The 62418-nt window shown below is 59.3% G+C and overlaps 3 protein-coding genes and 1 non-coding gene across 8 annotated transcripts; 2 read left to right on the plus strand and 2 right to left on the minus strand.

The window, feature by feature from the left end:
* Window positions 1–9357: 9357 nt before the first annotated feature.
* Window positions 9358–17745, plus strand: ACP5 (acid phosphatase 5, tartrate resistant). Of its 5 annotated transcripts, XM_030545865.1 has the most exons (6): window positions 9358–9884; window positions 10025–10282; window positions 12621–12890; window positions 13476–13603; window positions 15564–15909; window positions 17229–17745. In XM_030545865.1, the coding sequence occupies exons 3-6, from the start codon at window positions 12621–12623 to the stop codon at window positions 17469–17471; spliced, it is 987 nt and encodes a 328-aa protein (XP_030401725.1). In that variant the 5' UTR covers window positions 9358–9884; window positions 10025–10282; the 3' UTR covers window positions 17472–17745. The 5 variants fall into 5 exon arrangements, with proteins under 5 accessions (XP_030401725.1, XP_030401722.1, XP_030401724.1 ...); XM_030545862.1 differs by lacking the exon at window positions 10025–10282; XM_030545864.1 differs by lacking the exon at window positions 9358–9884 and having other exon boundaries at window positions 9891–10282.
* Window positions 17746–21769: 4024 nt separating this feature from the next.
* On the plus strand, window positions 21770–28754 carry ELOF1 (elongation factor 1 homolog). The gene is made up of 4 exons (XM_030545868.1): window positions 21770–21917; window positions 22772–22887; window positions 25582–25652; window positions 26824–28754. The coding sequence occupies exons 2-4, from the start codon at window positions 22772–22774 to the stop codon at window positions 26886–26888; spliced, it is 252 nt and encodes an 83-aa protein (XP_030401728.1). The 5' UTR covers window positions 21770–21917; the 3' UTR covers window positions 26889–28754.
* Window positions 25736–25899, minus strand: LOC115642532. Its single transcript, XR_003998201.1, has one exon. It is a non-coding gene; the product is annotated as a U1 spliceosomal RNA (small nuclear RNA).
* A 4965-nt stretch (window positions 28755–33719) lies between the features above and the next one.
* On the minus strand, window positions 33720–52397 carry CNN1 (calponin 1). Its single transcript, XM_030545867.1, has 7 exons — window positions 52253–52397; window positions 38316–38437; window positions 37710–37776; window positions 36939–37076; window positions 36230–36340; window positions 35455–35601; window positions 33720–35233 (listed from the first exon to the last, which is right to left on the minus strand). The coding sequence occupies exons 1-7, from the start codon at window positions 52313–52315 to the stop codon at window positions 34988–34990; spliced, it is 894 nt and encodes a 297-aa protein (XP_030401727.1). The 5' UTR covers window positions 52316–52397; the 3' UTR covers window positions 33720–34987.
* Between the last annotated feature and the right edge of the window lie 10021 nt (window positions 52398–62418).

Here is a 62418-nt window from a genome sequence, read left to right on the forward strand (position 1 = left end):
AACCAGGTTGTTGGGGACACAGAGTCGGGGGGCAGGGCACACAACAGGGAGCTATTATCATCATTAATTATTATTAGTGTCAAGCCGCGGTGGGGGGGGTTGACCACCCCCTTCCGGAGCTAAGATTTGGGGATGTGCTCTGGGGTGCCCCTGGGGAACTGGCGTGTGGGGAAGGGACCCTACCCAGGCAGCTGGGGCTGATCCCGGGGCTGGGCTGGGCAGACCTGACTCATGCTGAAGTTGGTTTGAGTTGCTTTGACTTCGGGGGAGGGGGGTGGTGAGAGTTGGGGGACGAGGCCCCTGCCCCCACCTCGCTCTCTCTGTGCATTCCCCCTTCCAGGGTCTGAGTCTGTGACCAAGAGCTATGCCCCCCCCCGCCCCCTGGAAGCCTCCCCCAGCATTGCTCCTCTCCCATCCACTCAGCCATGGTGAGGGCCATTCTCCATGGCAATGCTCCCCATGGTGATGGCTGCTTCCCATAGCAACACTCCCCATGGTGATGGCCGCTCTCCATGGCGACAGAGGCTCCCCATAGCAATGGCCACCGTCCATGGCAACAGATACTGCCCATAGCATTAGATGTTCCCCACAGCAACACCTCCCAAGGTGATGGATGCTCCCCAGGGATGGACACCGCCCCTGGCAATGGACGGTCCCCATAGCAACTCTCCCATGGTGATGGATCTTCCCCAGAGCAAGCTGGACGGGGCCTTCATTCTTCTTTAAGAGACTGTGCTAGTCACTGGGGACCGGGGATGGAAGGAGCTGGGCTGGGGCCCCTGCTCCCCCCTTGGCCATGTGCTCCCCAGAGTCACTCCCCGCTCAGCTCTGTGTCTTTCTCGCTTATCTGCAGGCTTCAGGGGGAGGGGGCAGAAGGAGATGGGGGGAGACACGGCAGGGGAGGGGGCATAAAATAAGCTGCAGTGAGACTTCTTAGCCCGCAATTCCCTATGCTTGAGCCTGTGTGTGTGTGCATGTTTGTGTGCACGAGTGTGTGCGTGCACGAGTATGCGAGTGTCTGTGTGGGCATCTGTTTGTGTGCATGAGTGTGTGCATGCATGAGTATGTGAGTGTCTGTGTGTGCATGTGTTTGTGTGCACAAGTGTGTGTGCGCACGAGTATGCGAGTGTCTGTGTGTGCATGTGTTTGTGTGCACGAGTGTGTGTGCACACGAGTATGCGAGTGTCTGTGTGTGCATATGTTTGTGTGCACGAGTGTGTATGCGCATGAGTATGCGAGTGTCTGTGTGTGTGTGCAAGTGTTTTTGTGTGTGCATGAGTGTGCGAGTGTGTCTGTGTTTGTGTGTGCATCCTTGTGATAGTTTTGGTGTGTCTGTGTGTACATGTGTTTGTGTGTCTGTGTGTGCATCTTTGTGTGTTTGTGTGTGCATGAGTGTGTTTGTGTGTGCACAAGTGTGTGTCTGCATGTGTGTGTGTGTGTTTGTGAGTGAGTGTCCAGGGGACTCTGCTCGGTTTCCATGGTTGCAGCTCCTGGCACTGGGGTAGCACCATCATGCCAGCTTGTAGCACCACCAATTTGGGCACTGGGAGTGGGTGGGCCAAGCCCCTGGAGATGGGTCTGGGGCCCAGTGCCTCAGTCACAAGCCCTGCCTGTGTCTGGCACAAACCTGCATATGCTTAAACTGCCATGCACACTGCCCCCCCACCACGCACACTGCCCCCTGCACTGCCACACACACTGCCCCCCCGCACACTCCCCCCATGCATGCTGCCCCATCACGCACATTTTCCCCGCATTGCCACGCACACTGCCCCCGCCACGCACACTGCCCCCTGCACTGCCACACACACTGCCCCCCACCACACACACTGCCCCCTGCACTGCCACACACACTCCCCCCATGCATGCTGCCCCATCACGCACATTTCCCCCGCACTGCCACGCACACTGCCACCCTGCCATGCACACTGCCCCCTGCACTGCCACACACACTGCCCCCCCACACACTCCCCCCATGCATGCTGCCCCCATCATGCACATTTCCCCCACACTGCCACGCACACTGCCCACCACACACACACCCCCACGCATGCTGCCCCATCACGCACATTTCCCCCACACTGCCACACACACTGCCCCCCCGCCACGCACACTGCCCCCTGCACTGCCACACACACTCCCCCCCCACGCATGCTGCCCCCATCACGCACATTTCCCCCGCACTGCCACACACACTGCCCCCCCGCCACGCACACTGCCCCCTGCACTGCCACACACACTGCCCCCCCGCCACGCACACTGCCCCCTGCACTGCCACACACACTGCCCCCACCACATACACTCCCCTGCCACGCATGTTGCCCCCATCACGCACATATCCCCCGCACTGCCACGCACACTGCCCCCCAGCCACACACACACTGCCCCTGCACTGCCAGGCACACTGCACCCCTGCCACACACACTGCCCCTGCACTGCCACACATGGTCCCCCCGCCACACACGTTGCCCCCCCACCACACACGCTCTCCCGCATGCTTCCTCCTGCAGTGCCACACATGCTCCTCCTGGCACTGCCACACACATTCCACCCCCCCACTGCCATGCATGGTCCTGACAACATTGCAACACAAGCTCCCCCACACTGCTGCACATTCTGTCGTTTGCACACTGCTGCACACACCCCACATTCACACTCACTGACATTTGTGCACACTCATGCACGGAGACATGGAGACACTTGCTCTACACATGGTAGAGCACATTTGAACACGCCCACTCACACTTGTGGAACCCTAGCACCATTCACACTTCAGCGCACACTCATGAATACACATCACCAGCCAGTGCACACTCACCACACAGCTGTGCACACTCACATGCCTCACACAGCTGCACGCTCATCACATGGCTTTGCACATTTGCACACACATCACACGGCTGTTCACACTCACACACACACTGGCTCACACCCGGCCCCGTTCACACTGCCTCGCCCCCGCGCTGGCAAGGCCTGGCGGCAGGATGCACCTGGTCAGCCTAGCAGGATGCAGCCGGCCCCATCTGCTTCCGGCCCCTTCCTGCCTGCAGCCTGCCGGGGGGGGTGAGGGAGGGCACATGGGGGTGCAGCAATCAGCCTCTGTCACAAACAGGATGCGCATGGCAGAGACCCCCTGCAGGTGGCAGCCCCCCACACGCCACCCTCATGTATGGGGGCTCCTGGCTAAGGCTGTGAAAACACCCAGGCCAGGAAGTCTGGTGCCCAACGTGTTAATGGGGAGCCCACCCCCACATTAACTAGCAATGTCCCTCATCATTCAGCCAAGCACAGGGAACCCTTCAGAGCAGCGGGCCAGGGAGGGGGCAGTTAGATGTGGTCTGTGGCCAGATTGGATGTTGTGGGTTGTGTAGACTGGGTGTGTGCCTATTGGGTGTCTGTTTTGTAGGGGGTGTTTGCGCGTGTGTGTAGGGGGGTGTACACCCCTAGCAAACTGACACCCCAGGTCCCAAGGAGTTACCTGTGACCACCCCTGGGGCGAGGCCCAGAGGTGTGAAGAGTCTGATGCCCCCTGCTGGGCTTGTCCTGCGTGGGGTGGGGCATGGTGGGGTGGGGCACTCTGCTGTGCCCCCCCTTCCATCATGCACAAGCCCCAAAATTCTTCAGTCCGGGCCTGGGTGAGGCTGGTCTAGGCGACGCTGAGCTGGTGGAGGCTAGGCCAAGGGAGCTTTCCCAGGCCATGCTGAGCCGTGCCTAGCGGGCGAGGGCAGGGCTGGGCCGGGGGAGCTTTCCCAGGCCATGCTGAGCCGTGCCAAGCGGGTGAGGGCAGGGCCGGTCCAGGGGAGCTCTCCCAGGCCACGCTGAGCCGTGCCAAGCGGCCGAGGGCTGGGCCAGGCCGGGGAAGCTCTCCCAGGCTGGTGTGAGCTGTGCTGGGACAGGCCAGTAGAGGCCCCAGCTCTGGGAGGGGAGTGGGGTCTAGTAGTCAGAGTGAGGTGGGGGTCTGGGAGCCAGGGGTCCTGGGTTCTATCCCTGCCTCTGGGTGAGGCTGTGCTGTGCCAGTGAGGATCATGCCCTGCTGGCAGAGCTGTCCCCGGCGTGACGCCCTTTGCAAACGGTCCTGGGATTTCCCCTGCTGGAGGGAGTGAGTCAGGGTGTTGGGCCCCAGCAGTCCCCCGGGGGCCTCCTTGCACCATACCAGCTCTCCCCGCTCCTCCTGTTCTTGTCCTGGCTCTGGGGCCCTGGGCCGAGCTGCCCCCTCCCTAAGGGATCCCAGCTCCCATGGGGAGGGGTTGTTGGCAGGACTCCCTCTCGGGTAAAAAGCCTGCAGATCCCCTTCCCCGGAGGGAGAGATGCCCCAAACCTGACACCCACATCCCCCAGTAGAAAGCCTAGTTCTGGGAGGGGAGTGGGGTCTAGGGGTCAGAGCAGGGGGGCTAGGAGCCAGGACTCCTGAGTTCTATCCCCAGCTGTGGGAGGGCAGGGGGGGTCTGGGAAGGGAGTCTGGGAGGGGAGGGATGTCTAGTGGGTAGGGGGGGTCTGGGAGCCAGGACTCCTGAGTTCTATCCCCAGCTGTGGGAGGGGAGTGGGGCTAGTGGTTAGAGCAGGGGGCTGGAAGCCAGGACTCCCGGGTTCTGTCCCCAGCTCGGGGAGGGCAGGGGGGTCTAGGGGTCAGAGCAGGGGGGCTAGGAGCCAGGACTCATGAGTTCTATCCCGAGCTCGGGGAGGGGAGTGGTGCCTAGTGCGTAGGGCCAGGGCCTGGGAGACGGAATCCCGAGGCCAGTCCCACGCGACGATCCGCAGCAGCGCTGGCCTCATTTGCCCACTGGGGGGCGGTGCTGCTCCTCCTCCAGCAGCAGCTGGGCGCTGTCTGGACGGAACAGCTGCAGTTTCCCACGTGGCCACCGGGGGGAGCCCAGAGCAGAAGTGGGGGGGGGGGCTGTGAGGCTGGGGGGGGGGGGGGGTTGCGGGGGCTCCCAGGGGCTGGCTTTGCAGGGGCGGCAATAGACAGCAGCCACCATCCAGCACCGCGGGGAACCCAGGCTAGCGAAGTGGCCCCACCCCTCGGTGGGGTGGACCCAGCGACAGGCGTATCTGGGGGTTCAGGTTCACCAGGCCCGTGAACCCATCTCATCTGCCCGCCGTCCAGCCCAGGCTCGTCCCGCTCCCCTGGCGTGTGACTCACGACTCTTCCCGCACGGTCACATCCTGCTGCCTCATGTCCGGCCGCCGGTTCTTGTCCCGCTTTCCTCTGTCGCCCCGATTTTCCCAGCTCTGCTTTAAAGCGCCAGGCGGGTCTGCACTGGGGCCGGAGCGGGAACCCACTCACTCTGAAATAACACTGTCAGCACCAAAGCGGGGCCTTCACCGAGCCCACGGCCGTTTCTTGCTTGGGCTCTGGCGATCCGACCGCCATGGCCACGGCCTCCCAGCTCACCGGGGAACCCCCCAGTGCGGACACAGCCCCCAGTGACGGGGTGCGAGTGCGTCTACACTAGAGACGCTGCAGTGCGACCTGGGCTAGTCATTACTGCGGTGCCGACGGGGGCTCTCCTGCGGCTTTGGCTAACCCCGCGCCCTGAGAGGGTGGCCAATGGAGGAATTCGTCTGTCGCCCTAGTGCTGTCTACGCCAGGGGGCTGAGGTCGGTTTCACTCAGTTTTGGGGGGGCGAGAGGGGCTGATGTACGTTTCTGGGGAGCCCAGCCAGCTGGGTCAGTGGCCGTCTCCTTGGCATGGCCACATGGCTCAGGTGGGTGGGTTTTTCACACCCGCCTCACTGGCTTGCTGGCCGGGGCACCCTCTCCCCTAGCCGGGTGGAGCTGATTGATACCAGGCGTTGCAGGGGTGCGGGGGGGCTCAGCACACCCTGCAGGGGCCTGGCCTATGTGTGAATGGCCGGGGGGTGGGGGGGGGTTAGCTGTAGCCCCAGCTTCCCCCTCAGGGTTTCGGTATGAACAGCCTCACACCAGCCACCAGTCTCGGCAAGCCCAAGTGCTGAGACGGCTCCTGCTCCCTTCCTAGCCTTCACCTCGCCCCCTTCCTGGGGCGCCCTCCCAGATGCAAAGGGAGCTCGGCCTTCCCTAGGGGCTGTGCCTCGGCCTTCCCTTGTTCAGGTCTGGATCCATCAGAGGTTCATTAATTCAGGGCAGAGGGCGGGTGTCGCTGAGGGAGGCTTTTGGATTAGTCAGCGCAACATACACCGACTTGCTCTGGCTCCAGGCGGGGAGTGGGGTGGAGAGGCGAGGTGCTGATTCCCCCCAAAAGGCAGGCAGGGGAGCTGCATGGGACCGTGGGTAAGGACCCCCCTTTCGGTGACGGGACACTGGCGGAGCCCTGAACTGGGGCAATTTCTCTCCACTCAGCTGCTTCCCAGCGCTGGGTTCAGCTCCTGGGGGGCAGCCTTGATCCTTGCCTGGTTCTCTTTCAATCTGAGGCCCTGTGTGACCTGGGGGAGGGGGATCTGCCCCAATGGGACTCCCCCAGGGTGAGATGTGCTGGTAGGGCCCCCCCACTCCCCATTTACAGCTGGACAGGGCAGTTACGCTGGGCCGGGGGAGGGGGTGGGTCTAACGATCTCCCCTGCGGAGAGGGCCTGGGGGTGCCGTAACTTTGGCTGGTTTCAGCCAGGCCCTGCCAACAGGGGCCTGTGGGAAGTGGGGAGATCTCTAGGGATCAAGATGTTTGTCTCTTTGAAACTGCACATCCAAATCCTCTCTGGGGAGAGGGAGAGGATCTAACCACTAGGTCCCACTCCACCCCCTCCCAGAGCTGGGGATAGAACCCAGGAGTCCTGGCTCCCAGCCCCCCTCCCAGAGCCGGGGATAGAAAGAACCTGGATCTCATTGCCCTCCCCACTAGACCATGCTGCCCCTCTTACATGGCAGTGGTGGGAGGGAGGCCAGACTAGTGAGGGGTCAGGCTGGGTTCGGTGGCATCCCCCCGCCTGGCTTTGCTCTGGAATTAACCTCTGGGAGGCCTCACTGTGTACGGCCCCACAGCATCAACAGGCCTTTGACCTGCCCTGGCATGTGATCCAGCCCTTCCGTTCCCCAGCCGCATGCAGCTGACTCAGGAGTGGGGACCTCTCTGGCCTGCGCAGGGTGGGGCCTGAGGCCAGCCTGGAAGGCCTAGGTGCGGGGAGAGCCCTGCCTTGGGGGGCTGGAAATCTGAGGGGAGCAGGAGGGAGACGAGGTCTTGTGTTTACAGCAGGGGGGGATGGGAGCCAGGACTCCTGGGTTTTCTCCACAGCTCTGGGAAGGCAGTGGGCTGTAGTGGTTAGAGCAGAGGGGCTGGGAGCTAGGACTCCACAGCTCTGGGAAGGCAGTGGGGTGTAGTGGTTAGAGCAGAGGGGCTGGGAGCCAGGACTCCACAGCTCTGGGAAGGCAGTGGGGTGTAGTGGTTAGAGCAGAGGGGCTGGGAGCCAGGACTCCTGGGTTCTCTCCACAGCTCTGGGAAGGCAGTGGGTTGTAGTGGTTAGAGCAGAGGGGCTGGGAGCCAGGACTCCCAGGTCTATCCCCAACTCCGAGAGGAGAATGCGGTGTAGTGGTTAGAGCAGCGGGCTGGGAAGCACCTTCCCTCTCCAGAATTGTATTTAGCCAGATGGAATTCTCCCTGCGCTGACGCATCCTCCCCGAGCCACCTTGGTTTCCTCCCTGCCAGCAGCTGGGTGGGCGGAATCGTCTGATCTCGCAGGAGCCGGGTTATTCCGGGCTTGCAGCTTCCTATAAATAGTCTGGAGAGGCTGCTGAGCTCTGCAGTGTCATAACTCCACGGGGCGCCTCAAATGTGCCAGGCGACAGAACTGCCTGGGAACGGAACCCAGGAGTCCTGGCTCCCAGCCCCCGCTCTGCCCTCTAGGCCCCGCTCTCTATGCCAGAGCCAGGGACAAAACCGAGTCCTGACTCCTGCTCCCGGCCATGCTAACCCGTGTCGCTGCCACACTGGGCGGGAAGGGCTCGGCACAGAGAATCCTGGTCGTTTGGTAGCGCAGAGACCCATGAACTCAACGTGCACAGCGGGTTCATTCAATGAGTATTTAGTGCTGGCTCTGGAGGGCAGGGAGGGGGATGTAGTGGTTACCGTGGGGGGATAGGAGTCAGGACTCCTGGGTTCTCTCCCCAGCTCATACAGGAGCAGCAGGGAGAATTCACTCCCCCCCCGCCGCCCCCAGTACTGACTAACCCTACCCGATGTGCCCCAGCCTGGCTGCAGGACCCCCTCTGGGGCAGAGAGGCTGAGTTTCCACTCCCTCAGTTTCCCCAGCCCCTCCCCACTTTCCATCCCAGGTCCCACTTTCCGTGTCTGAATCTCTGCAGCGAATCCTGGATTAGCAGGCGCAGCCGGGGGCAGGCTGGAACATTGACTCAGATCAACGGGATTTCAGGGGCGTCTCTCGGGTGACCCTGAGCAGCTGATGCTTTCTGATTATCCCAGCTTGCCCTCTGGGCTGCGACTCCTTGCAGCTGGGCTAGCGTCTGGGGCCAGCTGGCCAGCGGCTTTCTGGATCTTGGTGCCAGGAGGGCGGCTGGCTGTCCCTGGGGCAGCAGATCAGCTGCAGCTTGGACGTAGGTACATGGTGAAGGACGCTGGGCACTGGAGGGAGGATGGAGCCTCCTGGCTGGGCCCCATGTCACCTGGGCAAGGACACCTTTGCCCCGTGTCTCAGACTGCGCCAGGCACGTGCTCCGGCATCCCCATGACACCCTCCCCATCAGGGGTGTAGTTTGGGTGAGGGGTGGGGGCACCATCCCCCCAAATTGCAGGTCTCAGGCAGGCGTGGAATCTGTCCCCCTATGCGCAGCCCCATTGGCCTGACTGGAGCTGCTCCCCCAATACAGAACTGGGCCTATGCTCACTCAGGCGCCGGGGGATCGACCTCTCGGGGCACTGGATCCAGACAGGAGCCCCCTGATCACTAGCCTGGGGGGTTGGCCAGGCGCCGTGAGAGAACCCCCCCTGGGCCAGGTAGCTCTGCCAGAGCCCCTCAATCCCAACCCACAGCCCTTTGCTATTCCAGCCCTGGCTCCCCCTCAACCCTCACCCTTAGCCCTGTGGTGCCCCTCACTCCTGACCTGCAGCCCCCTGCTAGCTCAGCACTGGGCTCCCCCCCCAGCTCTGCCGGTGCCCCTCACTCCTGACTTGCAGCCCCTGCTAGCCCAGCCCTGGGCTCCCCCCCAGCTCTGCCAGTGCCCCTCACTCCCGACCCGCAGCCCCTGCTAGCCCAGCCCTGGGCCCCCCCCCAGCCCTGCCGGTGCCTCTCACTCCCAACCTGCAGCCCCCTGCTAGCCCAGCCCTGGGCTCCCCCTCAGCCCTGCAGGTGCCCCTCACTCCTGACCCGCAGCCCCTGCTAGCCGAGCCCTGGGCTCCAGCTGCATCAGCTCTGCCTGGGCCCCTCAATCCTGGCCCACAGCACCCGGCTATTCCAGCCCTGGGCCTCAGGTTGACTTTAGCTTCCACGCAGCCCAGGGTTGCTGGGTGGGGCCAGGCGCGGCAGGGTTCAGTGTCTGGCTTGTATTTAGCTTCCTAATCTGCCGGGGCGTGATTGAAGGGTGCACTGCAGCGTGACTCGAACTGCGGCTGGTTATGGTCGGTCGCGTCACATGACTGTGGGGGGAAGGAGCTGTGGGTCATCGGGCAGCCGTTTCTCCATCACACTCTTAATAATCAACTTTGCGGCTCGGAGCCGCATCTGACACGTGCAGGGAGGGAGAGAGACACAGTCGCTCAACTCCCCTCCACCCCCCCCAATCCAAGTTCCCCTTTTCAGGGCCTGATAAAATGTCCCCGTTGGCGCAGCGTCCTCAGTGGCGACCGGCCGGCTCGCAGTTGGCACCCGGAGGGCTCCCCGACGGCGGGCGGGGGCATCGCTGAGACTGAAGCCCTGACAGCGCCACCCTCCCCTCAGCGCCCGGCGGTGAAACTGACCAGCGTAAGTGACACCCCTTTTCCAGCTTCATCGACGTTGCACCTGGCAGCCTCTTCCCAGCCCCCGCCCGGGGCTCTGCTTCTGTCTCCTTTGCATTTTCTGTCTTCTTCACCTGTTTCCTGATTCGCCCTCTTCCTGTTCAGCGATGGAGGCGCCTTGGCCTTGTCGCAGCTCCAGCCCGCAGCCATCCTGACACGCCAGAGGTGTAGCAGCGCCGCTGCGTGGGCTAGCAGGCCATCACCACGGCATCTAGGCTCCTTCCATGTCACATCGATGGCAGTTCCCAAGGCCCTGGTTCCTGGCACTTTGCGGGCTCAACCCTCTGGCGTGGGGCAGGTTTTTATGAAATCTGTATTGGATCGGACCCACCCCAGGCTACTGGGCTGCTAGATTTTCTGCAGGTGGGAATTTTTGGTAAACTCCAGCACATTTGAGTGTGAACGGGCCGGAGATGGGCTGGGACTGCACAGTTCTGGTCCAGTGCTGGCCTGGGAGCAACCCCAGCAATCCGGGGGTGCTGGGAGGAGACGACCTAGCGGGCAGGACACTAGGCTGCGAGGCAGGACTCCTGGGATCTTTCTCCTGGCTCTGTCACGTCCCTGCTCTGTGCCTGTTTCCCTGCCCCTCTTTTAGCTACTTAGGTTGCAGGTTCTTCAGGCTGGGGCCAGACTCTCTGCCAGGAGCCTGTACAGCACCTGGCACAAGGGGCCCTGATCCTGGTCGGGGTCTGGGCAGCGCCTGGCACAAGGGGGGCCCTGATCCTGGTTGGGGTCTGGGCAGCGCCCGGCACAAGGGGGCCCTGATCTCGGTCGGGGTCTGGGCAGCACCCGGCACAACGGGGCCCTGATCTCGGTCGGGGTCTGGGCAGCGCCCGGCACAACGGGGCCCTGATCTCGGTCGGGGTCTGGGCAGCGCCCGGCACAACGGGGCCCTGATCCGGTTGGGGTCTGGGCAGCGCCCGGCACAACGGGGCCCTGATCTCGGTCGGGGTCTGGGCAGCGCCCGGCACAACGGGGCCCTGATCTCGGTCGGGGTCTGGGCAGCGCCCGGCACAACGGGGCCCTGATCCGGTCGGGGTCTGGGCAGCGCCCGGCACAATGGGGCCCTGATCCGGTCGGGGTCTGGGCAGCGCCCGGCACAACGGGGCCCTGATCTCGGTCGGGGTCTGGGCAGCGCCTGGCACAATGGGGCCCTGATCTCGGTCAGGGTCTGGGCAGCGCCTGGCACAAGGGAGGCCCTGATCCTGGTTGGGGTCTGGGCAGCGCCCGACACAATGCGGCCCTGATCTGGTCGGTGTCTGGGCAGCGCCCGGCACAACAGGGCCCTGATCCGGTCGGGGTCTGGGCGGCGCCTGGCACAATGGGGGCCCTGATCCCATTTGAGATCTGGGCAGTGCCAGGCACGACAAGGCCCCCAGTCTTGGTCAGGGTGTGAAACGCAAACGATGTTTAATGTAAACCGGGGGGGGGTGGGTGCTGGGGGTGGCTGTTTTCACGAGTGTCTGTCAGTTTTGGGGTGCTGGCTCCTGCAGCTGCCAGGCGCCCTGGGCAAAGCGCAGTTTCCTATCTGACCTCGCTGCTGAGCCTGACTCCCCCTGACTCCGTCCCCCACCCCCGCCCGGGGCTGGAGTGGGGCCAGGAGATGGCTGCATCCCTGCAGTTTGGGTGGAGACACTCTGCAAAGACCCACCTTCCCCAGAGCAACTGAGCACCCCCGCCCCTTAACCCTCTGTCTCCCGGAGGCTTGGACAATGGGCTTCGGGGCAGGCTCTGAAGGGGGCTGAGCTGCTCAGCCGTCCCCACCCTCCTCCTCCTGTGTCTGGGCCTAACCGATTACGTGCAGCAGGGCGGGGGCTGCAGAGGGGGCGCAGCCCGCCCGGAGCTGCACTGCTTAGGCTGAGTGCAGGGCAGGAGGCCTGGGTGGTTTCACTCCCTCCATTCCGCATCTGTGGCCCTAACTAAAGAGGTGATTTGAACTGGTTTCGTTACGCTGGTCCGGTTCCAGTGTGGACGCTCGGATTTCGACTGGGAACAGGTCTGAGTTAAACCGAAATAAACCCGGCTCCAGCTGAAAAGGGGCCCCTACGCTGGGTTCAAACCTGGTCCGGCCTCAGGTGAGCTGAGAGCGCACGGAATCTGCAGCTTTCTCACCTGAGAGAGTCCCTGCCCCTGGAGACTGGGTGGAAGGGGAAACTGAGGCACATAGCGGGGAAGGGACTTGCACAAGATTGCGTAGGGAGTCAGTGGCAAAGCTGGGAATAGAACCCAGGAGTCCTGGCTTCCACTTCCCGGCTGTAGACACAAGAGTGGTGTTGAGAACCCAGGAGTCTTTGCTCTCATCCATCTTCTAATCACCGAAACACACTCCCATTCTGGAACTTGGAATCGAACCCAGGCGTCCTGGCTCCCAGCGCCCCCTGTTCCAACCCACTAGACCCAACCCCCGTCCCAGAGCTGGGATAGAACCCAGGAGTCCTGGCTCCCAGCGCCACCTGTTCCAACCCACTAGACCCAACCCCCGTCCCAGAGCTGGGATAGAACCCAGGCGTCCTGGCTCCCAGCGCCCCCTGTTCCAACCCACTAGACCCAACCCCGGTCCCAGAGCTGGGCTAGAACCCAGGAGTCCTGGCTCATTCCTTGCCCTGACCTGCCTCCCTTGCTGGGACTGGGTTCAAGGCTTTGGCCCAGAGCAGGGTACCTCCTGTTGCTTGTGGCTGCATCTCCCCCCCTCTCCCCACAGATGGCGGGTTACCTGTGTCTCGCCGCGCTCCTCCTGGCGGCTCTGCCGACCCGCTACGCCAGCCCACTCTCCTCCGGCTCCTCCCTGCGCTTCATCGCCCTGGGGGACTGGGGCGGGGTGTCCAATCCCCCCTTCCACACGGCGCGCGAGGTGGCCACAGCCAAGGAGATGGGCCGCACGGTGGCAGCGCTGGGCGCGGACTTCATCCTGTCTCTCGGGGACAACTTCTACTACAACGGGGTGCGGGACGTCAACGACAAGAGGTTCCAGGTAGGGAGTCCTTGGGGTCCCCCCCCACCACACAGGGACTGGGATCCCGCGCTTGGTTTTGCAAGGATCCCTCATCCTGAGCTGAGATGCGGCTGCCTCTGGGGTGGGGCGCGGGGGCTGTTTATACAGGGATCCCTTGCCCTGCACTGAACGGTATCTGCCCCTGGGGTAGGGGATGGCAGCTATTTAACTGCACACAACCCTTGAGTTTAGGGCCAGGGAGACTCCTATCTCCACTGGCAACTGCAGGATGAATCTTGGGGTGTCACTACACTGCTGCACCCCTTTACTGGAGGTGGCACCCCTGTGTGGCCCTGGCAGGATGCACACGTCAACCAAGCCAGGAAACCAGCTAGCGGGAGCCCCCTGACTGCAGTGGTGGGCGTGGGTGCGTTGGGGGTAATGGCACGTGAGGGGTAAATCTCTTTCTGGTTCCCCCCACCACTGGGGAATGACTGGGTTCCCAATAACAGCCATGAGTGAGATTCTTCTCCCTGCCCAGTGAGGGCAGCGCCGGGGCGGGGAAGGCCTGGCAGGCGCAGCCAGATGTGAACACGTTCTCTGCCCACCCCTCTCTCGGGGCAGGACACCTTTGAGGCCGTGTTCAAGGCGCAGCCGCTGCGCAAGGTGCCGTGGTACGTGGTGGCCGGGAACCACGACCACTCGGGGAACGTCTCGGCTCAGATCGCCTACAGCAAGGTCTCCAAGCGTTGGTAAGGGCCCCCCGCAGCCGCCCAACTCTCCTGCATCCTGCTGTCGGGGCTCAGAGGGGTGGGGGTTGGATCACCTTCTAAACCAGAAGCCCCCTGCTAGCCCAGCCCTGGGCTCCCCCCAGCCCTGCCAGTGCCCCTCACTCCCGAGCCACAGCCCCCTGCTAGCCCAGCCCAGGGCTCCCCTGCAGCCCTGCCGGTGCCCCTCACTCCTGACCCGCAGCCCCCTGCTAGCCCAGCCCTGGGCTCCCCTGCAGCCCTGCCAGTGCCCCTCACTCCTGACCCGCAGCCCCCTGCTAGCCTAGCCCTGGGCCCCCCCGCAGCCCTGCTGGTGCCCCTCACTCCTGACCCGCAGCCCCCAGCTCTCCCAGCCCTGGGCTCCCCTCAGCTCTGATGGTGTCCCTCACTCCCAACCCGCAGCCCTTGCTAGCTTGGCCTGGGGCTCCCCTGCAGCTCTGCCGGTGCCCCTCACACCTGACCCGCAGCCCCTGCTATCCCATCCCTGGGCTCCCCCCCCCCAGTTCTGCCGGTGCCCCTCACTCCCAACCCGCAGCCCCTGCTAGCCCAGTCCCTGGGCTCCCCCCCAGTTCTGCCAGTGCCCCTCACTCCCAACCCGCAGCCCCTGCTAGCCCAGTCCCTGGGCTTCCCCCCCACTCTGCCGGTGCCCCTCACTCCCGACCCGCAGCCCCTGCTATCCCATCCCTGGGCTCCCCCCCCCCAGTTCTGCCGGTGCCCCTCACTCCCAACCCGCAGCCCCTGCTAGCCCAGTCCCTGGGCTTCCCCCCCACTCTGCCGGTGCCCCTCACTCCCGACCCGCAGCCCCTGCTAGCCCAGTCCCGGGCTCCCCTCAGCTCTGCCGGTGCCCCTCACTCCTGGCCCGCTATCACGGGGTCCCCAGGCGATGCTCTGGAACAGCTCCCCACCAAGCCAGGCAGGACTTTGGGGAGCCTCCTCTCCCTTGGAGCAGACTTGTTCAGGGCAAGAAGCTCACACGGCTTCACCTCCTGGGTCTCTCCTTGGAGTATTCAGCATCCTCTGCCCCTCCGTGCGCTTCCCACAGCGAGTCCCCCCCAGCGGGGTCCTGGGGAAGCCACAGGGCCCTGCACCCCCACTTTGCAGTCAGACGTGACTCTCGGCCAGCCAGTAACACAGAGGTTTATTCGATGACAGGAACAGGGTCTAAAACAGAGCTTGTGGGTACAGCAAACCGGACCCCTCGGCCAGGTCCATTCTGGGGGGCAGTGAGCCAGACCCCCCACGTCTGCACTTCACTCCTCAACCCCAGCCAGCTCCAGACTAACAACCCCTCCCAGCCCCTCCTCTGCTCAGCTCCTCTCCCGGGCCAGGAGGTCACCTGATCCCTTTGTCTCCAACACCTTCAGCTGGCACCTTTGCAGAGGAGGGGCCCAGGCCATCAGTTGCTAGGAGACAGAGTGTCAGGAATTTAGGTGCACTGGCCCTTTGCTCTGCCAGATACTTAAGAACTGCCATGGGGACACTGAGGCACCAATACAGTATTCAGAGAAAACATTAAGAACATTCCCAGTTCGTCACATTGGCCCTGGGCTCCCCTCAGCTCTCCCAGTGCCCCGCACTCCTGACCTGCAGCCCCTGCTAGCCCGGCTCCGGGCTCCCCCCAGCTCTGCTGGTGCCCCTCACTCCTGACCCGCAGCCCCTGCTAGCCCAGCCCCGGGCTCCCCCCAGCTCTGCTGGTGCCCCTCACTCCTGACCCGCAGCCCGTGCTAGCCCAGCCCCGGGCTCCCCCCAGCTCTGCTGGTGCCCCTCACTCCTGACCCGCAGCCCCTGCTAGCCCGGCCCTGGGCTCCCCTCAGCTCTGCTGGTGCCCCTCACTCCTGACCCGCAGCCCCCAGGCTGATCCAGGAGACTGCGGGGGGCAGGGTGGGGGTGTGTGGAGACCAGCTCTAGTTTAACATTTGACACCCTTCCCCTCTCCGTTCTGCAGGAACTTCCCCAACTACTACTACAGGCTGAAGTTCAAGGTTCCCCAGAGCAACGCCACGGTGGCTCTGCTCATGATCGACACAGTCACCCTGTGCGGGAACTCGGACGACTTCCAGAGCCAGCAGCCCCAGCAGCCCCGGGACGTGGGGCTGGCCCGCAGCCAGCTGGCCTGGCTTCGCAAGCAGATGGCTGCCTCCCAGGATGACTACCTGCTGGTGGCCGGCCACTACCCGGTGTGGTCAGTGGCTGAACACGGCCCCACGCATTGCCTGGTCAAGCACCTGCAGCCACTGCTGCTCAAATACGAGGCCACTGCCTACCTGTGCGGCCACGATCACAACCTGCAGGTAAGGGGGGTGAGCACTGGGGCAAGGTTGTCCCCTCTGGTCTATCCCACAGGGCTCTGAGCACCCCTGCTAGGGAGCTGTCCATCAACTCCCTGCTAGCCCATTGCACCCCGCCCCAGCCACCCTGCACTTCTGGCTGAGACTCAGCCAAGGGTGTAAGTCAACAGCAAAGCTGGGATAAACCCAGGAGTCCTGACTCCCAGACCCCCACTCCTCTCCCAGAGCAGGGAATAGAACCCAGGAGTCCTGACTCCCAGCCCCCACTCCCCTCCCAGAGCGGGGAATATAACCCAGGAGTCCTGATTACCAGCCCCCACTCCCCTCCCAGAGCAGGGAATAGAACCCAGGAGTCCTGATTCCCAGACCCCCACTCCCCTCCCAGAGCGGGGAATAGAACCCAGGAGTCCTGATTCCCAGACCCCCACTCCCCTCCCAGAGCAGGGAATAGAACCCAGGAGTCCTGACTCCCAGACCCCCACTCCTCTCCCAGAGCAGGGAATAGAACCCAGGAGTCCTGACTCCCAGACCCCATTCCCCTCCCAGAGCGGGGAATATAACCCAGGAGTCCTGACTCCCAGACCCCCACTCCCCTCCCAGAGCAGGGAATAGAACCCAGGAGTCCTGATTCCCAGCCCCCACTCCCCTCCCAGAGCGGGGAATATAACCCAGGAGTCCTGATTCCCAGCCCCCACTCCCCTCCCAGAGCAGGGAATAGAACCCAGGAGTCCTGACTCCCAGCCCCCAATCCCCTCCCAGAGTGGGGAATAGAACCCAGGAGGCCTGATTCCCAGCCCCCACTCCCCTCCTAGAGCAGGGAATAGAACCCAGGAGTCCTGATTCCCAGCCCCCACTCCCCTCCCAGAGCAGGGAATAGAACCCAGGAGTCCTGATTCCCAGCCCCCACTCCCCTCCCAGAGCAGGGAATAGAACCCAGGAGTCCTGACTCCCAGCCCCCAATCCCCTCCCAGAGCGGGGAATAGAACCCAGGAGGCCTGATTCCCAGCCCCCAATCCCCTCCTAGAGCGGGGAATAGGACCCAGGAGTCCTGATTCCCAGCCCCCACTCCCCTCCCAGAGCGGGGAATAGAACCCAGGAGGCCTGATTCCCGGCCCCCACTCCCCTCCCAGAACGGGGAATAGAACCGAGGAGTCCTGACTCCCAGCCCCCACTCCCCTCCCAGAACGGGGAATAGAACCCAGGAGTCCTGACTCCCAGCCCCCCCGGTGCGAGCAGGCTGGCTGCGGGACGGGAGCAGGGGAGCACGCAGGCAGCGGGAGCATGGATCTGCTGTGACCCCCGCCCCCATCTTCCCCAACCAGTACCTGCAGGACAAGGCTGGCGTGGGCTACGTGCTGAGCGGGGCTGGCAACTTCATGGAGAACTCGCAGAAGCACTATCACAAGGTGCCCGAGGGCTACCTGCGCTTCTTCTACGCCGAGCCGGCGTCCCTGGGCGGCTTCGCCTACGTGGAGATCGACGGCAAGGAGATGAGCGTCACCTACATTGAGGCCAGCGGGAAGTCCCTGTACAAGACCTCCCTGCCCCGGAGGAGCCATCGCTGAGACCCCTCCGTGTGCACCGATCTAGGAGGGCGCAGGAAGTGGGGGTTCAGAGCTCTCTCCTCTTTCGTTTAGGGCTGAGGGAACTGCTGCGGGGGGCACTGAAGCTGGCTGATTTTTAAGGCTCCTGCTTCTGATCCCTGGGGGAATCCTCCCCTTGCCCTCTGTAGCCCCCAGGGTGCCCCCCTAGGCTTTGCAAACACCTCCTCCCCTGCACCCACTAGCTGGCTGGAGAAGCCCCCCCAGTTCTTTGTCTGATCCCCTCTTCCCTCCTCACTAGATCACTCCAGCCCCCTTGGACCCCCCCGAGATCCGGGTTTGACTCCTGGCTGTGCCAGAGTCCCCTGAGCGACCTCGTCTTCCTCTCTTTAGGCACCAGCTAACGGCCCTTTCATGCTCCCCCCTTGGCCTGCCGAGGCTGTAAATTCCTTGGGGGCTGCAATACCCTTCCCTAACAACCACTGCGCTCAGGAGAGCTAGTCCCTCGCCCCGCCACCTGGGGGCGCTACGCCCTTCCTCCCCCTTCTCAGGTGCAAACTCCTCGGAGCCACCTGCTGTGGCTGGGAAGCTGATTATTATTTTTTCCTCTTGCTGACCCGTAAACTGTGTTGTGCCAGACGAGGACTCAGCACTGGCCGAGTCTGAGCTCGTGCTGGTGTTTGCGTTTTCTGAGATGATTGTTTTTAACCCTCATATACGGACCGGTCCTGTGTGCTTCCTCCCCGTCTACAGTTAACAAGGGGCGTGCGATCCCCATGTGTCTGTCAAAGACTTTTCAGCTCTGGAGAAACGTCTCCTTTACCCTCTGCAGTATTGCACCTGTGATCTGCTGCTCCCTGAAGGGAACAGAGTCTTCTAAGTGATTTTCTTGGGACTATTTTCAATAAATTATATTTAAAAAAGTCCGATGGTTTTTCTCTCACCAAACCGGAGTCCACATCCTGCGATGACACGTTTTCACATCGGGGAAACTGAGGGGAAGACTGTGCAGGACGGTTGCTCAGCTCTGCCGATGCCCCTCATTCCCGAACTGCAACCCCCTTGCTGCCCGGGCTCACACAGGCGGAGCTCTGCCAGTGCCACACACAAACGGTCCTGACCCCTAGCCCCCTGCTCCTGGGCTCCCCTGCCAAAGCCCCTCAGTCCTGACCTGTATTTCCCCATTCTTCCAGCCCTGCGTTTCCTCCATGCACACAGCTCTGGTGGTGCCCCTCAATCCCAGCCCACATTCCTCTTCCAGCCCTAAGGTCCCCACCAGCTCTGCCAATGCCCCTCCACCTTGGCCCTCAGCCAGCCCCTCCTATTCCAGCCCTGCACTTGAAGCTCTGCTGATGCTCCTCAGCCCCGACCCACAGCCCCCCTGCTCTTGCAGGCTCATCGAGATATTGCCCGTACTCCTAAGACACCAGGCACTATAGTAGCTAGGTACTGCTATCGGTATCTCTCCTAGCCGGGGTCCAGGAATGATGATCCACGTGATGGTTTTGTGATGTGCAGGCTGCTTTCCTGACCAGACCCCACTTCCTTGGCGCTTGCCAAGAAATCTCACCTGAACCAAACTCTACTGCATTTTCCCTGGCAAACATCCACCCACAATGAGGGCACCTGCCTCAAGAATCAACCCCCGGCAGGTGGTCAGGGAAAGAACATATGGAAATTCCCCATGGATCAGTCAGTGGCTGGGAACCAAATCTGGGGGGGACAGAATGCTGCCTACTCATCTTTAACACCCCCCTTTTACCCCTCTGCTAGGGCATGCCCCACAGAACCCAGGTCTCCTAAACCCATCCTGTGCTCTGTCCCAGCACTCGACTCTGAACAGAAATGTTTCTATAAGTAAAGCAAGGGAGGTTTTCTGGGCCATAAGGAGGGGATTTGAATGAGGAGCCGTTTAGCATGAGTGCCCCTGGATTTTTAACTTGAGTGGATGTTTTCATAAAAGACAGGCTCTAATTCGAGCAGGAACTAACTCAGGGCTGTTCTCTGGCCTGTGTGTTACAGGAAAGGAGGCAGCTCTTTTCAGCTTAGTTTCAGACAGGGAATAGGTTCAGGTGAAACCAAAATAAGCCACTTTAAAAACCAAAATCAGCCTCCTCCTGGGCATCTGCTCCAGTTTAACTAGACTGATTTGAAAAATGATTTTGGTGCAATGTATTATTTGCGTTACCGTACCATCTAGGAGCCTCAGTTATGGCCCAGGACCCCAGGTTGCTACAGGCTGCACAAATACAGAATACAAAGCTGGTCCCTGCCCCAAAGAGCTTCCAATCGAAGTAGAAAATGGGTGAGAACAGGTAGCTGCAGCACAAGGAAGCAATGACCCAATACTGGTCGGCGGTTGCCTAACCATCGTCAAGGTTTTGGCGAGGGGCTGCACAGGAGAAAGCATAAAGGTGCTCGTTTGAAAAACTGGTGCAACTGTCTCCTATAGACCAGGCCTAGTCAACAGAAACACCGACTGTGTTGTAAACCCTGAGTCAAGGGCATTGACGCGAAGCCCAGTGACTAGTTTCAGGCCTGGTCTATACTTAAAACGTAGATCAACAAAACCAGGTGTTCAGGGGTGTGAAAAATCCATCCCGCTGAGAGCTGTAGCTATGTGTTTCTATCGACCTAGCTACCGTCTCTCAGGGAGCCGGAGTTCCCACAGTGATGGAAACACCCCTTCCGTTGCTACAGCCTGTATCTACACTACAGGGTTACAGCACCATAGCTATTGACCCTGTAGTGCCCAGAAGTGTAGATATGGCCCTGCTGTCCCAAAGCAAATAAGGCACAGAAACTGACAAAGCATCAGTGGTGAAATTGCAAATGCTTTCCTGGCCAGTAATCTCAAGTGGGCAGGGCAGGATTGATTTGAAACAGGGGTTTTCTCTACCTGTCAAAAAAACAAACCCCCAAACCAAAAAAACCTGGCCAAATGCAACCAGCACAGACCCTAATTAGTCTCTTCCTTCTGTGCTTAAAGCAGGGCTTCCCAAACAGGGGGGCAGGACCGCTCAGGGGGTCACGAGCTGTCAGCCTCCACCCCAAACCCTGCTTTGCCTCCAGCATTTGTAATGGTGTTAAATAGATAAAAAAGTGTTTTTAATGTATAAGGGGGTCGCCCTCGGAGGCCTGCTACGTGAAAGGGAATCACCAGTACAAAAGTTTGAGACCGACTGGGTTAAAGGGCCGGTGCCCTGGCCTGTGACCACATAGCAAATGTGAAAAACCAGGACAGGGGGTGGAGGGAAATAGGACCTTGCCCATGGGAGTCGGCTTATCTGCAGAGCAAGGCTTGTCCGTGAGCCTTAGCAGCCTCTAATCAGCAGCCCTGGGCCGATCTCCTCTCCTGTCCCCAGGCGCAGTGGGGAAGGGGAGGCCCAGGACCACACCTCAGTGTCACCCCCCCAAACCACCCGCACAAGGGAGAGCGCAGAGCGGGGGCTGCCGATCGCTGAGGGTCCCCAGGCAGCGCAAGGGTCGGGGTGAAGCCCGGTGTCCTGGCCAGAGCCTGACCCGGGGGAGTCTGTTCTGCCCCCGCCCCCACTTCCTGGCTGGGGGGCGGGGCGGGGGCAGCTCCCCCAGAGCAGAATGAGACCCGGGGGGGGGATCCCGCGGGGGGGATCCCGCGGGGGGGATCTGTGCTCAGGGGGGGTCCCGCCGGGGGGGGAGATCTGTGCGGGGGGGGTCAGATCTGTGCTGGGGGGGTCCCACGGGGGGGGATCTGTGCTGGGGGGGCCCCGCCGGGGAGGGGGAGATCTGTGCGGGGGCGGTCCCGTCGGGGGGGCGATCTGTGCGGGGGGGGTCCCGCGGGGGGGATCTGTGCGGGGGCGGTCCCGTCGGGGGGGCGATCTGTGCGGGGGGGGCCCGCCGGGGGGGGCGATCTGTGCGGGGGGTCCCGTCGGGGGGATCTGTGCGGGGGGGGTCCCGCGGGGGGGATCTGTGCGGGGGGGTCAGATCTGTGCTGGGGGGGCCCCGCCGGGGGGGGCGATCTGTGCGGGGGGGTCAGATCTGTGCTGGGGGGGCCCCGCCGGGGGGGGCGATCTGTGCGGGGGGGTCCCGCGGGGGCGGTCCCACCCTCGTTTCCTTTGCTGGGGCGGACCCGGTCCAGCCGTTCGTGCGGCGCCCCCCAGACTCGTTCCCGGGGGGGGACACCCCGCCCCAGGCCCCAGGCCCCCGCTGGGCTCCCCGCCCCCTGCCTTGCGCCCCCCCGGCCCGCGGTCCCGCCCCCACCACAGTCGCCATCTTGGGAACATCCAGAGCGTCGAGGAGCCACTTCCGGTTCTGGCGGCCTCCCCCTCCCCCCGCTCTCTGACCTAATTTCCTCCTGCCGCTGCTGTCAATCATTCCCCGTTCCGAGCGCTCGGCCCGAGGTGGGCGGGGCGAGCGTGTTTCTCTTCCGGGTCGGCGCAGGAAGTGCCGGTCGCGGTTAGAAACGCGGCCGGGCCGGGAGGCGGGAGACAGGTGAGGGGGGGTCCGGCCCCCCCCCCGCAGCGTGTTCGGCGCCCTCGGGGGGGGGGCCCTGTACCGGGGGGGGCGCTGGGCCCCTGTGATCTGTACCTGGGGGCCCCTGTATCTCGGGGGGGGGCAGGCCCCTATCCCCGGGGGGGCCCTGTCCTCTCGGGGGGGCCCCTGTACCTGGGGGGGGGCGCTGGGCCCCTGTGATCTGTACCTGGGGGGCCCCTGTATCTCGGGGGGGCCCCTATCCCCGGGGGGGCTCCTGTACCTGGGGGGGTACTTGGCCCCTGTGATCTGTACCTGGGGGGGTACTTGGCCCCCGTGATCTGTACCTGGGGGGGCTCCTGTATCTCGGGGGAGCCCTATCCCCTGGGGGGGCCCTGTACCGGGGGGGCGCTGGGCCCCTGTGATCTGTACCTGGGGGGAGCCCCATCCCCAGGTTGGGTGTTGGGTGTTGCTGGCCGGGCCCCGTAGCTGGGGAGGGGGTTGAGCCCACGTTTCTGCGCTGGGGAGCTGGGCTCTTGCTCCCCTGCTCTGGATGGAGGCGGAGGCCGTGGCCCCACCTGGGGGGGTGTTAGATTTCTTGGCTCTATGTTTGTGTTGGGGGGAGGGTTTATGAGCCCCCCAGTTCCTAGGCGATGCTGGATGATGCCCCCCAGCTGTGGTAATGGGTGGGGTTTAAATCCAGACCCAGAGAGCATCTCTGCCCCCATCTCCTTGTAGCCCCACGTGCTCATTCCTGGGCGCCCCAGAGCTGTGGGTGAGGTGTGGGGGATGAAGGAGACAGGGCAGCACGCGGGAGTCCCCCTGGCCCTTAGGGGACTGACGCTTTCCCTCTCCTCTGTGCCTTACGCACAAAGATGGGCCGCAGGAAGTCAAAGCGGAAGCCCCCACCCAAGAAGAAGATGACAGGCACCCTGGAGACGCAGTTCACCTGCCCCTTCTGTAACCACGAGAAGTCCTGTGATGTCAAAATGTGAGTAGTGGGGGCTGGAGAGGCCTCTCTGGCTCGAATGGCGGGGGCGCAGCCAGCTGAGCTGCCGTGTTAGTGCTCATTAGGGTACACTTGTGGGGGGCTGTTGTTCCTTGGGGTGCAGGGAATGAGCTGGTTCCTACCTGGAGCTGGATCAGGAAGGCCCCACACCGTGGGGTTCGGTGCGTTACTGGGAGAACGCCACGCATTCTTGGAAATCTCTTGTGCTGGCTGCTGCTGGAGACAGGATGCTAGGTTGTTGGCTTGGTTCTGTATGACAGAGGGAGGAGACTGGGCCAGATCAGCCCATTGGTTTGATCCAGTATGGCAGCGAGGGACAAAACAGGGCAGATATTAATACACCTCTACTTCGATATAACGCTGTCCTTGGGAGCCAAAAAATCTTATAGACTCATAGACTCTAGGACTGGAAGGGACCTCAAGAGGTCATCGAGTCCAGTCCCCTGCCCTCATGATAGGACCAAATACTGTCTAGACCATCCCTGATAGACATTTATCTAACCTACTCTTAAATATCTCCAGAGATGGAGATTCCACAACTTCCCTAGGCAATTTATTCCAGTGTTTAACTACCCTGACAGTTAGGAACTTTTTCCTAATGTCCAACCTAAATCTCCCTTGCTGCAGTTTAAGCCCATTGCTTCTTGTTCTATCATTGGAGGCTAAGGCGAACAAGTTTTCTCCCTCCTCCCTCCTCCCTCCTCCTCCTTTTAGATACCTGAAAACTGCTATCATGTCCCCTCTCAGTCTTCTCTTTTCCAAACTAAACAAACCCAATTGTTTCAGCCTTCCTTCATAGGTCATGTTCTCAAGACCTTTAATCATTCTTGTTGCTCTTCTCTGGACCCTCTCCAATTTCTCCACATCTTTCTTGAAATGCGGTGCCCAGAACTGGACACAATACTCCAGTTGAGGCCTAACCAGCGCAGAGTAAAGCGGAAGAATGACTTCTCGTGTCTTGTTTACAACACACCTGTTAATGCATCCCAGAATCATGTTTGCTTTTTTTGCAACAGTATCACACTGTTGACTCATATTGAGCTTGTGGTCCACTATGACCCCTAGATCTCTTTCTGCCATACTCCTTCCTAGACAGTCTCTTCCCATTCTGTATGTGTGAAACTAATTGTTCCTTCCTAGGTGGAGCACTTTGCATTTGTCTTTACTGAACTTCATCCTGTTTACCTCAGACCATTTTGAATTTTGACCCTGTCCTCCAAAGCAGTTGCAATCCCTCCCAGTTTGGTATCGTTTGCAAACTTAATAAGCGTACTTTCTATGCCAACATCTAAATCGTTGATGAAGATATTGAACAGAACCGGTCCCAAAACAGACCCCTGCGGAACCCCACTTGTTATACCTTTCCAGCAGGATGGGGAGCCATTAATAACTACACTCTTACCACATTATAGGTGAAACCATGTTATATTGAGCTTCCTTTGATCCACCGGAGAGCACAGTCTGCCTCTCCACCCCCCCCCCCCCCGGAGCACTGCTTTACTGTGTTATATCCAAATTTGTGTTATATCGGGTGGCGTTATATCGAGGTAGCGGTGTACCTAGCTCTTATAGGGATGCTAGAGAACTGGGCCAGGGCTCCAGATATGTTGGTTCTATTTCTGACTCTGCTACTGGTCTGCCTGGTGACTGTGGGCATGTCACTTTAACCTCCATCTGCCTCAGTTTCCCCATCTGTAAAATAGGAATAATAACACCAACCTCCTTTGTAAAGTGCTTTGAGATCTGTGGATGAAAAGTGCTAGATAAGAGCCAGGGGTGGTGGTAGTATTATTATTATAGCACATCAGTAGATTGATGAGCCTGTTTGTCAGATCTGGCATGGTAAGGAAGGGGAATGCTACTGGGTAAGCTGGGTCACTTTGTCTCTTCCGACTGGAGATGGAAGCCGTGCTAGAAGGGGTCCATTTGGTTTGATCTGGCCCAGGTAGGGGGTGGGATACAGGGCTAGACTGGCCCATTGGTTTGATTCGTGTGGCATAGCCTATGTTTGTGACGAGCCATATGCAAGCATTTCAGTAATTAAGCAACTTATTTTTTAAATGATGCAAGTTAGCAACAGACTTAGCAACACAGTCGGGGCATTTGGGTTTTTGCTATTTTCCCCAACAGCAGGTCATACTGAAGCCTGGCTGTGCATATCCTGCATCGTGTCCATAAAAGTGCTGCAAGTTTTCCCTATTAGGGGATGTAGGTTAGGAAAAAAATTCCTATTTTCTTGTATTTGAGTGTATAATGAACCACACCAGAACTCAGGTTTGTACCATCTCAAATGCCTTCCCCTCACCCTTCAGAGCAGGCAAATGGTTTGCACCTTTTTGTGTTTATCTTTTAGCCTAATGCCTCCACGTTTAGTTCTCTGAACTTCTCGTAAGTCCTGAGACGGAACATGGTCCATTGGTTAAAGCAGAAGACTAGGAGTCAGGACTCCTGGGTTCTTTTTCCGTCTCTTGCAACCAACTAGCTTTGTGCTCACTCGCTTGTTTCTGCGTCAATAAGATGTGAATAACTTAGTAGCTCTTGGGTTGTGATGCTTAATTTGTTAATGCTGCATTTTGTTTCAGTGGGTGCAAAGTCAATTTCTCTAACCACTTGCTCTTGTTCGTTTGCTCTCTGGAAATATTGGCTATTGTTGGAATACTGTTTTCTATGTTCCAGGGACCGGGCTCGGAACACTGGCGTAATATCATGTACTGTGTGTCTGGAAGAATTTCAGACTCCCATAACGTGTATCCTTTGCACTTCTAATGACTGAAGCACGGTATCTTTTACTGTAGTTTGTTGTTTTTCCCATGATTTTTTTTTTAAATGCCAGGGGAAAGCATGAATGCAGTCCCCCACTACCACAAATTATGCAGTTGAGTTTCCTGCATTTGGGGAAATTGCAGGGGTCAGCACACCCCCAGTGCAATGGATGAGCCTCACCATGGGAAAACCACCTTCACAATCATGGTATCTCCCCTACCAGGAGGGAAATGTATTTCCAGTGCAGTTCTGCTTCAGCCACAGAGGTCTTGGAGTCCTGGTTTTGCTGAGCTCCCAGAACTTGGCCGACGTGAAGTATCCGAGTGTCTGCAAAATTAGAACCTGCTCTGGCTGTAGTCAGCAGCGGCCAACTCCTGAGATCCCTGCCTGGGGTTTGGTGCTTTCCACGGGGCTAGAGCACAGATTGTTGTGGTACCTTGGCACTTCCTGTTCCAGCCCAGGATGGAAACTGGAAGCAAAGAGACAGCAGCTAAAATAACTGACAGTCACACGGCCGTGCTCATAGATTCCAAGACCAGAAGGGACCATTGTGACCGTCTAGTCTGACCTGGATAAGGATAGGGCTTCCTCAAAATAGGTTTGTTTGAACTAGAGCAGGTCTTTTAGGAAAACCTCCAATCTTAATCCTGTCAGTGACACAAGGGAAAAAACTTGGGTGGTGCATGTAGTTGTTAGGAGCTGCGTCCAGAAGCACATGGTAAAAAATAGAATTAACTTCCCATCTTGCTTTCACGTGTTGGCCTTTATCATCCTGCAGCAGCAGGAGACGATTGCTTGGATAGCATATTCTTAGTCCATGTCCACACCAGGGTCAGAATCGTGGCTGGTATGACAGGGAATTAAATGTTAGCAAGGCTGGCTGCTAACTTCACCCTGTAGGTGCCTCGGTTTCCCCATCTCTAAGGTGGGGATAATGATACTTGCTTCCCCTCAAAGGTGCTTTGAGATGTGTGGATGAAAAGTGCAAGGCCAGGACAGCGTGGCTGTGGCGTTTGTCCCACGGTGCTGTCCCGGAAAAGAGTCAGAAAGGTGCGAAAAAAATGTCCTAAGCTCCCAGTGCAAGACGAACTCCGTGTTCAGGGGAGGTGGTGGTGGTGTTTTGGTGTCATCATCCTTGACCTTTGATGCTCTCAGATCTTTCAGAACCGGTGGACGTGTACAGTGATTGGATAGACGCTTGCGAGGCGGCCAACCAGTAGCAGCAACTGGGCAGGAAGCTCATTTGTGCTAATTTTGGATATTACAGTATTTTGTATGTGGAAAAATTGTGCTAGTTCCATACCATGAGACAATCGGGGGCTTTGGAGAAGGTGGCTGGGTTTTTTATTAGCTTTTCCATCCAAGGATCTTTTTATAGCTGTTGTTCCTTTTTGTGAATTACCCTGAGGCCAATTTAGCCCCATGCACTTTTCATCAGTGTAACACTGTTAAGGGACAATTTGGAAATGCTGCTTTAGTTAAGGGGGGCAGAGGAGAGTAGCATTTTATTTTGCTCAGCCCACCAGTTTGAAAGTTCATAAGGTAAGAAATGGCTTGTCACCATGATTAACTAGCCACCGTTAATAATAAAAAAAGTCCGTTGCTAATCCTAGTCTGGCCAAGCAGTGTCCTTTCGCAAGGCTGGCTGGATCCCTGTTGGAATAGGCTTTATCTTGGCTTCCACCCTGCTTTGAGTAACAGTTGAAACGGTGATGCAGAGGCAGTTTTGTCTAGTGGTTAGAGCAGGGCAGCAGGTTGTCTGGAGTTCTGGGTTCTTCTCCTGTGACTTCCACTAGCTTCCAGGGTGATCCTGGGCAAGTCGCTTCCCCTCTTAGCACCTCAGTTTCTCCCTTTAAATCAGAGTGAATAACGCTGACCTTTGTAAAGTGCTTTGAGATCTTTGGACACAAAGTGTGATAGAAACGTAAGATTAACAATGAAATGCTGGAGAACGTCCCTCCTGCAGTCCCAGTTCTGGATATGGTTTTTGGCTAGCTCTCTCCAGCAGACTCATTGGCACAGAAATGTCCCCATCCGACATGTTTAACTTTGACTTACCTTAAAGGGGAGCACTGCTGTGCTTGAGTTACATACTCCAGTGCTGGGTAAACTGGTTTGAATGAGCCGCTTGTCAGAAAATGGGATGATCCTGGACACAGGTGGCTGCTTTTCTCGGACAGGTCCCTCTGCAGTAGTAGGCTCAGATTTGCTCATTTGTCTCTTAATCAAAATACAGCAACATTTCAGTATTGGAAGGTGGGAAGTGAATCAGGCTGCAGTGCTGGAGAAGTGGGGGAGATGCTGGGGTGGGGGGGGTGAGGAGAAGGCAGACAGACATCTGTGGCACGGGAGGCTGAGGGTCAGATAATCGCTTTTGTTACTACGCTTTCTTGAGTCTGGTCATGGTGACAAGTGTGTGTTTTACCTTCTGAACGTCCAGACACTAGACTGAGCAGAACCTCTGCTGCTTCACCTTGCAGGTTCCTGCTCTGATTTATTTTTGGGATAACGTCCCTCTCTCGTAGATTTAAAACATTCGTCTGTGTTCTGATGCGGCAGTTACTCAGGGGCTCGCAGGAGGCAATCGCTCAGCCGTTGGCGCCGCTGAGTTTTAAGGTGGTGGCAGATCCCTGGCTGAACTGATTTGGGGCCTGTGGTGGATGGGCAGAGGATTGTTTGCTAGGGGGCACGTGAATCCGAGGGAGACAGGATGGGCTGATGGGCTAAATTAGCCACCTTGGCCTCCCTTGGCTTTTACCTGCTGCTTTTAACTTGAGGAAATTCATATTGTATGAAGCTGTTTCCTTGGATCTTCCTGGATGGTGGTAGCAGCGCCTGGAGCTCCTTCCTGGACACTGATTGGTTTACAAGCCCCTGCCCTGGGACGCTGCATGGGCTGGGGAGTAAGCTGATCTGAGTTCCAGGCTGGCTTTGGACACCTTTCCCTGTGTGGGGGTGCAGAGAAGGGTGTAGCGAGCGGCTGTCCTGGGTTTGTATGGGGTTTGTTTTGGGAGGGGGACTCTTTAGAAATTGTTTGCAGTGGTAGAATGTCCCGTTAATAAATGCCATTATGGAGGAAGGGGTCTTCGTGTGTCCTTTAGTGTCGTCGGTGTCACATGGATTCTGGGCCAAGGGATCGGATTCATTTCCCCGAGGCAGGTGGGAGTTTGCGCAAGCCACATGCCTGTATGAGAGAGACAGGCAGTGGTAGTATGACATACTGCGTTCTTTTCCCATCTCTGTGCAAATTCCCTCCCCACTCTGTGCCTCAGTTTCCCCTTTTGTAAAATGGGGGTGTCACGGAGTCCCCGGGCGATGCTCTGGAACTGCTCCCCACCAAGCCAGTCAGGACTTTGGGGAGCCTCCTCTCCCTTGGAGCAGACTTGTTCAGGGCAAGAAGCTCACACAACTTCACCTCCTGGGTCTCTCCTTGGAGCATTCAGCATCCTCTGCCCCTCCGTGCGCTTCCCACAGCGAGTCCACCCCAGCGGGGTCCTGGGGAAGCCACCGGGTTCTGCACCCCCACTTTGCAGTCAGACGTGACTCTCAGCCAGTCAGTAACACAGAGGTTTATTCGATGACAGGAACAGGGTCTAAAACAGAGCTTGTAGGTACAGAGAACCGGACCCCTCGGCCGGGTCCATTCTGGGGGGCAGTGAGCCAGACCCCCACGTCTGCCCTCCACTCTTGACCCCAGCCAGCTCCAGACTAACAACCCCTCCCAGCCCCTCCTCTCTGCTCAGCCCCTTTCCCGGGCCAGGAGGCCACCTGATCCCTTTGTCTCCAACACCTTCAGCTGGCACCTTTGCAGGGGAGGGGCCCAGGCCATCAGTTGCTAGGAGACAGAGTGCCAGGCATTTAGGGGCACTGGCCCTTTGCTCTGCCAGATACTTAAGAACTGCCACGGGGACACTGAGGCACCAACACAGTATTCAGAGAAAACATTAAGATCTTTCCCAGTTCGTCACAGGGGGTTAATATCTTAACTGCTGGGAGTATTCGGGGTTTCTGCCTTGCAAGGCTGAGGAGCCGAACGGAGCTGCTAGGATTCCACATCTGTTGATTTACTGCCCCTTACCCATCCCCTGTAGCTCTTAGGCAACTGAAGGTTTATGGTACATCAACAAAAAAACCCCAAACGAACCCACGGCCCTGAGTCTCAGAGACTGGTCAACTGCCTTGGGCAGATTGCGCTGTGGGGCTAAAAATAGTGCAGCCGTGCCTGCCTGGGCTCCGAGACCTGGCCCCCTTGCCAGGATTCAGAGCTCGGGCTGCAGCCTGAGTCGTACCGTTTACACGCTGGCGTTAGCCCTGTAGCATGAGCTGCCCGGGTCAGCGGCTGTGGACTCGGAGTCTTGCTGCCCCGACCCACGTGGGCTTCGTTGCGTCGCCCGGGCCGCAGTCTGGAGCTGACACCGTGTCCCAGAGGTGAGGAGTGTTCTGAGGGCTTGGACTGGCCAACGCAGGTTTCCTTAGTCAGTGAAATGAGCCGGAACCGTACCCGAGGCTGCGTTCCAGCGAAGGCCAAAAGGCTGCAGCGTAGGGAGAACGGGAGCAGTTGTGGTGGAAGCAAATCAGCTGAGCAGGCGCTGTTTGTTCTGGAGACTCGGCTGGGTAAACAGCTCCGAAAAGCAGCTTGTCCCTGACTGGGGGGGTGGGGGGGGAAAGCTCCCTGGGCCCTTTGTACTTAACTGTTTAAAGCACATGGAGTAAAGTTGTGGCCTTTAGAAGCCGGGAGGAATGTGGTTCTCGCAGAGCAGAGGCTGAGAACACTGGCTGTGGGGCCTGGCTGAGCTCGTTTTGCTTACGAATCTCTGCCTGTGGCCCTCCCTCCTGCCCCAGTCCCCTGCTATCCCAGCCACGTTCCCCAGCTCTGCCTGTGCCCCTCACTCCTGCCCCACGGCCCCTGCTATCCCAGCCCTGTCCCCCCAGCTCTGCCCGTGCTCCTCCTGCCCCACAGTCCCCTGCTATTCCAGCCCCGTCCCCCAGCTCTGCCCGTGCTCCTCACTCCTGCCCCACGGCTCCCTGGTATCCCAGCCACGTTCCCCAGCTCTGCCTGTGCCCCTCACTCCTGCCCCACGGCTCCCTGCTATCCCAGCCCCGTTCCCCCAGCTCTGCCTGTGCTCCTCAGTCTTGCCCTAGTCCCCTGCTATCCCAGCCCCGTCCCCACAGCTCTGCCCGTGCTCCTCACTCCTGCCCCACAGTCCCCTGCTATCCTAGCCCTGCCCCCCCAGCTCTGCCCATGCTCCTCACTCCTGCCCCACAGCCCCTGCTGTTCCAGCTCTACCCATGCCCCTCACTCCTGCCCCATGGCTCCCTGCTATCCCAGCCCTGCCCCCTAGCTCTGCCTGTGCCCCTCAGTCCTGCCCTAGTCCCCTGCTATCCTAGCCCCGTCCCCACAGCTCTGCCCGTGCCCCTCACTCCTGCCCCACAGCCCCTGCTATCCCAGCCCTGTTCCCCCAGCTCTGCCCGTGCCCCTCACTCCTGCCCCACAGCCCCTGCTGTTCCAGCTCTGCCCATGCCCCTCACTCCTGCCCCACAGCCCCCTGCTATCCCAGCCCTGTCCCCTCAGTCCTCACCCACAGCCTCTGCCATCCTTGCCCTAGACGTCCTGCATGCACAGCTTTGCCCGTGCTTCCACTCTGGCCCGTTGCTCCCCTATTATTCCTGTGCTACTGTCATCCCATCTCCAGTGCCCCAGGCCTGCCTACGTGCCTCACTGCCTGTTGTTTCCGGGCTTGGGGCTCGCGTGTGTACGTCCTGCAAGTCGGCTCGAGCGAGATGGCGCTTTGAAGGGCAGAGGAGCCAGAGACCCAACAGACTTTCTTCACTTGTGGCCTTGCATGAGCCCATCATCTGCAGGGGCAAAAGGCCCCTCGCTCAGACTCTCCTGGTGACTTTCAGCAGGGGCCTGCCTGAGCCGGCGTGGCCTCCAACGGCTGCAGCCAGGTAGGAACAGCGCAGAGTATGCGATGTGCTCAGGGGACCGAGGAGGTTACATTAAGTCCTTAATGTTTCCTTCCCCGGCTCTGTAGATCGCATCCTAGCCATGGCGGACTGGAGGGACCTCGCTAGGCATCTCCTCCAGGCCCCTGCCCCAAAGCGGGACCTAACCTACGCCAGCATGGCCCCAGAGCATAGGCACAGCCGACGCCAGCAGAAGTCCCGCGGGGGGAGGGACGCTACCTCCCCAAACACCATCGACAGAAGTCGGCTTCTGTCAGCAGAGCTGCAGCTACGCTGGAGGTTTTGTTGGCATAGCTCTGGCAGTGGAAGGGTTTTGGTTTTTCCACCCCCCGGGATATAGCTTTACCGGTGTTGGTTTTAAGCAGAGAACAGGCCTGTAGCATCAGTTCTTTATGTGTGGTCTTCCCAAGTCCTGCTCCTTCCCACGCTCCGTTCGCGGATGAAGATGGGAAGGAAGCCGGGTCTCTTCCCCCACTCCCAGCCCTGCTGCAGTGTTACCTCCGTCCTGCTGGGCTACCCCGCTCCTCCAAGGCACGTGTGCCGTTTCACCTTTGTTTTGAAGACCTTAACAGGAACCCCCGAAGCAGAGCCACGCGGTGTCGACTGGGTTTCTTGCTTGCGTTTTACTATGGCTGCCACGGCAGCAAAGAGTCCTGTGGCATCTTGTAGACTAACAGACGCATTGGAGCATGGCTGCTACGTGTCATGGCAAGAACATAATCGCAAACTCTCCTGGACCTGGTGCGGAGACTTGTAACCAGAAGAGTTATGGAGAGACTGTCCCTGCAGTGCCAACGTCTCCTGGACGCGGCTCTAGCCCTGCAAAGCGCTTATCTAGACTCCTGAGGGGTAACGTGGCTTTTAAGGGGGAATGTGGGGTGTCTAAGGAGCATCCGTCTGCCTGTGACCGCGGGAGAGGACGGAGCTGATCAAGGGTGGCTGATGTGCTGGTGGAAGCGGTTCCGTGGGCCTGCGTGTGTGCACATCACCCCCTGGTGGCCGATCTTACAGCACGTGGAGCCGCCGGATCTGAGTCTGGGCCCGTCTCTCCCCACATCCGGCAGCGTTTGTGGGCGGCTGTCAAAGCCTTTCTGTGTAAGTGCTAAATTACTGGCTAGGGCCCTGTGCACCGGCTGGTAATGGGGCTTACAGACTGAGCGGGGAGGGGGCTTGTAGCCGGCCAGCCGGCCAGGGTTCAGTTACCAGCAGGAACTTGGACAAGTCACTTCATCACAGTACTTCAGCGTCTCCCCTGTTCCAGGGGACAGTGACCCTTCCCTGCTGCACGGGGGTAAATCAATCCATCCCGGCAGAAAGCCATAACAGGGCTTGAGCACCTGAACTCATCTTACCATTGATGCCTGCTGGAAAATGAGCATTTACAGAAGGCTTGAAAGCACTTAAACACTCACTGATCCTCTTTAGCTTGATCAGACATTGCCAACTAGCCTGTGTCGACCCAGGCATCCTGGGAGGAGGGAAACCCGCCTAGCTGTCGGTATTAGCTATGCAGCCTGTTCTGTTAAAGGGACGCCGTGGGGCTGACCCTCTGTCTGCAGTCATTGGACCCGATCTGTGCACTTGTAAAGCCAAGAGTGCTAGAAATCGGCATCGGGGAGGGGAGACAAAGGTGGTGTTTCTTTGGTTTGCCTGTGCTTCTGACAGCACTTCCTGTATAGAAGAAGGATGGCCCCGGGGTTGGGGTGCCGACGAGAGATGTGGGGTCCTGCCCCACCACAACCTTCCGTTGAGGCTTTGGGCAAGTCAGGTAGTTTAACAGGCCTCAGTTCCTCCATCTGTAAAATGGGGGATATTTGTGCTGACGTTTACTGTTAGGTGCTGTAATAATATGCTAAGCTGGGCCAGACAGGTCCGTAAGACGGGTCCCTTCCCACAAGAGAGGCACGTGGAAACAGTGGTTGCACCACGGACTACAGCAGAGGAGAGGGCTTGGATGTGACTGGCTTTGTGCAATTGACTAGATCTCATTTTGCCTTTCCTTTTTACACGCAGGATTCACCTGCGAAGACAAATGTCCAGGAAGCTCTTAAAGAAGATTAGAAATAGGTTTAGAAAATATAGGGTTGTTTTTTTCCTTGTTTTATTGTGCCACAGTGAGAGATTAAAAAGTGCTCATCAGCAGAAAATTACAAACTGCCGTAATATCAGTTTATAAGTCACTTGATCTGGAGTTGGTTTTTTAAAGTGTTTAGTTTGCCAGCATGCAGAGTAAGGGAAATCTTCCCAGGCTTTTAAAGGCAGCCCGTCCTGTAGGAAATGTAGTGGCTTATCTCAGTAGTTCTCACTCGTATTTTCCCCATACATTAGATTCTCACCAAACTACTCCTAACAACATGACAACAGCAGAGGCGGCTGAGTGGGTTACCCTTCCAGGAGCTCAGCGGGGTTCGTGTGCGGGGAGAGGGTTTCTCACTTAGACTTGCAACTGGAAAACCTGCCGACATAAAAACTGGTTAGTCGGGGGTGCTGGCCTGGTGGTAGATGGAAAGTGTGTGTCAGGGGGTGTATATAGAGGAGCCTCTTATGTACACACCCGGAGACTCTTATTTACAGACGAGGCATCTGTCCCTTTTCAAAGCCCAGAAATGTTAGGAGAACCTTTGACAGGGACCGGGGAGTGCGTGTGTTTAAACTCGAACATGCTCCGTCTCCTCCTGTACTGCTAGTCCCAACCCTCCCCTGTGTCTGCTCTGCTCAGGCCACTACTGCTGGGGTGTTACACAGCTGGGATCGCGGGGAATGCCTGGACAGTCGAGCAGGAAGTACTCTACCTAGATGCGCTTAGCCATCAAGCAGTGAATGCAGTCGCAGGCCGGTTCATTTCACCAACTTGTCTGTTCCCCTTGCTTTAGCGAAGGGGATGGGGGGGCGGGGGGCGGCGGCATTTCTAGAGCACTTGGGTGAGGGTGGGGAGATGGGGGTGAGTGTCTCAGAGCCGAGACGCTGGTGCTAATGGTGAAAACTCACTAATGTTTCTGGCTTTTCACGCCTACATCTGTCCTTCCCCCCACCCCAGCTACTCCTGATTGAACTGAGGCTTGTTCTAGGTCTGTGCATTGTCAAGTGCTGGATTATACATCTGAAAGCAACTTAAATAAAGGCGGGGGGGGGGAATCTGACAGGGCTGGATTTTGTTTCTGGGGGTGGGGGAGCTGTATTGGGGCGCCCTCTCTAAGCAGGTTAGTGTCAGGGGGAGCAGTCGGGATTTCCTCTTATTCCTCTTTTTAAAGTAATCACTTGCTTTTTTTTTTTTTAAAAAAGTTTCTTCTAGCGCCCTGGCTGCGTGTGTCTCTGATCAGTCCAGGCCTCGGCCTCACCCCGGCCCGGCCCCTCATTCGGAGTTGTAGAAGTTGTGTTGGCTGTGGTTGTACTCGTCCTCGCCGACCGTGGCGTAGTTGGGCTGGAGGCAGTACTTGGGGTCGTAGACTTGGCGTGGCAGCCCGTATACAGTCATGCCCTGCTGTGAGGCGCCCTTGTTGCTGCCCATCTGCAGGGAGACGTTGAGGCTGTCGCAGTGCTCCATGCCCAGCGTGGGCTCGAAGATCTGCCGCTTGGTCCCTGGGGCCGTCATGCCCGCCTGCAGGGAGAGGAGGGGGGTTAGTTGGACAGGACGGGAGACGCTGAGCAGATGCGAAGGCTCAAGAATACCCGGAAGAGGGACCTGGAGGCTTTCCTCTCTAGACGCTAGTCCCCCCCGCCCCCCACCGAATGGCAGCAGGCTGGGCCCGGGGTGGGCGGGGGGAGCCCCACATCCCTTTCCCGCTCCCACGCCTGCTCTCCCTGGCTCGCATCTCCTACCTGGCTGGCTCCCTTGTTCGTGCCCATCTGCAGACTGATGGTGGCCTGATCCAGGGGCTGGTCTGTGCCCAGCTTGGGGTCATAGAGGTGCCGGCGGGTGCCGTACGCCGTCATGCCCTGCTGGCTGGCGAACTTGTTGGTGCCCATCTGGAAGGAGAAGTGGAGTGGAACCGAGTGCGTGGATTCACGCTGGCTGCCTGCGAGACCCGATCTCTGCCCTCAGCCGGCCTCTGCTCTTGGCACGAGGCTTTGCCACAGAGGTTGGCACCATGATGCCCAGAGAGCTGTCGCCCGGGCGGAGTGGGAGTCCCCAACCATGCCTAGGAGGTGGGAGAAGGGATTGCCAGCTCCCACCCTTGGCTGAGGTTTGGGAACAGCTGTTGCCCCAGGTATCTCCTGCCTAGCTGTAGTGAAACTCTGCCTCCAGCTCACCAGGTTTCTGCGTTCAGCTCGGGTGTTGCACAAAACGGGGCTGTCGCACGTTAGAGAAGCCCTGGGCAAGGGGGCAGAAAAGGACCCGATGGCTTTCCCGCTCCCCTGCCTGGCTGGGCTCTGCAGCCGCTCGCGGGGGCAGAGTGACACCAGGGGCTGAGCCACAGAGCAACCTCAGCTGCATCAGCTGGGCTTCCTCGGGGCTGTTAAAAGCTACGCGCCCTGGGGCACGTCTGTGTCTCCTCTGGGCCCTGCAAGGGATGGTGCTAGGACCTGATCTCTGGCCTCCTGTCTCTGAGCTCCTGGGGCTGCCAAGGGGCCGTGGGGCAGGGGGGTCACAGACCTGCAGCCCGATAATGTTCCGTCCTTCCTTCAGCTTCTCCGGCTGGAAGCGGCGCTGATGCTTCTCGGCGTATTTCACACCCATGTTCACTTTGTTGCCTTTTGTCTTGGCCTGCAGGGGGGAGGTGGGAGCAAACAGGGCTCACATGGGGATGGCTGGAGGGGTAAATCTCCCTGCCCTCCACACCCCCTGCTGCAGATACCCACGGCCCAGCCTGGAGTGGGGGGACCAGGCCCCGTCTCCAGCTCCCGTGTTGCCAGCAAAGCCAAGGCTGGTGCTGTGAGCCACGGTGGGTGAGTAAGAGGAGGACCCCCTCCCCAGGGGGGTGGAGGGGAGATGACTTCAAGCATGAATCTGTGCGTTCGGGGGGGTGTACGGCTATGTCAGTCCCACCCATCGCTGCAGCCCAGCTAGTCCTGGCCGGCTCTGGCCCCTCGTGCTGAGGGCGATCAGCAAACCAGGGGTTGATTCCTGAGTGGGTCTGGCATGGAGTGGCTGAGGCTGGTTCTGATCAGCATGTCTGCCCTGCCCCCGAAGCAGGGGGCTGGAAGGACGCCCGTCGCCTGCAGCGCCCGCGCCCTGCGTCTCGGCCAAGGGGCGCCACCTCCCCCCGAAGGTCTTTCCGGTGCCTTCGCCGTGCCAGGAACCCCCTGCCGGGTGGGGCTGTGCTAGGGGCCTGGATGAGCTGCGCTGCCGCTGCCAGACTCACCTGGCTCGCCAGGGCGATCAGGGTGGACTGCACCTGCGTGTAGTTCGTGCTCTCAAAGAGGTCGTTGGCTTCGAAAATGTCGTGTGGCTTCACGCCGTACTTGGTGATGGCCTTGATGAAGTTACTGATGTTCTCGAGCTGCGGCGGGACAGCAGGTGGTTACAGAGCAGCCAGTGTGTCCCGGCTGCTCCACCCCGCCCGAGCCCAGCACCAGACGACACCCCTCTCCCCCACAACCGTTCTCGGGATTCCTACGGTGTCACAGCAGGACTGAAAGGCTCCAACCCACCAGAGCGTCCCAGCTGAGCCTCCACTCCCCCTCCCTGCCCCACGGAGATGCCCAGCTCTCCATGCAGGACCCCAAGTATTGTCTTCCCAGAGTACAGAGAGGGGCCCCTGCTCCCTTGTCATCTGCCGTGACGCTCTGGGCTTTCTCCTCCCATCACGGGGGCTTTTGCTTAACGCCTCCCTGTGCTGGCGAGGGCTCCGTTGTGCACGGGGTGAGAGCTGGGTCTTGCCTTGCCCTCCCATTACTCCAGCTGAGGAAGGCTGCAGTGCCTTTCTCTCCCCACAAAGATTTCCCTGTTGGGCAACCCCACCCTTTCCTGGGGTTTCTCCCAGCACCCTTAGGGAGCCTGGGCCCCCAACACAGCCGGGGAAGAGTCTCCCGAGGGCTGGACTGGCTTCAAGGATACTGTCTAGTGTGACCCTGGCGGGGTCCTAAGCCAGGCCCCACGGCCGGGGCAGCGCGAGCCCAGAGGGAGCCTTCACCTGGTGCCAGTTCTGAGTGGACTCGTTCACCTTCTTCACGGAGCCCGGCTGCAGTTTGTTGATGAGTCTGCAAGGAGAAGGCCCGAGAACTGGTTTAGTGTGGTGGGGCGATGGGAGGCAGCTGGCTCTGGGGTGGGACGCAGGAGCTGGTAAGCGGGGCCCGCATGCCAATCTACGAGCAGCAGGGGGGACGCCCACATCCCGCTGAAATGAGGTGGGGGGGTGGGCCGGAGAATTGAAGGGCCCCGGGTAGAATGTGACTGCGGGGGTTGGGCTAACGCCCCACGTCAGGCAGGAAATACTATGGGATCTGCAGGGATCGTGCTTCAGCCCCTCCCGTAGCACAGCGCCCCCTAGTGCTGCAGCCGGCAGTGACTCCAGCGGGGGAGCCCTGCCTGCGGCAGACGGGTTCCCTGGGCCCTCTCTTGGCCGAGGTCTTGGCCAGCCTGCACTGAGGGGGACCCGGCTGGGAGGGGAGATGTTGGGGTGTGACTGGAATTGGGCCACGCTCCCACCCCAAGTCTTGCAGAACGATGCCAGGGGATCCCAACCCCCCATTGCTGGGGAGCTGCTCCCCCCCCAGCAGGGCAGGCCCCCCCTTCTCACTTGCACAGGATGACGCCGTCCTTCAGCCCCTCCATGAAGTTGTCTCCGAGGCGCTCCCCCGTCATGTCCTCGATCCACAGCCGCAGCTCCTGCTCCCGCTGGGGGTCGTACTTCTGGGCTAGCTGTAACGGAGCCAGAGGATATTGGGCATGGCTGAGCTGCCGTGTGCCAGGCCGCTGGGTGAGGGGCGAGCGGCAGAACTGGGCAAGCAACGCCCCGGGTCACACCTTGTTTGAGGCAATGCCCTGTTGGCGTCATACCCCGCCCTGGCATTCTGCTGGGCCCATTAGCAAGCGTCCCCCATTGCTGATCTCAGCCCTCTGCACAGCACAGGCCAATATCCCCATCGCCTGTCCAGGGCGGAGCCTGAGAACAGCCAGAGGCTGATTTGGGTACAAATACTCCTAGATATCAGGGTAGGCTTCAAGGCCAGAAGGGGCCCGCTGGCCCTTCTGGGGGGTGTGGGCCAGAGAACTTCCCCTGTGATCCCTGCATCCCTTGGGGATGAGCTTGAGTTTCTCTGGCTCCGAGTGCTGGAGAGTCCAGCCCTGTCCCTCCGCGTAGCTGCACTGATGGTTAATCGCCACGGTCGGGCAAAATCTGCCCCTTCAGCTTCCAGCTGTTGGATTGGGTTCTGCCCTGGTCTTCCCTGTGTGGGGACTGCTAGGGAATTCTGAACCTGCGTAGCCAGCCCCATCACCGGGGCGTCTGGGCGCCTCGCAGGCTTTAATATATATATTCCCCCAAACCTCCCAGGAGGCAGGGCAGCGCTGTTATTCCTGTTGTGCATCTGGGGAAACTGAGGCATGGAGCAGCCTGTTGTGCATCTGGGGAAACCGAGGCACAGAGCAGCTACATGACTTGCCTATTCTTCTCACAGGGCATCTAGCAGAACTGGCTGCAGGCTAGAGCTGCAACCACTGGACTGTCCTGTCTCTGGGCCCTTGGGCTGCCACAAACCTCTTCCAGTATTTCTTTAAACCCACTGTTACTGCTTGTTTGCTAGCGCGGGACCATCTCAGATCTGCACACTGTGTAATCAGGATCAGTTTGTGGACCTTTCACCAGTGTGTGGTCCCCCACTTCCCATCCCAGTGGCTCGGGACTGATATCTCCATGGCCAGCTCTGCAACTGGTTCCCGGGAAAGAACCGCCAGCACGTTGGGGAGTTAGATGGGTGATGACAATGATCAGGGGCCTGGAGGAAAAAAAAAAATCTCCCGCTTGAAGAGAGGCTGCAGATATTGGAGGCGAATAAGAGACGACACAATCAAAGTACACAAGATAACGCCGGGGCTAGAGCTGGGGGAGCGGGCGTTTCTGATCTCTCTGTCTCACAGCACGAGAACAAGGGGACAGGCCCATGAAGGAAGCCAGTTAGAAACACACGAAAACGTGTCCCGCTGGACTGCGGAACTCCATGCCGCAGGAGGGAACGAACTTCGCAAGACTCAAAGAGGGACTGGACGTTTCTGGGGATAACCAAACTCGCCACAGTTCGAATAGCGAGTAGCTTTGGACGGGATATAAAACCTCAGGCGTCAGCCAATCTCTCGCTCTTGGGGGCAGATTACCCCATACAGGAACTCCTCACCTGGCGCTGTTGTTCTGTTCCTGAAAAATGCGACTTTAAATGAAATGATGTGAAGCGAATCCCATTTCCCCATAAGAATGAATGTAAAGGGGGGGTTAGGTTCCAGGGAACTGGGTTTTTGCCATACACAGTACTATAGCTGGGCGGTGTCCCTGCCTTACCCTGCCCCCCCCCAGGCACAGCCCACTGGCCCTGCAGGCGAGGAGGCTGAAGGTGCTGTAGGCTCGGAGAAGCACGTTGCGCAGCAGTGGCAGGTTCCCCCCAGAGGCGGGGGGCTCAACCCTCAGCCCACCCACTCTCCCCTTCCCCCAAGCCCCCACCCTTAACCTGCCTCTACTCCCCCTCTCCTCTACTCCGCACGCCGTATCCTTGCTCTTCCCCCTCCTTCTCCTGCCTCCTGAACGCCCCAAGCCAGCTGATTGCTGTGGGGGGCGGAGGGGAAAGGCACTGATCCATGGGGTCTGCTGGCAGGCGGGAGCGGCGGGGGGGCGTAGGGGAGCTGATAAGGGGGCTTCCAACTGAGATGTTATAGTGGAGCATTGCACAACTTTAAATGGAGCATGTCCTGTAATTAAGCGGGGACGTAAGATCGAATCAATGTTAAGTGACGTTAAGTGAGGAGTTACTGTATCTGTCTACATGCAAGTCTTGCATCTTCCTTGGTGCTGGCCATGGAGACAGGCTCCTAGGGCCCTGGTCCGGTCCAGTCTGGTGATCCACGTTGTTCCCGGGACAGTTCATGATTTTTAGCTGCTTTTAACAGCATCTGGAAATGAGCAGTCTGCCCCGGCTAACACCAATTTGCTGTTGAGCAGCCCCCAGTTTGGGAGCACATCTCCTGGAATATGCACCCCCAAAAGACAGGAAGCACCAGCAGAACAAATGAATTTTCCCGTGGATGGATTTTCTCCTGCAGTGGAGCTGTACCCCCCGCCCAAACTGGGGAGGCAGGTCTGCCCTGAGGCAGGTTGGTTTTGTGGTTACTGAACTGGCCACAGCCTCCTGTGCAACCTGGGGCAAGTCACTGCGTCCCTCTGGGCTCAATTCTCCAGCTGTGAAATGCAGAGGACGATCTTCAGCTCTTTGGGGCAGGGACTCTCGCTCTCTGGGTCTGTGCAGCACCTGACGCGTGGTGCCCTGATCGCGGGGGCGACTGCCATACAAATACTAGCACCAGCTGGGCTTTGTTCTACACCCGCCTGGCGCATCGCTGCATCTGGAAGGGGCAGAAAGCGCCCCAGACTGAGTGGCCTGGGTCTAGGTAACCCCCGTACCCTCCTCTCTGGTAAAACAGAGCCAATCTGCTGCAGCTGCTGCACTGGCCCCGGCCCTGCCAGGGGAAAAAGATCTCCAGAGTCAAACCTCTTTATCTGGAAATGTGCTTCTGCACCAGGTCCCTGTGCTCCTTCTAAGGGCCGGCTGAACCCCCAAAGCAGCCATCCGTGCCCCATTATGGCCTCAGAAATGCTTAGCTCCTGTTCTCCTGGGAAGCCCAGGCTTGAATGACAAGAGGCAGCTCTGACATGTTTATGATCCATCTCTGCCAAACTCCCTGCCCTGGGGCGAGTCCCACGCTGGCTGCCAGGAAAGGAGCTAGAGGGATTAATTCATTGGGGGTGGGCTGCAGCTCGCAAAGGGAAGCAGAGTTCCCGACTAGCAAGCTGTGGCCCCTGCCTCCCCGCCGCCTCAGTATTGGCTCATAACAATGAAACTCCCCCGTGAGTTCTGGAGCACCCTGAGTCCAGACCTGCACTTCCCTGACTGCTGAAATGCGGCCACCTCTGGGGTGGAAAGTGCAGCTGTTCCGCCGCCGATGGAAAGAGCTTCTCCTTCCTCGTGTTAGTCCATTGACTCTGGAGTGCCACCAGGAATCGGTTTGGCCCCATAGCCAGAAAATAACGAGGCAGACAGTACTGCTCACTACTGGCATTTTGCGCAGGGCACCGGAGTTCAAGGCACCAGGTCTGGCACTTCTGGCAGCCTGAGTACAAGGAGGTCAGGCTGCCGGTTTCATGGCTTTCGGGTGCTGCCGGCTTTGTGGTCGCTACGCTCCCCTGGCTGGGGTCTGCGGGGGCCACTCAGAGGGTGCGCAGAACTCCTGCCTTGCCCGTCCGCCATTAGGAAGACTTTCATGAGGGCTCCCCAGTCCCTGGCTGAGTCCGGTCCAGAGCCAGTGCCCACCTCGTGTGTAGTGAAACTAACATACTGGAACCAAATTAGTGCCGGTGGTAACAGTGTCTCTTTGGGGGGTTTCTGAGACCTGGGCAACTCATGTCACCAAATGGCGATCAGGCCCGGCTGCACCAGGCTGGGATCGGAACCAGAGCCTGAGAGCTGATTGGGAGGCCAGTGGCGGGAGGGCCTGGAGCTGCTTTTCCAGCAGCCTCTGAGAAGGGATGTTAGCAGAGGTCCAGTTGGAGGCCCCGTAAGTCAGAACCTGACCCAGTCAGGACTCCTGGGTTCCAACACCAGCTCTGGGCGATGCAGGGGTCTGGTGGAGCAGGGAGTGGGCCTGGAGTCAGGAGGGGAGTGGGGTCTGGTGGAGCAGGGAGTGGGCCTGGAGTCAGGAGGGGAGTGGGGTCCAGTGGTTAGAGCTAGAGGAGTTGGGAGCCAGGACTCTAGGAGAGGAGTGGGGTCCAGTGGTTAGAGCAAGAGGAGCCAGGAGCCAGGACTCCTGGGTTCTATCCCCATCTCCGGGAGAGGAGTGGGGTCCAGTGGTTGTGTTGGCTGGGGAGGGGAGGGGATTAGGAGTCATGACACCTGTTGAATCATTTCACGTCTTGTGTGTTTTGCTTCCCAGACGTCACTCAGATTTTCTGTGCCACTCGTGGCCCATGGCTCACCAGGGCGGCTGCTGCTTCTCCATCCGCTCCCACTGCCGGCGACACCTTGGGGGTTGGGTGCAAACCTCAGCCTGTGCCTTGCCCCTTAGGCAGCGCTGCCCACGGTGGCAGAAATCCCCTCCTGACCCCTGCACCTTAGCTCTGAAGACCGGGATGTGATTTCCCCCATCTGCCTGCACAGTGGATTGGGCGCAGCCTCGTCTGGCCCCTTGGCTGGAGTCCACCTGCGGGAGCTAACAGGGCAGGGACGTGTCCAAGAAGTTGTTCCTTGTATTCGGTTGAAATATACCTGCTCTGCTCTAGTTAAAAAGCCCGATCCCTCCACCCACCTTTAGCCCCTCCTCCAGGGACCCCCTTTTTCCAGGTTGGATCCTCCCTGTTTAAAGTCGGCCCAGTGGAGCATCTCCTGTCCTGGAGGCAGGAGGGGGCATGTGTCTCTAATGTGCTCTGAGAGGCGAAGATGCCCTGGCAGGCCCATGTGTTACGGTAGGACTGCCCTTATTCCGCTGATGTACGGGAGCCATAAGGTGGGGTACTGGCCCCAAAGGTCCCAGCCACGCAGCATGTCCGTTTTGATTTCCTCGGTCCTTCTGTGTCCCGCAAGCTCCCTCCTAGCAGACAGCTTCCAACCTCCCCGCCATTCCCTGCGTGGGACCTGGGTCCTGGTCATACCGACCTGCCCCTGGCCAGCAGAGAAGCACACTGCCCATTGCATGAATGGGGAAACTGAGGCACAAAGGGAGGCAGGAATGCTGGGATAACCCTACTCTGTATGGTGTGGAGCCAGTGGGTGTCCAGCTGGGGCACTGGCAGCTCCCAGGCCCTGCCCACCGTGGCGTGAGCCCAGCAGAAGAAGGTTCAAGCCCCGAGGTCGACCAGTCCCGTGCATCTAACGGACGAGCCAGCCTGTGCAGGGGCAGCTGGGAAAGACCACGGCCCAGGAGTCGGCACCTGCCAGAGCCCAGGCTGGCCCGTCCAGGATGCTGGGTTGTATCCCAGAGGTGCTGTGACCGTATTCCTCCCCCCTACCCCATTGGCCGCGTGCTGCTGCAGCCGGGGAGGCGAGTGAGCGCTCACATTCCTGGGGCCTGGCCTATCTCCTCGCTCCAGCCAGCCCGTGCCAGGGCTGTCTGCCAACCCAAACAGACAACAGCCCCTGCAGGAAGAATTCACCAAACTTGGGAGAAAAATGGGGCCAAGCCTGGCTCAGATCCTCATGGATTTATCCCTGGCCGAGGTGGGGATATTTCAGTGGGAGAGAAGGCAGAACCCTGGCGGCGGCCCATGGCGCTAGCTGGGAAGTTGGGGCAGCGCCGAGGTGATCCTCAGCTCCATTAACGAGGAATTTGCTCGTTTCATCTCTCTGGGTGTGTGAAGCGCAAGATCAGATGGGACCCAGGCTGCCATTAAGCATATGGTTATTATCAGAAGGCCGATTCCAGGGGTGTGGCTGGCTCAGGAATGGAGCACGGGGCCTTTGAGCTCTAGGGGGTGCCAGCTCCCATCCGGCCCCCGGGCAGGCCATTGACTGGCTCAGGGAGGCAGGGACTGGACCATGCAGCTTTGTTACTGAGCTGGTTCTGATCCAGCGGGGGGGGGGGGGGGAGTGACGGTGTCGTTTGCAGTCAGGAGCTGATCAGGGGACCCTGTGACATGTGTTTGGTGGGTCTCAGCCCGCTTCCTAGGGACAGTGGGTGTTAAATTTTGCCTCCATTGGGCTCTGAGGTCAGACTCTGAAAGGGCCTTGAGGCTAAAACTGCCCTCTTCCCCTCTGTGCTGGCCCTAAGCACTGCAGCCCCAGAGCGTGGAGCCCACACCAGCACCGCTGGATTGATCCCACGGCACCCACCATGCTGCCCCTGTGCCTCCCAAACAATGTTCTGCATCCTCACCCTCGCAGACTTCCTTGAAATCCCCTGTCCAAGCTGGCCAGTAACCCTACCAAAGCAAACCGTCCAGCAACCCTCCCATAACAAACCAACTTGCACCCCCTGACCTGGCCAGCAACGCTAACATAACAAACCGACCTGCACCCCGCACCTGGCCAGCAACCCTACCATTACAAATGGACCTGTACCCCCCGACCTGGCCAGCAACCCTAACATAACAAACCGACCTGCACCCCGCACCTGGCCAGTAACCCTACCAAAGCAAACCGTCCAGCAACCCTCCCATAACAAACCAACTTGCACCCCCTGACCTGGCTGGCAACCCTAACATAAACCAACGTGCACCCCCCAACCTGGCCAGCAACGCTACCATAACAAACCGACCTGCAACCCCCTACCTGGCTGGCAATCCCACCATAACAAACCATCCAGCAATCCTACCGTAACAAACCGACCTGCACCCCCCGACCTGGCCGGCAACCCTAACATAACAAACCGACCTGCACCCCACACCTGGCCAGCAACCCTACCATAACAAACCATCCAACAACCCTACCATTACAAATGGACCTGTACCCCCCGACCTGGCCAGCAACCCTAACATAACAAAACGACCTGCACCCCGCACCTGGCCAGCAACCCTACCATAACAAACCATCCAGCAACCCTACCATTACAAATGGACCTGTACCTCCCGACCTGGCCAGCAACCCTAACATAACAAACCGACCTTCACCCCCCTGACCTGGCCCCATAACAAACCAATCTGCACCTCCTGACCTGGCCGGCAACCCTACCATAACAAACCAACCTGCACCCCCAACCTGGCCAGCAACCCTACCATAAATCAACCTGCACCCCCCAACCTGGCCAGCAACCCTAGCATAACAAATGATCCAGCAACCCTAAGATAACAAACCGACCTGCACCCCCTGACCTGGCCAGCAACTCTACCATAACAAACCATCCAGCAACCCTACCATAACAAACTGACCTGCAACCACCAACCTGGCCGGCAACCCTACCATAAAAAACCAACCTGCACCCCCTGACCTGATCAGCCAAACTGACCTGCAACCCCCGACCTGGGCGGCAACCCTAACATAAACCAACCTGCACGCCCCAACCTGGCCGGCAACCCTACCATAACAAACCAACCTGCACCTCCCCACCTGGCCGGCAACCCTACCATAACAAACCAATCTGCACCTCCCAACCTGGCCGGCAACCCTACCATTACAAATGGACCTGTACTCGCCGACCTGGCCGGCAACCCTACCATAACAAACCATCCAGCAACCTTACTATAACAAACCGACCTGCACCCCCAAGCTGGCCAGCAACCCTACCATAACAAACGATCCAGCAACCCTAACATAACAAACTGACCTGCACCCCCTGACCTGGCCAGCAACCCTGCCATAACAAACCAACTTGCACCCCCTGACCTGCCAGCAACCCTACCATAACAAACCTACCTGCACCCCCTGACCTGGTCGGCCAAACTGACCTGCACTCCCCGACTTGGCCGGCAACCCTAACATAAACCAACCTGCACGCCCCAACCTGGCCAGCAACCCTATTATAACGAACCATCCAGCAACCCTACCATAACAAATTGACCTGCACCCTCCAACTTGGCCAGCAACCCTACTATAACAAACCGACCTGCACCTGCCAACCTGGCCAGCAACCCTACCATAACAAACCATGCAGCATCCCTACCATAACAAATCGACCTGCACTCCCCGACCTGGCCGGCAACCCTACCATAACAAATCGACCTTCACCCCCCGACTTGGCCAGATACCCTACTATAACAAACCATCCTGCGTCCGCCAACCTGGCCAGCAACCCTAACATAAACCAACCTGCATCCTCCGACCTGACTGGCAACCCTACCGTAGTGAACCATCCAGCAACCCTACCATAACAAACCCACCTGTACCCACCCACCCCCCGACCTGACTGGCAACCGTACCATAACAGACCGACCTGCAACCGCCAACCTGACCAGCAACCCTACCATAAACCGACCTGCAGCCCCCGACCTGGCCAGCAACCCTACCATAACAAACCAACCTGCACCCACCGACCTGGCCAGCAACCCTACCATAACAAACCATCCAGCAACCCTACCATAATAAATCGATCTGTACCCCTGACCTGGCCGGCAACCCTAACATTACAAACCGGCTTGCACCCCCGACCTGACCATCAACTCTAACATAAACCAGCCTACACCCCCCAACCTGGCCGGCAACCCTACCATAACAAACCATCCAGCAACCCCACCATAACAAACTGACCTGCACCCCCCAACCTGGCCGGCAACCCTACCATAACAAACCAACCTGCACCTCCCGACCTGGCCAGCAACCCTACCATAACAAACTGACCTGCACCTCCCGACCTGGCCAGCAACCCTACCATAACAAACTGACCTGCACCCCCTGACCTGGCCAGCAACCCCCTACCATAACAAAGCATCCAGCAACCCTACCATAACAAGCCAATCAGCACAAAGCCCCTGCCCACAAGCGGGCCGGGAGCCCTGCAGTAACAAACCTCCAGGGGCACAGTTAATTAATTTGGGGGGTGGGGGGGAGCCAGTCTTCATGCTCTCTTGCGCCCCTTGCATGTGTCACCCATTGGTTGCTGCAGCAGTTGGGGGCTTGGGTGACACTTCAGGGAGGAGGGATTGTCAGTGGGGCTAGTGTTTAGAATGGGAGGGGGGGCTGGGAGGCAGCTAGGTTCCCCCCCCCACTGTGGGAGGGGAGCAGGGGTGAGTGGGAGCCAGGACTCCTGGGTTCTTGCCCAAGCCCTGGGAGGGGAGCAGGGTCTAGTGGTTAGAGTGGAGGTGGGGAGCCAGGACTCCTGGGTTCCGTTCCCAGATCCAGGGAACTAGTGAGGGGTGTATGTGTTAGGATTCTGGGTTTTACGTCCAGCACAGACTCTCTGTAGCTTGGGGAAGAAATTACTTTGGTGCCCCATGAGTCAGTTTCCCTCTGTATCAAATGGGGCTAATTTGGCTTTCCCAGCCCCACACCTCTGGACCCTGCCAGCTCCTAGGCGGGAGTGGGGGGGAGTTCAGGCCTCAATCTCTTCGCTGGGATGGCAGGAAGGAGCCCGGTTAGTGCCAGCTCCAGCAGTGGTTTCTGGGACGGACCCCGCTCTCCCACTGGCAGCCTGGCTGAGATCCAGCAAAGCTCCTTTCCCCCGAGCAGGCGTCCCATCGCTGGGAACAGCTACTGCCCCTTGTCAGCCCGGCAGGGATGCCAGCTGCTGTAGGAAGTCCCCACATGCCCAGCCCAGTGGATCATGCCAGGCCCCTGCTCTTCCGCCTCCTCCCTGGGGCCCCTGCAGGGCAGGTAGCTGGGACCTGGTGTAACTCGAATGATCCCAGCTGCAGCCTCCCCTCCCTGAGCTGGGGATATGGCTCCCAGCCTCCCTGCTCTAACTCCTAGACCCCGCTTCCCTCACAGAGCTGGGCATAGAACCCAGGAGTCCTGGCTCCCAGCCCCCCTGCTCTAACTCCTAGGCCCTGCTCCCCTCCTTGGATGGAAGGAGTAGGCCCCTTTCACCTTCCCACGGGCGGCTGATACCTGATCTGCCATTTCCTCTGGCCACCCATGCGCAGCCTGCTTGGGAATTGGTACTGTTCCAAACCAGGGTCTCCTGTCCCCCCACACCATGGGAGGGAAACTGAGTCCCTGCCAGAGCTCAGTTCCAGCCCTGTGGCCCCACAGTCACTCTGCTGAGCTAGCTGACACCCCCACTGCCCTCCTCCCTAGGGAGCACCAACAAGCAGGTTCCATGGTCTGGCCAGAGGGTGGGGAGAACAGAGGGAGCAGCCAGAGAAGGGCCTGGAGCATCAGCCCTCTCCCTCCCCCTGGGTGTCCTGAGGTGCCCCCACCCAGGGGAGCCCCTGAGAGGGACAAGGGCTGGGGTCACTCTGGGTCCACCGCTGGTGCTGGCAGGGCCTGGCCCGGAGCGCCCCCCCCCCGCTCCCCCAGGCCAGCTGGTTGATTTTGTCTCCATTGCAGGGCAGACGCAATCTGGGGGGCAGGGGGGATAATGGGGGATCCCAGGCCAATGTCCTGGGAGGGGCCTCGGCTGCCCAGGACCGATCCCCCTCGTCCCAGCGTCTGGCTCTGACAGCTGGCACGAGCAAGCAGCTGGGGGGGAAGGGGGTGTCTCCATCTCTCCGGCCTGGGGTGGCTCCCCCACCTGGGATCTCTCAGCGCTGACAGCCAGGGTCCTGGGCCCCAGCGGCTTTATAAAGCAAACCATGCCTTATATAGAGCCGCCCGCTCCCGGGTCCGGCTCTGCAGAATCCCCAAAGCCAACCATATATGGCCAGCCCGCCGCCGGGCCGCTGGGCACCGAGCAGGCTGGCCAGAAAGGTAGCTGAAGAATTCAAAGCAGGGTGACTCCCCCTCCCCGGCTATGTGGGGGCCACAGATCAGCAGTAGCGGTTAGCGGTGGGACGGGAGGAGGTGTGCGTCTTTAACCCTCGCTGGGCCCCAGCCGTGAGCACCCAAAGGATCCCGGCACTTGGAGCTGGTTTTCCTCCCAGGGGATGCGTCTGGGGGCACGAGGGATGCAGAGCGCTGGGGCTGGGGTGCGGGGAGCCCTGCTTCGTCTCAGCGGTGGAGGCGCCAAGTGGCAGGAAAGCAGGAGGTGAACCCCGAAACCCTGAACACCGGGTCTGGGGAGCCCCTCGGGAGTAGGGCCAGGCCTGAGAGCAGGGAGCCCGGGCCCCCCAGCATTGGTACAGAATCTTGCCCCTTTCTCAGGGGAGGCCCCTCTGGTGTGGGAGGGGTGCAGATCAGTGTTAGTTTCGGGGGTGCCGAGGCCGACCTCCCCTGCTATTCAGAGATGCGGGGGGGGGGGGTCCTTTCACTCAGTGGCTGTGCCGAATGGAAGAGTCCCCCTTTGTTACCTCTGCTGGGGTTTGCCACGGGGATCTGGGGCCTGACTTCCCTCCCCGTGGTTCCTGGCTGCTCCCCACCCCAGAGGTGGCTGCAGTTTAGCAGGGCTGTGTGTGTGGGAGGACCTCAAAGTGCACTGGGCTCCTTCGGGGTGAAGAGCTCTCTGGAAGTATATAATACTGGGGAGCAGTGACAGTGTGGGGGTGATATCCCAGGTCCCCTCACCTGGCTCTCCAGGGACATCGAAGCAAAGAGAGAGGCGCCCCCACCACTTCCTCTTGGCTCCAGTAGGAAGCAACACATGATCTAAGCTAGTTAGGCCTTGTGTACTGCGCCCCTCATCCTGGTATCTGGCCAGCCCTCTGCACACACCCCCCCCGGTGCTTTCATGCCCTGATCTGGGGATTAGGATCACGCCCAGCACTTCAGCATCAAAGCCATTACCCACATTTTACAGATAGGGAAACTGAGGCACAGAGAGGCAAAGGCCATAGAGGGGAGTCAGTGTGAGATCTGGGACTAGAACCCAGGAGTCCTGACTGCCAGCCCCCAGCTCTAACCGCTAGACCCCACTCCCTGAGCCATAGCAGCACTTTGCTGTATCAGTGTCGTGTCTCCTACCAGCTACGTCCTGGCTGAGTCCTGATTGGGGTGGTGGCGGTGGGGTGGGGGGTACATGTTCCTGAGTGAGGGGCTGGGGGGGGGAAGAGATGTTCCTGAGCGAGGGGCCGGGGCGGCGATATTCCCAGCTGAGACCTGAAAAGCACCGGGGAGCCGGCGAGGGGCCCAGGGAGATTTGTTTCCTGCCAGCTGGAGCTGCAAAGGAGAAGGCTCCCGCGCCAGCAGCGGGGAGAGCACCGGGAGGAGGCCGTGAGGTCAGAGAGCAAACCACGGCGAGCTTTACAAGTGGGGAGGGCAGGTGGGGCCACATCTTGAGCGGGGGGAGGGGAGATGCGGTCACACTTTCTTGGGCATGTGGGGAGGAAGGTAGCAACGTCCAGCACGTGCTGGAGCCGGAGGGGGAAGTGGGTAGGAGAGTGGAGGGTGGGATCTAGGGAGCTGGGGGCTGCCATTCCTTGGCCAGGGGGGATTGGGCTCTTGGGGGGGCTGGAGGAGGGGTGGCCATAACTCAAGCCGGAGGGGCCGTGGGGCTGGAGGGATTTAGATACCATCTGTATCCCAAGGGATGGGGGCAGAGATGGCTCTCCTCTCTAGATGTCATAGGCCGGGGTGCGGGGGGAGGATGCTTTAATCACCTTCCCTGGCTCTCACCTAGCACTTTCCACTGTGTTTGCCAAGGAACTCAAGAGCATTGTCCCCATTGTATAGGTGGGGAAACTGAGGCACAGGAGGGCAAAATGACTTGCCCAAGATCACCCAGCAGGCCAGTGGCAGAGGCAAGAATAGGACCCAGGCCACTGCTGTGTGCTGGCCAGCATGGGCCTGTCTGGTCAGTGGGGGTGGGGTGTCTCAGATCTCAGCCCTGTGCTGTTCAGCCTGGGCTAATGCCCCCACACCCCACAGGGAAAGTTGGAGAGAAAAAGGGCTGATCTGCACCCTGGGTGGGCGCTGAGCCTGGGGATGGATAGTTGGGGGTGGGGGGAATCCCTGGCTGTCCCCTCCCCCATGGTAAATGCCCAGTGCTTTGGCAGGGGTGTGTTGGGAGCACATGGGGCTCTGGTGCCCCCCTCCCCCCTGGACATCAGTCTCCAAAGGGGGTGTGGAAGCCTGAGCAGCTTCGCGAGGGTGGGGGGGAATCCAGCTTGGAATAAGGGAGGTCCCCCCCAAGTCTGCTTTGGGCGCCTGTCAGAGGGGGGAGCGGGGAGTGGGGGGGAGGATCGTCTCCAGGTCTGGCTAGCCCTGGCAGTGGCACTGGAACCCTGATCTCTGCCAGACACACACCCCTCCCCAGTTCAGTCCTTTGCTGGGCTTCCACACCTGTCCTGCTACCCTGTCATCAGTCATGTTTATTAGGTGTATTACGGTAGCACCCAGGAGCCCACTGTGCAAGGGGCTGTACAAACACACCCTCCTGGGTCCTTCTGGGCCATTTCCCTGCCTCCCCTCTGCCCTGCTGTTTTAGAGACTCTTTTATGATAGGACATCCTCTCCCAGCCCATGGGGGGCACACCCAACACCTCCCCCCTTCCCTGCCCGTCTGCAACCCTTCAGGCCCCGGTCCCTGGGCTAAGCCCCTGTTTTGCCCAGCTGAGGGGGGGGGCTTGGTGAGGGGTGCTCCTTCAATCCTGTTCCCCCAGCAGCCCACTGGGTCTTGGTTCCTTTGCTCCCTGCTCTAAGCTAGAGGGGCAGAGAGAAGCTGGCTGGGGTTCTACGAGTCATGAGGTCAGACCCATGGGCCCATCCAGCACGGTGCCTCCCCATCCCTGCCACCCTGGGTCATACTAACGGACCCACCCACCACCAGTCCTTCCCAAGGTGTTCCACCATCCCCAAACCCCTTGCTGTGCGACCCTCTCCCACGGAGACCCAGCTCCTTCCTGACCCCCAGCCGGTGGCCAGCATCTGCCCTGAAGCCTGAGGATGGCTCGTCCTTGGGAGCCGCCGGGCCCATCCTCCAAGGCAGTATGGACCCACAAAGCGTGGTCCCACATCCCGAGCTGCCACTGGCCCCGATCCTGCGCCACCCTGGCGTTCTGGGGGGCGATCCCCCCCTTACCTTGTTCTTGACCTCCGCCGACAGCCCGTAGGCCGGTCCCCGGTTGAAGTGTGCGGTGGACATCCTGCCTGCCTCGCCTCCGGCCTCGCTGGAGCTGGGAGCCCTGCTCGGTGGCCTCTGCGCCTCTGCCTCTTTCCCTGCAACTTTTTAAAAGTCTTTGCTCTCCGACTCTTCCCCCTCCGCATGTCCGAGGGGGAGCCCTTCCCATTGGCCGGCCAGCCGGGCCAATGGCTGCCCGCTGGGGACCCTGATGTCAGCCTCTTGGTATTAAGAAGGGATGGAGTCATTTTTTCCACCTTGGGGGCAAGTGGGGCGGACGCGGCAAATATTCAGAGAACGCTGCGATGTATCACAGACGGACGGATTGCCAGGGCGCTGCAGCGTCTGCTGCTCTCCCCACCCGTGTTACGCTCTCTCCATCTCTCCGCCGCTTCCACACGCTTCCCTCCCCGGCGCCCTCGGCCTTCCTTGCCTCCTTGGGTGGTATCGATCTCTGGCACGGCATTTTCTCAGGCCCAACACCTCGGCCCTCCTATTTCACTGCACTCTGCGCCCCCTCCTTTCCCCAGTTTGCAACCCAAAAGGAAAGTGTAGGGGGAAAGCTTTCCCGGACCCCCACGTTTTCAAAATGGAGCCGCTGGGGGTATGGTCCTTCCCTGCCAGTTGCAGAGCCACCCAGAGGTTTCAGGAGCCCTGGGGCAAAGCAATTTCTGGGGCCCCTTCCATAAAAAAAAGTTGCAATACTATAGAATAATATATTCTCGTAGGGGCCCCTGCTGGGGCCAGGGCCTGGGGCAAATTGCCCCACTTGGCCCCCCTCCCCCCCGGGCGGCCCTGGCCAGTTCCTCTGGCCTTCTCGTCGGCTCTTGGTTTTGGATTCACACGTCGCCTTGGCAGACGTTCCTCTGGATTTAAGATTTTTTCCCCTATCAGGAATTTTTATAAACGATCAGAGTACAATTGAAACCCCCCCATCCGCTCCTTTGAAACAGCTGTGGAGTAGATCAAACTCCAGATCCTCCCAGAGGCCACATGTGCAGATACCTCTCTGAGCAGAGACGGGCATTGAAAATCCAGGCAGCCCCCGGTGGGATGAAGTTGGTTGCTAATTGTTAGTATTTATTAACTATTAATGCCTGCCTGGCACCTCAGCGGCTGTAGTTAGCAGATGAACAGGTAGATGGGCATGAAGGACGGATGGATTCAATTTCCTGCTCAGACACAGACTTCCTGTAGGATCTTGGGCAAGTCATGCAGCCGCTCTGTGCCTCAGTTTCCCCATCCGTGCTGGGAATAATTGTCCTGCCTCACAGGAGCACTGTGAGAAGAAATACGTTAAGGATTGTGAGGTGCCCAGATACTACATAAGATCCTTTGGAAATGCCAGCCTAACGTAGAGCCCTGGCCTTTGATAAAATCAGATAGCGTTACTCCTGATTTATGCCAGCATCGCTGAGATCAGAATCAGTCCCTCTCACTCCCAGCTCCATCAGGGTTACCAGCCCAAACACGCCCTCAGAAATATCAGGTGGTGTCTCAAAAAACAACCTGACAGCTGCTGACAGCTGCGTCTGGCTGGGGCCAAGTTCAAATTTGCTGATAAGATGGTGGGGGATGACCGTGCTCGCGCGCACACACACACACACGCGCATGCGTATTGTCTGTACAGATCCGTGTGCACACACGTGCTGTCTGTACAGATTCGTGGACACACACACACTCACATGTATTGTCTGTACAGATCTATGCATGCTCTCACTCTCTCTCTCTCTGTCACACAGAGACACGTGCTGTCAGCACAGATCCATGTGGAGACACACACTCACATGTATTGTCTGTACAGACCTATGCATGCTCACACACACACACACATGTGCTGTCTATACAGATCCGTGCACACACATGTGCTGTCAGTACAGAGCCGTGCACACACACACACTCACATGTATTGTCTGTACAGACCTATGCATGCTCACACACACACACACATGTGCTGTCTATACAGATCCGTGCACACACATGTGCTGTCAGTACAGAGCCGTGCACACACACACACTCACATGTATTGTCTGTACAGACCTATGCATGCTCTCTCTCTCTCTCTCTCTCTCTCTCTCTCTCTCTCTCTCTCTCTCACACACACACACACACACACACACACACACACACACACACACACACACACACACACACTCACATGTATTGTCTGTACAGATCTATGCATGCTCTCTCTCTCTCTCTCTCTCTCTCTCTCACACACACACACACACACACTCACATGTATTGTCTGTACAGATCTATGCATGCTCTCTCTCTCTCTCACACACACACACACAGCCACGTGCTGTCAGTACAGAGCCGTGTGGACACACACACTCACATATATTGTCTGTACAGACCTATGCATGCTCACACATGCACACACATGTGCTGTCAGTACAGATCCGTGCGCACACACACACTCACATGTATTATCTGTACAGATCTATGCATGCTCTCTCTCTCTCTCTCTCTCTCTCTCTCTCTCACACACACACACACACACAGCCACGTGCTGTCAGTACAGAGCCGTGCGCACACACACACTCACATGTATTGTCTGTACAGACCTGTGCATGCTCACACACATGCACACACTCACATGTATTGTCTGTACAGACCTGTGCATGCTCACACACACGCACACACACACATGTATTGTCTGTACAGACCTATGAATGCTCTCTCACACACACACACACAAATGCTGTCCATACGGATCCACGTGCATGTGTGCACCCCACCCCCCGTTAATAGAGGTATACATAAATACACTGGGAATAGAAGACCCGAACATTTCAGCCCCACAGTTTTGGTCTGGGGCTATAGGCCCCTTTGGGACCTAAGCCAAACACTAACTGCCTGAAGTTAGGAAAAATCTCCCGTCTCTGACAGGCTAGTCTGGTTTTCTCTCGTGGCTCCGGCACTGGGCACCTGGGCTCTGTCCCCGGGTCTGGGAGGGGAGCAGGGTCTAGTGGTTAAAGCAGATGAGGCGCTGACTTGCTTGCTAAGTGAACAATACGTGTTTCAATGCAGCTCAGTGTAAATGTAAACATCTAGGAAAAAAGACTGTGGGTCGTACTTACAGGCTGGGGGGCTCTGTCCTGGGGTCAGTGACTCTGAGGAAGGTTTAGGGGTCGTGGCGGAGAATCACACAAGCTCCCAGCATGACGCTGAGGCCAAATGAGCCAATGTGATCCTGGGAGGCACAAACGAGGGAATCTGGAGGAGGGGTGGAGAGGTGATTTCCCCTCTGGACTGGGCACTGGTGCGCCCACCGCGGGGATCCTGCGGCTGGTTCTAGTGCCCACCGTCCAAGACGGATGGTGATAAATTGGAGAGGGGGCAGAGAAGAGCTGCGAGAATGATTAGAAAACCTGCCCGATAGTGAGAGACTCAAGGAGCTCCATCTATGTAGCCTAACACAGGGACGGCGAAGGGGTGACTTGATCTGACTGTAAGAACCAGTATGGGGAACAAATGTCTGCTCAGGGCTGCTCGGTCTAGTAGAGGAAGGTGGAACACACAATCCAGCAGCTGGGAGTTGAAGCTAAACAAATTCAGCCTGGAAACAAGGCCTTGGTTTTAACAGGAAGGGGAAGTGACCGTTGAAACGACTTACCCGGGGCCGGGCTGGATTCTCCATCCAGCACTGGCTATTTTTAAACCAAGGTCCAATGTGTTTCTACACAACGTACTGTGGGGCAGGTCTCTGGCGTGTATTAGCCAGGAGGTCAGGCCATGTGATCACCGGGGTCCCTTCTGGCTTTGGACCTATGAGTCAGGACTCCTGGGTTCTGTTTGCAGCGGGGGGTCTAGTGAATGGAGTGGTTGGGGGAGCTGGTAGCCAGGACTCCTGGGTTCTGTTTGCAGCTCAGAGAGAGGAGCAGGGTCTAGTGAGTGGGGTGGTTGGGGGAGCTGGCAGCCAGGACTCCTGGGTTCTGTTTGCAGCGGGGTCTAGTGAATGGGGTGGTTGGGGGAGCAGGCAGCCAGGACTCCTGGGTTCTGTTTGCAGCTCAGAGAGAGGAGCGGGGTCTAGTGAGTGGGGTGGTTGGGGGAGCTGGTAGCCAGGACTCCTGGGTTCTGTTTGCAGCTCAGAGGGAGGAGCGGGGTCTAGTGAGTGGGGTGGTTGGGGGAGCTGGCAGCCAGGACTCCTGGGTTCTGTTTGCAGAGGGGTCTAGTGAGTGGGGTGGTTGGGGGAGCTGGCAGTCAGGACTCCTGGGTTCTGTTTGCAGCGGGGTCTAGTGAGTGGGGTGGTTGGGGGAGCTGGCAGCCAGGACTCCTGGGTTCTGTTTGCAGAGGGGTCTAGTGAATGGGGTGGTTGGGGGAGCTGGCAGTCAGGACTCCTGGGTTCTGTTTGCAGCTCAGAGAGAGGACCAGGGTCTAGTGAGTGGGGTGGTTGGGGGAGCTGGTAGCCAGGACTCCTGGGTTCTGTTTGCAGCGGGGTCTAGTGAATGGGGTGGTTGGGGGAGCAGGCAGCCAGGACTCCTGGGTTCCGTTTGCAGCTCAGAGAGAGGAGCGGGGTCTAGTGAGTGGGGTGGTTGGGGGAGCTGGTAGCCAGGACTCCTGGGTTCTGTTTGCAGCTCAGAGGGAGGAGCGGGGTCTAGTGAGTGGGGTGGTTGGGGGAGCTGGCAGCCAGGACTCCTGGGTTCTGTTTGCAGCGGGGTCTAGTGAATGGGGTGGTTGGGGGAGCAGGCAGCCAGGACTCCTGGGTTCTGTCTGCAGCGGGGTCTAGTGAATGGGGTGGTTGGGGGAGCTGGCAGCCAGGACTCCTGGGTTCTGTTTGCAGAGGGGTCTAGTGAGTGGGGTGGTTGGGGGAGCTGGCAGTCAGGACTCCTGGGTTCTGTTTGCAGCGGGGTCTAGTGAGTGGGGTGGTTGGGGGAGCTGGCAGTCAGGACTCCTGGGTTCTGTTTGCAGAGGGGTCTAGTGAGTGGGGTGGTTGGGGGAGCTGGCAGTCAGGACTCCTGGGTTCTGTTTGCAGCGGGGTCTAGTGAGTGGGGTGGTTGGGGGAGCTGGCAGCCAGGACTCCTGGGTTCTGTTTGCAGAGGGGTCTAGTGAATGGGGTGGTTGGGGGAGCTGGCAGCCAGGACTCCTGGGTTCTGTTTGCAGCGGGGTCTAGTGAATGGGGTGGTTGGGGGAGCTGGCAGTCAGGACTCCTGGGTTCTGTTTGCAGCTCAGAGAGAGGACCAGGGTCTAGTGAGTGGGGTGGTTGGGGGAGCTGGCAGTCAGGACTCCTGGGTTCTGTTTGCAGCGGGGTCTAGTGAGTGGGGTGGTTGGGGGAGCTGGCAGCCAGGACTCCTGGGTTCTGTTTGCAGAGGGGTCTAGTGAATGGGGTGGTTGGGGGAGCTGGCAGTCAGGACTCCTGGGTTCTGTTTGCAGCTCAGAGAGAGGACCAGGGTCTAGTGAGTGGGGTGGTTGGGGGAGCTGGCAGCCAGGACTCCTGGGTTCTGTTTGCAGCGGGGTCTAGTGAGTGGGGTGGTTGGGGGAGCTGGCAGCCAGGACTCCTGGGTTCTGTTTGCAGCTCAGAGAGAGGAGCGGGGTCTAGTGAGTGGGGTGGTTGGGGGAGCTGGCAGCCAGGACTCCTGGGTTCTGTTTGCAGCTCAGAGGGAGGAGCGGGGTCTAGTGAGTGAGGTGGTTGGGGGAGCTGGTAGCCAGGACTCCTGGGTTCTGTTTGCAGCTCAGAGAGAGGAGCGGGGTCTAGTGAGTGGGGTGGTTGGGGGAGCTGGTAGCCAGGACTCCTGGGTTCTGTTTGCAGCTCAGAGAGAGGACCAGGGTCTAGTGAGTGGGGTGGTTGGGGGAGCTGGCAGCCAGGACTCCTGGGTTCTGTTTGCAGCGGGGTCTAGTGAGTGGGGTGGTTGGGGGAGCTGGCAGCCAGGACTCCTGGGTTCTGTTTGCAGCTCAGAGAGAGGAGCGGGGTCTAGTGAGTGGGGTGGTTGGGGGAGCTGGCAGCCAGGACTCCTGGGTTCTGTTTGCAGCTCAGAGGGAGGAGCGGGGTCTAGTGAGTGAGGTGGTTGGGGGAGCTGGTAGCCAGGACTCCTGGGTTCTGTTTGCAGCTCAGAGAGAGGAGCGGGGTCTAGTGAGTGGGGTGGTTGGGGGAGCTGGCAGTCAGGACTCCTGGGTTCTGTTCCCAGGTCTGTGAAGGAAGTGGTGTCTGGTGGTTAGAGCAGAAACTGTCTTCCTTGCTGTCGGTGCAGCCCCTGGCACAAAGGAGCCAGGGGTTGGCGTGTCTAAGTGGCACCTCCTGGAGACAGGAGACCAGACTAGATGGGACATTGATCTGATCTGGTTTGACAGTGGCCTTCTTCAGTGTCTCTGCCCCCGGCCTGGGGCTGAACGGGAAATCTCTCCCACGGGTGGGCACGGGGAAGAGGTTGGTAGTGATTTTTACACTGGGCATGTTTAAAAGCCATGAAATGCCTGGAGCACGAGGGTGGGGCTGGTAAATGGAGAGAAAGAAACGCAAAAAAAAAACCTATGAAATCCCCAGCGCTTCTCTGGCGCCGTCCAGCCACGGATCCCAGAGCACTCTGCAAAGAGCCTAAGGACACAGCACCCGATGGGGCCTCAGAACTCACCCCCCGCGGCTGTCCCTGGCAGCCCCAGCAAGATCCCCGTCATCAACTGATCAGGCTCCATCAGAACGCTAGTTAGGGGGTTTGCCCCCCACTCCTACTGGGAGGCTGTTCCAGACCCGTGGTCCTCTGAGGGGTAGAAACCGTCTTCCCTCCCAGCCTCAGTTTACTCGTTGGGTGGCAGTGTGGCCTAGTGGATAGCTCACGAGCTGGGGGCTCAGAGGATCTGGGTTCTATTCCTGGTTGTGCGACTGGGTTTCCCCATCTGTAACATGGAGAATGGTGATGACACCACCCTGCTTTGAGGTCCATGGATGAAAAGAGCCGGGGTCATTACTGCTGCCAGCCAGCGGCAGTTTCCTGCACCTGGGACTCTGTGTATGTTTCCCCTTTAGATGCAAACATAAGAACAGCCAGACTGGCTCAGACCAAAGGTCCATCTAGCCCAGTATCCTGTCTGCCCACAGTAGCCAGTGCCAGGTGCCCCAGAGGGAATGAACAGAACAGGGACTCATCAAGAGATCCATCCCATCACCTGCAAACAGAGGCTAGGGACACCATGGGCAAGCACGTTCCATTTTTCAGACGGTTGCTAAGCACAGCGCCAAACGCGATGTCTCTGAAGAACGTAACCATGGAAAGCAAAGTGCTCCTCAAACGCTAAAGTCACCTAAATGATCCTGACAAACAAATCACCTTATCTCTGCCCTTTCTTGCTGCATTAGGCCACATTTTCCAAGCTGGAGGCCTAGAGGTGAGGCTCCTAAATCTGCATTTGGGCACCTAAATAAAATGTCTATTGAGGAGCCTAAATCTGCAGTGAAGAGCCCCTGGGTCTGGCCATTTTGGCCTCAGTCTTTCTTTGGGAGAAGCGAAAAGGTTATCTAGGTAGCATTGCATACAGAGAGCCAGCCAGTGCGGTCAAATGGATAGAGCAGAAAGGGGAGCTGGGAGTCAGGACTCCTGGGTTCTGTTCCCAGCTCTGGGAGGGGAGTGGGATCTGGTGGTTAGAGCAGGGGGCTGGGCGCCAGGACCCCTGGGTTCTACCCCTGCCTCTGGGAGGAGAGCGTGGTCTAATGGTTAGAGCAGGGAGGGATCTGGGCATCAAGACTCCTGGGTGTAATCCCAGCTGTGTCATTGTCTCACTGTGTAACCATGGGCAAGTCCCTTCCCAGCCCCGGGCCTCAGTTTCCCCATTGCTAGAATGGTCCCAAAGTTGCTACATGTCATTGAGCCTTCCTGGTGCGGCGCTCAGCATGCTGGTTCCAGCACTAACCAGTCCCGCCTTTGCAGGAGGGAGGTCGCTTTCCGCTTTGGGTGAGCCTGAGAGCCCGGTGTGGGGGCTGATGGGGCGTGTTTAGCTCGGGGGCTGCTGGGAGGATGCGGATCCACAGTCCAGTCCTGGGCCTCCATGCTTTGCTCGCTCACGCCCATCAGACCCCAGGATGAGGCTTCTAGCATCTGGCGAGAAAAGGCGCATGGCGCAGTGCGGGGGCCCGGGTCAGCTGACGGGCTTGAGCTGCGGGGTCAGAGGGCCCGGCTGGAGCCTGGCCTCCGGGACCCTCCTGCTTGGGGGTGTCTGCCAAACCCTTCGTGCCCAGAGCGGGCTGCTGCGTGCTGTGGTGTTTCCCAGCCTCTCCGCCCTGCTGGGTTCACTGCAGCCCAGGGGTGAGCTGCCCCCCCTGCTTTCCTCGCATGCTGGGTTTGCACCCCGCAGGGAGTCAAAGGAAAGATGGAAAACTCCTCCTGGGTTTCGCTCCCGGCCATGGGAGCCCCAGGAGGGGAAGGAAGCTCTGCTGCCCAGAAGAAAGAGATCAAAACTGGTTCCACCCGTGGAGGCGTGACAGGGACAGAGGACCAGCCAGGGAGTGTGCCCCCTCCAGGGCAGGCCTAAGATCCCCTGGCATGGACGGGTACCCCCATTCCAGGCTCACAAGGAAGACTGGATCTGCCTAGACAGATTGATCACGCAGGTAATCAGCTTTCCGGGAGCCCCCTGTCACTGCCCCCCTCCCGCCCCGGCTGAAAGGGGTGGCTGCTCCCCTGGGATAGCGGGTGGCACTCGGATGCCAGGGAGAGGAATCAGTGGAAACGGGGGGGCAGTGAGAATAACCCCCCCTCGGATTTCCCAACCCTGGGCAGGTGCCCAGCTACCTCATCCTCCAGTCACTGGATCAGATTCCACTGAGTCAGCTGGTGCCCGTGACTCACGGGACGGGGGCTCCCCGGGGCCAGGGCACACGGCCAAGGGAACCGTCCCGAACTGGCCAGGAGAGAGAGGAGGTGGCACATCCTAAGGCCCTGGCTGACCTCTGAGCAGCTCTCAGCCACCAGCAGCCGCTAGGCTGGGGGCCAGTGACTGGGGCACCGGTAGCTCCTGACATGGTACATTCAATCTTCTGCAGGACCCGCAGAGTGGGGGCAAGAGCCGGGACAGGCCCCCACCCCCCAGCCAGTGCAGCTCAGCCCTGCAGGGGCCCACTCCTCTTTTCAAGGGAGTTTGTGAGTCCGACCCATGCCAGAGGCTCAGCAAACTCCTTTCATGCCAGGGATGACCATGGGGCGGGGGCACCGGGTTTTTGTTCCCTGAGGTTTCCCTTTGCGAGGGGTGAGGCCTGTCTGGCTGAAGCCAAAGCGAAGGGGAGAAATCTAGGGTCTCTTCCCCTCCGGTGGCTGGGTCGGAGCCCGGTGCCCGCACCCCTGGCAACGCAGCCTCGGCCTAGGGCTTTCTGAGGCCAGGCCCGACTCTTCCTGCTAGCCAGGCGTGCAGGGTCCTGGTGAGCATAGGGGCACCTCTGGCTTCCAATCCCACTCACTGTCGCTAAGCACTAGCCACCGCTCCCCTCCCAGAGCTGGGGAGAGAACCCAGGAGTCCTGGCTCCCAGCCCCCCCTGCTCTGACCATTAGCCCCCACTCCCCTTCCAGAGCTGGGGATAGAACCCAGGAGTCCTGGCTCCCATCCCCCACTGCTCTGACCATTAGCCCCCACTCCCCTTCCAGAGCTGGGGATAGAACCCAGGAGTCCTGGCTCCCATCCCCCGCTGCTCTGACCACTGGCCCCCCACTCCCCTCCCAGAGCTGGGGAGAGAACCCAGGAGTCCTGGCTCCCATCCCCTGCTGCTCTGACCACTGGCCCCCACTCCCCTCCCCGAGCTGGGGATAGAACCCAGGAGTCCTGGCTCCCAGACCCCCCTGCTCTGACCATTAGCCCCCACTCCCCTTCCAGAGCTGGGGATAGAACCCAGGTGTCCTGACTCCCAACCCCCTGCTCTCCCCACTAGCTCCTACTCTCCTAAGACCTCAGGAGTCCTGCTCAAGTGCCCCCTGCCAGGGGCCCAGATGTGAGGGCTCCTGTGTCTTTAAATCCCCCTGATGCTGCTAGAACCAAGCAGCCCTCCCAGCCAGAGCCGGCTCAGCCCTCGGCCTCTGCTCACCACTTGCCTTATAAGTCCCGCATCCCTCCTGGCTGCTTCTCTGCCTTCGCCCCGTCCCCTTGCTCCCCATAAATCTGGGAACAATCAAAGGAGCGCGGCAGGCAGCGCAGGCCGGGGGGGC

This window comes from Gopherus evgoodei, unplaced genomic scaffold (genome assembly GCF_007399415.2).
Source record: "Gopherus evgoodei ecotype Sinaloan lineage unplaced genomic scaffold, rGopEvg1_v1.p scaffold_40_arrow_ctg1, whole genome shotgun sequence".
Lineage (NCBI taxonomy): Eukaryota > Metazoa > Chordata > Testudines > Testudinidae > Gopherus > Gopherus evgoodei.

What these genes read in the sequence shown, in the direction of transcription:
- ACP5 (XM_030545865.1), top strand. Translation starts at nt 12,621, where the DNA reads ATGGCGGGTTACCTGTGTCTCGCCGCGCTCCTCCTGGCGGCTCTGCCG. An exon ending in TCAACGACAAGAGGTTCCAG is followed by an intron (nt 12,891 to 13,475) that starts GTAGGGAGTCCT and finishes CTCTCGGGGCAG; the next exon opens with GACACCTTTGAGGCCGTGTT. An exon ending in GCCACGATCACAACCTGCAG is followed by an intron (nt 15,910 to 17,228) that starts GTAAGGGGGGTG and finishes TTCCCCAACCAG; the next exon opens with TACCTGCAGGACAAGGCTGG.
- ELOF1 (XM_030545868.1), top strand. Translation starts at nt 22,772, where the DNA reads ATGGGCCGCAGGAAGTCAAAGCGGAAGCCCCCACCCAAGAAGAAGATG. An exon ending in AAGTCCTGTGATGTCAAAAT is followed by an intron (nt 22,888 to 25,581) that starts GTGAGTAGTGGG and finishes TCTATGTTCCAG; the next exon opens with GGACCGGGCTCGGAACACTG. An exon ending in ATTTCAGACTCCCATAACGT is followed by an intron (nt 25,653 to 26,823) that starts GTATCCTTTGCA and finishes TGATGCTCTCAG; the next exon opens with ATCTTTCAGAACCGGTGGAC.
- CNN1 (XM_030545867.1), bottom strand. Translation starts at nt 52,315, where the DNA reads ATGTCCACCGCACACTTCAACCGGGGACCGGCCTACGGGCTGTCGGCG. An exon ending in GGAACATTATCGGGCTGCAG is followed by an intron (nt 35,602 to 36,229) that starts GTCTGTGACCCC and finishes TTCTCCTTCCAG; the next exon opens with ATGGGCACCAACAAGTTCGC. An exon ending in CGAACAAGGGAGCCAGCCAG is followed by an intron (nt 35,234 to 35,454) that starts GTAGGAGATGCG and finishes CTCTCCCTGCAG; the next exon opens with GCGGGCATGACGGCCCCAGG.